This window comes from Cherax quadricarinatus, chromosome 63, assembly GCF_038502225.1.
Source record: "Cherax quadricarinatus isolate ZL_2023a chromosome 63, ASM3850222v1, whole genome shotgun sequence".
NCBI classification, from domain to species: Eukaryota; Metazoa; Arthropoda; class Malacostraca; order Decapoda; family Parastacidae; genus Cherax; species Cherax quadricarinatus.
Window position 1 is genome coordinate 3817710 of NC_091354.1, and position 72089 is coordinate 3889798.

Here is a 72089-nt window from a genome sequence, read left to right on the forward strand (position 1 = left end):
GTATTTAGTCACTTAGCCATAATACCAACTTACCTCATAATTTGTGATATTTTAAAATAAAGAATTAAACTAAGTTTGCCCGAAATGCCTAGCCATGCTAGGTGTTCTAGTGGTACACTGTAATCATTATTTAACTACATGTAAACCACACAACAACCAAATTCTGTAAATTCAACATTGTAATCTTTATAGAGAATAAACTTTGAAAAATTTGTACTTAATTAAACTTTACGATTTGATTTTGCTTACGTGACGGAAGCTTCAGTTGCCAGTAAAACCTGAGGACAACAGGAGGTATTGATCTACGCAAGTGATAGTAATGGCGAATGTTGAGCCACAAGAATGCTTATCAGTTGCCTTGAAGCTGGTCAAGCAAGCCGGTGATGTGAGTGTTGTGATCTTGGACATCCAGGTTTAGTTAGTTTATTATGGACCCCATAGACGTCCTGTGGGTGGTAGTCAAAATATTACAGAGTTACATAATGGGCCCAGGGACTGGACCCCCAAAGTTTTGATAGCTGAACTAGGTACATTATTATTATTATAATCAAAAAGAAGCGCTAAGCCACAAGGACTATACAGCTGAACTAGGTACAAAGGTAATGAAAGTCACAAGTTCCAGGAATATAGTAATTATAAGTTTGTGGGATGGTAAGCCAGTCAGTGAAGGCTGATGGGTTGGTGACGGTGAATAAATATGGCTTATTTATTGAGTCGCCATACGTGATTTGAAGCTTATTTCAATGGTTGTTGTGCAGTCAGTTGTGTTGAATATACTGGTGATAGTTGATAATGTGTGTGTATATAGTATGCCATTGCTGTCAGCTAGGTATGTATAAGTTGTATTAAGAACATCAATGGAAATAAGTCACTGACATCTTTGGGTTATCCTGGTGGGTAATTTGCATGATAATTTGTGTAACTGTATGTGTACCTGTACCTATTTATCATGCATGTGTAGAAATAGATTTATATTAGTTATTATTAACATTATTTATATTATTATTATAAGCAAGTGATGGAAATAAGTCATTTTGACCTCTTTGGGTGGTTATCCTAAGGTTTGTGATAATTGTACTTATGTGTACCTCTTAAAACTTTCTTACAGTGACAGCTAATAATGGCGGCTGAAAGTCAGGTCGACAACTTATAGGTTAGTGGTGATGGATGACAGGTCAGCATCTGACAGCTAATAACCAACAACTAATAGACTAACAATAGTTGATGGGCCACTGATGGTTGATAGAACTAATAAGTTTATTTAGGTACAGGTACACATAAGTGCAATTATCATACATAGTGTAAATTACCTGGCTCTCCCTTGATTGTAATACTGTACTTAAAGTAAAGAGAATTTAAACACATTCTTTGATATACTTGGAACTCCTCAAATCTTATTTATTTTAAATTTTGCCTGCTAAATCATGTGACTGAGTTTCTCCCAAGTCTTCAGATCATGTGTAAATTATGTAATTTTTGTGCTTATTTCAAGTTACAAGCCATTACCTTTGGTGCCCCATGACCTGGTCGCTAAAGATCTTGCTTCACATGGCGAGGGTCTGCATTCGATTCCCAGAGCAGGTAGAAACATTTGGCGTGTTTCTTTACACCAGTTGTCTATGTTCACCCATCAGTAAAATGGGTACCCTGGAGTTAATTGACTGGTGTGGGTCACATCCTGGGACAAGGACCTAATTTGCCCGAAATGCTGAAATGTCATTTCAGAGCCTGGCACTACATAAAGTACATTACTATTGGTAATAATTGAGTATTGATCCCCAGTATAATTTGGCAAGAAATTATAATTTAAGTTGTCCAGTGCTAAGTAAGCTCTGCCCTGGAAATTGTTTTATGTTATGCAAAAACAGCAAAACCTAACACAGCCTAATGTAACCTAACATAACAGAGCTTAACTTATCAGCAGAAATGTAACTGGTATGTCTTTAACTTTATCTGTGAGTGGCAGGTGCATAAAGGGATTCAAATACTAACCATTGATTAGCCCTGTTAAGTCATTCGTGTCAAAATATGTAAAGGTATAATTTTTCTGATATCTCCCCAAATTTGCACAAGAAATAACAGTTTATTCTGTGGTGTAGATTGGTTTTATCATAAAATATTCACTAATACCCAAGTTCTGCCAAGAACCAACATTCAGTAATACCCTTAATATTATTAGTAGTATTATTTTTATTACAGCTGTTGTTATTATTATTATGGTACTGTTATTTTATTGTGGCATTATTATTGTTATATTTGTGATAAATTTAAATTAAGTTTTAATAATTTTTTTCATCTCAGCTTGTGCGTGATGCCATCAAAAAGAAAAAAAATATTGAGATGAAGAGTTCAGCTGTGGACCTTGTAACGGAGACAGACAAGGCAGTAGAAAAGCTGCTGATAACTGGCTTGTCTAGTGCCTTCCCAGACCACAAGTTAGTACCTACATACTGTGTATATATCTTTTATTTCTAATAGTCTATTTATTTGTTCTGTCTTTGTGTCTTGCTAGGGATTCCTGAGGGATACCTGAAGAAAATTTCTGTGGGTCAATGCCTCCGCAGCCTGATCTCAGGCCAGGCCGTGGAGGCCATGGGTTATTTGTGCACAAGTATACCCAGTGAGCAGTAATTAAAATAATCGTAATGCAGTACAGTATACAGGGTGTCCACAAAAGCGCTCCCTGATTTCAAACAGTTATAACATGTAACTTTATTATAATAATCTTTCACAGTTAATAGCTTCAGATGCAGGATTGCATTCAGTTTAATGTGGTATAGGGTAGCATTAAAGGCACTCAATGTGCGCTCCTCTGGTTGCTCGGCAAACAATCTGTGTGATAGTCTAGTTAGGTCCAGACGCTCTGCAGCATATCTGGAGTTATCATGCGAACTGCATCAGTGATCACAATTTTCAGCTCCTCCAGGGTTGCAGGTAGTGGTGATACGTAAACTGTGCTCTTCACATACCCCCAAAGAAAGAAGTCACAAACAGTTAGGTCCGGTGACCTCTGCACGTGGCCTGCGAGGCCACCAGACCTAACTGTTTGTGACTTTTCTTTGGGGGTACGTGAAGAGCACAGTTTACGTACCACCACTACCTGCAACACTGGAGGAGCTGAAAATTGCGATCACTGGTCACAGACCGGGCCGCGGGGGCGTTGACCCCCGGAACTCTCCAGGTAAACTGAAGCAGTTTGCATGATAACTCCAGATATGCTGCAGAGCGCCTGGACCGAACTGGACTATCGCATCGATGTTTGCCGAGCAACCAGAGGGGCATACACTGAATGCCTTTAATATTACCCTATACCACATGAGACTGAATGAAATCCTGCATCTGAAGCTACTAACTGCGAAAGATTATTACAAAAAAAATTACATGTTATACCTGTTTGAAATCAGCGAGTGTTTGCACAGAGGCAAGAAATTTACGGCATAGCTGCAGTATAAGTTTATTCAGGTAAAGGTACACATAAATACAGTTATATAAATTATTCATAGCAGCACATATGTAGATTACCTACGATAACCCAAAAAAGTCAGAGTGACTTATTTCCATTGGGTACAGTCAGAGCCAGATTAAAATTTTGGAAGTCCCTGGGCTACAGGCACTTTAAGGCCTCCAGTGATATTTTCAAAAGGAAAAAAAGTTAAAGAAATATTAAATATATTTTTACAAGGCTAACCACAATTAAAATTCAGCAGCAGTCACTAACTATGAACACTTTTCACTTAATCTCTGGAGGCCCTCTAGCTGGTGGAGGCCCCTGGGCTTCAGCCCCTGAAATCCATCTTTATCCAGCCCTGGGTACAGTCACTAATATATTTTACTGATCTGCATTAATGATTGTCTCTAGTATAAAACACTTTTTAACAGTATTGCATTTAATTTCTTAGATTCATCGGTGAGGAATCTGTGGCAGGTGGAGAAAAATGTGTCCTTACGGATGAGCCAACTTGGATTATTGACCCTGTAGATGGGACAATGAATTTTGTACACAGTTTCCCATACACTTGCATCTCAGTGGCTCTGTGGGTAAATAAAGATGCTGAAGTAGGCATTGTGTATAACCCAATACTGGAACACATGTTTACTGCTCTGAAAGGCCAGGGTGCATACTTGAATGATGAGAAAATTTCAGCATCAGGAGAAACAGGTATGTTAATTGGTGTAAATTAATTTGGGCCACATATGTAGCATATGTATATGTATAGTAGTACCAACACTCTTATATGGATGTGAAGCTTGGGTGGTAAATGCAGCAGCGAGGAGACGGTTGGAGGCAGTGGAGATGTCCTGTCTAAGGGCAATGTGTGGTGTAAATATGCAGAAAATTCGGAGTGTGGAAATTAGGAGAAGGTGTGGAGTTAATAAAAGTATTAGTCAGAGGGCAGAAGAGGGGTTGTTGAGGTGGTTTGGTCATTTAGAGAGAATGGATCAAAGTAGAATGACATGGAAAGCATATAAATCGATAGGGGAAGGAAGGAGGGGTAGGGGTCGTCCTCGAAAGGGTTGGAAAGAGGGGGTAAAGGAGGTTTTATGGGCAAGGGGCTTGGACTTCCAGCAAGCGTGCATGAGCGTGTTAGATAGGAGTGAATGGAGACGAATGATACTTGGGACCTGACGATATGTTGGAGTGTGAGCAGGGTAATATTTAGTGAAAGGATTCAGGGAAAGCGGTTATTTTCATATAGTCGGACTTGAGTCCTGGAAATGGTAAGTACAATGCCTGCACTTTAAAGGAGGGGTTTGGGATATTGGCAGTTTGGAGGGATATGTTGTGTATCTTTATATGTATATGCTTCTAAACTGTTGTATTCTGAGCACCTCTGCAAAAGCAGTGATAATGTGTGAGTGTGGTGAAAGTGTTGAATGATGATGAAAGTATTTTCTTTTTGGGGATTTTCTTTCTTTTTTGGGTCACCCTGCCTCGGTGGGAGACGGCCGACTTGTTGAAAAAAAAAAAAATGTAGCAGAAAGATCAGTGGCAACTCAGACTAATTTGGCTAACAGTCAGTTGTCTACAGCTATCTGTGAAGAGCCTCTTCTTTTTATCCATTCAAAAGGTGGGCCTTGATACCACTAATGGGCTCTTGATCTGAGGAATTGGAGGTAGTCTTCCCTTGAATTAAACCTGATTGCCTTCCATTACCCAGGTCCTACATGTGTGTTCCCTCTTATGTTTAGCACTTCTCTGTGATGATGATAAATAATTCTGTTGGCAGTGTTTTATTATTTTATATATGAAATATTTGTTCTTATTTTTTTTATTATTAACACATTTGTCATTTCCCATGTAGGTAAGGTGGCCCAGAAAAGGAAAACTTTAACCATCATTCACTCCATCACTGTCTTGCCAGAGGCACATTTACGCTACAGTTATAAAATTGCAACATTAACACCCCCTCCTTCAGAGTTCAGGCACTGTACTTCCTACCTCCAGGACTCGAGTCTGGCCTGCTGGCTTCCTTGAATCCCTTCATGAATATTACCCTGCTCACACTCCAACAGCACGTCAAGTTCTAAAAACCATTTGTCTCCATTCACTCCTATCTAACGTGCTCACACGTGCTTGCTGGAAGTCCAAGCTCCTATCACACAAAACCACCTTTACCCCCTCCCTCCAACCTTTCGTAGGCCAACCTCTATCCCACCTTCCCTCCACAATAGATTTATACACTCTCGAAGTGTGATGATAATCAACCTTATCGCTCCCTACTCCTCTCTCTCCTGCCTCCTTCCCTTTCTAATTTCCCTCACTCCTTCCTATCAGTACTATATTATATTTTTGTTTAATTTCAGACCTGAGTAAAGCCCTTGTATTTTCTGAAATGGGAACAAGTCATGACCCTGAAAAGGTGGATACAGTAATAACCAACATTACAACACTGTTGACAAAAGTCCATGGGTAAGCCTATATTTTTTTACCCTTTGTTAAACCTGTATTTATAATACCAATAATAATAATTATTTTATAATTTTATTATCACACTGGCCGATTTCCACCAAGGCAGGGTGGCCCGAAAAAGAAAAACTTTCACCATCATTCACTCCATCACTGTCTTGCCAGAAGGGTGCTTTACGCTACAGTTTTTAAACTGCAACATTAACACCCCTCCATCAGAGTGCAGGCACTGTACTTCCCATCTCCAGGACTCGAGTCCGGCCTGCCGGTTTCCCTGAACCCCTTCATAAATGTTACTTTGCTCACACTCCAACAGCACGTCAAGTATTAAAACCATTTGTCTCTATTCACTCCTATCAAACAAGCTCATGCATGCCTGCTGGAAGTCCAAGCCCCTCGCACACAAAACCTCATTTACCCCCTCCCTCCAACCTTTCCTAGGCCGACCCCTACCCCGCCTTCCTTCCACTACAGACTGATACACTCTTGAAGTCGCTCTGTTTTGCTCCATTCTCTCTACATGTCCGAACCACCTCAACAACCCTTCCTCAGCCCTCTGGACAACAGTTTTGGTAATCCCGCACCTCCTCCTAACTTCCAAACTACGAATTCTCTGCATTATATTCACACCACACATTGCTCTCAGACATGACATCTCCACTGCCTCCAGCCTTCTCCTCGCTGCAACATTCATCACCCATGCTTCACACCCATATAAGAGCGTTGGTAAAACTATACTCTCATACATTCCCCTCTTTGCCTCCAAGGACAAAGTTCTTTGTCTCCACAGACTCCTAAGTTCACCACTCGCCCTTTTCCCCTCATCAATTCTATGATTCACCTCATCTTTCATAGACCCATCCGCTGACATGTCCACTCCCAAATATCTGAATACATTCACCTCCTCCATACTCTCTCCCTCCAATCTGATATCCAATCTTTCATCATCTTTTTATCCTCATAACCTTACTCTTTCCTGTATTCACTTTTAATTTTCTTCTTTTGCACACCTACCAAATTCATCCACCAATCTCTGCAACTTCTCTTCAGAATCTCCCAAGAGCACAGTGTCATCAGCAAAGAGCAACTGTGACAACTCCCACTTTGTGTGTGATTCTTTATCTTTTAACTCCACGCCTCTTGCTAAGACCCTCGCATTTACTTCTCTTACAACCCCATCTATAAATATATTAAACAACCACGGTGACATCACACATCCTTGTCTAAGGCCTACTTTTACTGGGAAATAATTTCCCTCTTTCCTACATACTCTAGCTTGAGCCTCACTATCCTCGTAAAAACTCTTCACTGCTTTCAGTAACCTACCTCCTACACCATACACCTGCAACATCTGCCACATTGCCCCCCTATCCACCCTGTCATATGCCTTTTCCAAATCCATAAATGCCACAAAGACCTCTTTAGCTTTATCTAAATACTGTTCACTTATATGTTTCACTGTAAACACCTGGTCCACACACCCCCTACCTTTCCTAAAGCCTCCTTGTTCATCTGCTATCCTATTCTCCGTCTTACTCTTAATTCTTTCAATAATAACTCTACCATACACTTTACCAGGTATACTCAACAGACTTATCCCCCTATAATTTTTGCGTAATAATAATGATACTAATAATACCAATAAAAAAATAGTTATTATTGTTTTAGGTTAGCTTATGTAATTCATACATTGAAAAGCCCATAAATTATAATTAAACTACTTCTATAATTGTTTTTCCTGTAGTAAACTGTGTAATTATAGTGTATATTATATATACAGTAGTATATAGTTCATTTTATAAAGTATACATGCAGTTTTCATTAATACATTATTATTATAATCAAAAAGAAGCGCTAAGCCACAAGGACTATACAGCTTTCATTAATACAATGTACAGTAATTTCAGGTGATTGAAACTCGCTATTTAATAAGACAGCCAGTATCACTGTTATATCCATTAGCTGTTTCTCATGTACTGATTTCACCACTGGTACAACCACTCCATAAAATACAGGTCAGTGAACTGACGTAAATTTGTATTGGTACAGTGTCTATAATTATATGCTAGGTAAAGATTTAAGAACAGTAGTATATAAATTTAATGATTACTTTTCTTTTTTTTTTTCTTTTTTTTTTAACAAGTCGGCCATCTCCCGCTGAGGCAGATTATTTTTGTATTGTAATTATATAAAAAATGCAGCAATTTGAATATAAAACTAACTGCTGTAACTTCTTTGTATGTTTTATAAGAAATTATTTTTTAGTTATTTTATTATTTTTTCACATTTTTCTCTTCAGCTGGAATATGCTGGAAGCCTGGATATGACCTATCATAATGATACTACTACTGTCTTGTTAAATAGTCATTTTCAATAATTTACGTTGTGAAAATATAATAAGTAAATTTTTTTAATTGAAATGCAATAGAATATGATGAATTAGACCAGTTATCAATATTCACTATAGAATATACAGCCTATCTTAGGTCCAATAGTTGAAAAAAGATGGAAACAGTTTCTCGAGAAATGATGTGCTGCATTGTGTGAAGGTGCCGCACCATGGGCTGTGCTGCCTTACACATGTCTCATGTGGCTCGGGGGGCAGCAGACGCTAACTATACCATGGGTGTCCACTGCTGGGATATTGCAGCAGGTTCTTTATTGGTAAAGGAAGCTGGAGGAGTGGTTATTGACACTGCAGGTATCTATACAGTTATTGGGTTTTGTGACTGCAACACTGCCTCTCATACAATACTACTCACATTTTGCAAATAACCAACAGATTGTAGATGAAATTAGATAGCATTTCAGTCTGTCCTGGACCATTGCCAATATTATTTAGTTTCATCTTCAGTTTATGGGTAGCTGTAAATACTATAAAGCTTAATGGTATACAGTAGGTTATGGTTTCAGGAGCACAGCAAGCCTTCTCTAAATTGATTGCTTATGGGGTAGTTTCATGGTCTTCACTTGGATTTGTGTTACTTATTGTTACTATGTATTTCTCTGGTAAAATATCCTATATATCATATGGTGTGCTATATCTTCATTTTCTATCTCAGGCTGTATAAAGATGTATTCTAATGGACTAGATATATTTTGGTCATTGCATGGTCTAAGAAAGGTATTCTTGTATCTCATAAGCCTAGCCCTGTTTACCTCAGTGCATGTAGAAAAGGAATAGTACGGAGTGCAGCATAAATACTTAATGAAGTTAACCATCTAAATCAGTGTGAGGCTTCCTTTGAAAAAAGAAAATACTGCTTAACCCTTAAACTGTCCAAATGTAGATCTACGTTCGCACGTGTAGCGCTCCGAACGTAGATCTACTTTAGATTTTACATTGTTTTTTTTAACAAGTCGGTCGTCTCCCACCGAGGCAGGGTGACCCAAAAAAGAAAGAAAATCCCCAAAAAGAAAATACTTTCATCATCATTCAACACTTTCACCACACTCACACATTATCACTGCTTTTGCAGAGGTGCTCAGAATACAACAGTTTAGAAGCATATACGTATAAAGATGCACAACATATCCCTCCAAACTGCCAATATCCCAAACCCCTCCTTTAAAGTGCAGGCATTGTACTTCCCATTTCCAGGACTCAAGTCCGACTATATGAAAATAACCGGTTTCCCTGAATCCCTTCACTAAATATTACCCTGCTCACACTCCAACAGATCGTCAGGTCCCAAGTATCATTCGTCTCCATTCACTCCTATCTAACACGCTCATGCACGCTTGCTGGAAGTCCAAGCCCCTTGCCCATAAAACCTCCTTTACCCCCTCTTTCCAACCCTTTCGAGGACGACCCCTACCCCTCCTTCCTTCCCCTATCGATTTATATGCTTTCCATGTCATTCTACTTTGATCCATTCTCTCTAAATGACCAAACCACCTCAACAACCCCTCTTCTGCCCTCTGACTAATACTTTTATTAACTCCACACCTTCTCCTAATTTCCACACTATGAATTTTCTGCATAATATTTACACCACACATTGCCCTTAGACAGGACATCTCCACTGCCTCCAACCGTCTCCTCGCTGCTGCATTTACCACCCAAGCTTCACATCCATATAAGAGTGTTGGTACTACTATACTTTCATACATTCCCTTCTTTGCCTCCATAGATAACGTTTTTTGACTCCACATATACCTCAACGCACCACTCACCTTTTTTCCCTCATCAATTCTATGATTAACCTCATCCTTCATAAATCCACCCGCCGACACGTCAACTCCCAAGTATCTGAAAACATTCACTTCTTCCATACTCCTCCTCCCCAATTTGATATCCAATTTTTCTTTATCTAAATCATTTGATACCCTCATCACCTTACTCTTTTCTATGTTCACTTTCAACTTTCTACCTTTACACACATTCTCAAACTCATCCACTAACCTTTGCAATTTTTCTTTAGAATCTCCCATAAGCACAGTATCATCTGCAAAAAGTAACTGTGTCAATTCCCATTTTGAATTTGATTCCCCATAATTTAATCCCACCCCTCTCCCGAACACCCTAGCATTTACTTCTTTTACAACCCCATCTATAAATATATTAAACAACCATGGTGACATTACACATCCCTGTCTAAGACCTACTTTTACCGGGAAGTATTCTCCCTCTCTTCTACACACCCTAACCAGAGCCTCACTTATGTAAAAAAAAATATATATATATATCTACGTTCGGAGTGCTACGTGTGCAAACGTAGATCTATGTTTGGACAGTCTAAGGGTTAAAGTTTGAAGCCAAGCAGAAGATGTATTCTCAAGTTATCACACTGAATATACAAATTCCAGGTTTATTACCTCTGTTAGTAAATTGGCAAATTTACACCTACACAGTCTAAACATAAAAATGTCACCTTCATAAGATTCATCATCTATTAAGGATTGAAGCAATTCAGAAGCAGCATACTAAAGTTACTTCACAAAAAAAAAAGATTACACTATTTCAGAAATAAAATTGGCACCTACACGTTCCCATAACAGTCCTGGCCTTCTAAGTAGGGTACACTAGCGATGACAGTTTGAAGCCTGTTAGAAGAGTCTTAAGTTATTGCATGGAAGTAAAATCTGGAAATGGTCTACATAAAAGTGTCTAGAGGGGACATGCACCTGCCAGTAGTTGTACAAGTCTTTCCCAAGTTACAGCACACCAGTTTTGAAAACTTGAGGTGATTTGTACGAGGTGTTCTCAAGTTATAAATGAAATTGGAGGAAGAAAAAAATTCAGGCAACCACTTAACAGTACCCCTTAAGGAATACATAATCGTGCAGCATATAGCATGTGCAATATACAGATTTCTTCTTACATATATTTGCCCAGTTGGTTTCAAATTTTTCATCAATCAGTACTTATGACACTTAAATCTAAACTTATACTATTTAGTGCCCTAGATTTTGCGAAAATATAATATCGATATATATGTGAAACCAGGTGCAGTCAAATATTTAGTGACACTATACAGCATCTGAAACCAGGTGAAGTCGCAAATACGGTAGTTATTTGATTTACAGCATCTGAACCAGGCAAAGTTGTAAATAGTTATTGACTTGATTTACAGCATTCGTGGAACAGGTTCAGCTGCTCTTTCCATGATGAGTGTAGCAGCTGGTTGGTGTGATGCTTTCTATCACTATAAATTGTGCTGTTGGGACATGGCTGCTGGGTACCTGATCATTAGGGAAGCTGGGGGGTATTTGTGCGACCCACAAGGTTGGTGGTCTTACAACACTGTGCTCTATGAACTGCTTCTCTAGGAATTTTCTATTACTTTTGTTTTTGCTGTTACCCAAATTATGATTTAATTTTTTCCTAATCTTTATACAACTGGTTTTAATTTAACCACTTGCATGTGTAGTAGTTTAGAATTATAAATTTGTGTATATTATAGGGTCCTCCTCAGAGTTATATTGCAAACTGAATTTTTGAAAGAATCAATACAGGTTTACACTATTATATTATAAGAATATCAGTCGTCAGTTGATAATCAGAACTAAGGAAGATGGTTTTTTTGCCTTTGATCCTATCTTTTAGTCACAGTTCCATGTATTACCCTGTGGTTTGCTTTCTCTAACTCTCATTTACTTTCTTAGTCTTGGTCTACACCTCTCTTTATTGCTTACATGTGGCCACAGTCGGCTTAGCATACAAATCATTAGCATATCAGTTTATCTTTTCACTAAAATTGCTCTTAGTAGAGGAAAATTATAATGACATTTTGGTCTGTCCTGGACTATTATCAAATCACAAATGGGGTACAAAGATCCCTAATGATTGAAATACTTAACCAAGAGTGATGTGTGGTATGGCTTGATAGCACAGATGTTAGTGTCTTGAAATAGACTGTTTCATGGTAGTGAGTTTGATTATTGCTCTATATTTGTACATAATTTGAAAAGCAGAAAAAGTTCAGGTTGTAAAATGCTTAGCTTTTGTAACCTTTCTCAATGATGGGTTCACTCACATTGTTTGAGCACTACTTGATATTAATGCATACATTTTGAAATCCTGAAATATCAGTACATCCTTTTGAAATCCTGATATAAATCAGGTTGAAAATATTTTGCATTTGTATTCTTAATGGTGGGCTTAGTTCAGCTTCAGAATATTATTGTATGATTTGGAAAGCTGGGCTAAAGTGCCTTAGCCCAAGGATATCTAGTTGTGTTCAGCCTGGAATGACTTGATTGTTAGATGACACTATCATAGGTAGTGGAACGTCACAGGATGGACTTGAACCCCATTTGATGCTATTATTTTCTCGTATATACATACATTGTACAAGTAGAGCATTTTTAGTAGTATACAGATAGATGGCTTATTGTTCAGTGCAGTATTAGTATATGGTATGGGGTTTCATTTTTGTGGAAAATAAATTTTTAAATTTATTAAGCAGTCCTCAGTATTTTAAATTTATCTATATTTATAATCATTTTCTTAAGAATGGGAAATTTCCAGAGGAAACAAGGTCTCGGGAAAGTAGTTATTGTGCATTACTGTATTCTATTCATCAAAGAAATAGGACCTATTTGGGATCCAGTTTATTAGTATGTGCATAAAAATATACAGTATTTTAACTAAATACAAAATGGGAAGTGACAGTTACATTTTGCTGATGATGCTGTGCTTATGGGAGATTCTAAAGAAAATTTGCAAAGGCTAGTGGATGAATTTGGGAGTGTGTGTAAAGGTAGAAAGTTGAAAGTGAACATAGAAAAGAGTAAGGTGATGAGGGTATCAAATGATTTAGATAAAGAAAAATTGGATATCAAATTGGGGAGCAGGAGTATGGAAGAAGTGAATGTTTTCAGATATTTGGGAGTTGACGTGTCAGTGGATGGATTTATGAAGGACGAGTTTAATCATAGAATTGATGAAGAAAAAAAGGCGAGTGGTGCGTTGAGGTATATGTGGAGACAAAAAAATGTAATCTATGGAGGCAGAGAAGGGAATGTATGAAAGTATAGTAGTACAAACACACTTATATGGGTGTGAAGCTTGGGTTGTAAATACTGCAGCAAGGAGGTGGTTGGAGGCAGTGGAGATGTCCTGTCTAAGGGCAATGTGTGGTGTAAATATGCAGAAAATTTGGATTGTGGAAATTAGAAGGTGTGGAGTTAATAAAATTATTAGTCAGAGGGCTGAATGGGGTTGTTGAGGTGGTTTGGTCATTTAGAGAGAATGGATCAAAGTAGAATGACCTGATGAGCTGTTGGAGTGTGAGCAGGGTAATATTTAGTGAAGGGATTCAGGGAAACTGGTTATTTTATATAGCCGGACTCGAGTCCTGGAAATGGGAGGTACAGTGCCTGCACTTTAAAGGAGGGGTTTGGGATATTGGCAGTTTGGAGGGATATGTTGTGTATCTTTATACACATGTGCTTCTAAACTGTTGTATTCTGAGCACCTCTGCAAAAACAGTGATTGTGTGTGAGTGATGTGAAAGTGTTGAATGATGATGAAAGTATTTTCTTTTTGGGGATTTTCTTTCTTTTTGGTCACCCTGCCTCGGTGGGAGATGGCCGACTTGTTAAAAAAAAAAAAACTCAGTTTAACATATATACAGTGCATTACTCATGACTTGCAGTTTTCGAAGTGTAGGATCATCTGCTCTTACAATAGTGAGTGTAGCAGCGGGTTGGGCAGATGCCTTTTTTCATTCTGGTTTGTGTTGTTGGGACTCGGCTGCTGGATACCTGATACTGAGGGAGGCTGGGGGATATATTTGCGACACTAAAGGTTGGTAGTTCCTTTAATACCCAGTTTTGTGGGAAAGATTGATGAGAATGTAGATACATAAATGGTTTAGAGAACTGACAAGTTGATAAATTAGACACACATGCAACATTTGGGTATCTTTATTGTGGAAACATTTTGCCACATAGTGGCTTCATCAGCCCAGTACTAAGATGAATGGTGAAGTGCAGGAGTTTGAGGTAATCATTCCTACACCCTGAAGTTGATGTAAGTGTTGCACATGTGCATAATCTATCAACACTGATGAGAATGCTTATACTTAAATTTTAGCTTGCTTTCTTGCTATAAATATAAATGGGTCAGTTTATATAGAAAAAGTTCCATGTTTATTGTACCATTGACTTGTATTTCTCAGTGAAACTACAGAGTGATCATTCTCATTATTCACTTATTACCATTTTTTTATGGCAATATTATAATTAAGTTACTTAGGGTGTTAGTGTAACTGTTCTATTTCTAAGCTTAAAATATAAAATAAATTATATCAAGTAAGTTTATATTTAATTTAAAATTCTGCACCCAACCCAAGCTGCATAACACACTAAATTTGCTAATTGCTTTTATTATGCCAAACTCAGTGATGTCTAATTAAATTAATATTAACTTTATCTTACGAACAGGAAAATTTTGCAGGCAGAAAATTCAGTCGTGTGCTTTAAAGTTGATAGGGTTCACTATATACAAGTTAGTCTCACTTACAATTTACAAAAGGCATTAATTTAAGTTAAGTAGTTAATAATACAATTTTTTTTTTAATGCACTGGTCATCTCCCATGAGGCAGGGTGACCTGAAAAAGAAGAAATGAAAGTGTTTATTCTTTTCACGTATAGTAATTTGTACAGGAGAAGGGGTTATACTAGTCTTTCTCTCAGCATATTAGTTGCCTCTTATGACACCTATGGCTTACAGAGGAAGGATTCTTCTCCACTTCCCCATGGAGTAATAATATAAATACTGTGGTCAGTTAGAGACAACTCTGATTTATCTACCAGAAGCAATGGCAATTTTTTTTTAGCTTGAGAATTACTTTGTGTAGATTTTATTGTTGTACCTATGGAGAGTGCAGTTATGCAGAAAACTACCAAAGTTAAAAAAAATGGAAGATGCATGAGGTATTGCAAATTGGAGAAAGAATTTGTAATTTGTTGTCTGTGGATTGTACACTGTCATCTGGAAAGAAGCCAGTAAAACCTTTCAATAATATTCAGCATTACAATACCCTCCGACGTTACTCTCCCACGTTTAGATCATATCTTGTAATTTTATTTTATATATGTGGATGGGAGGTAGAATGTTTCATGCTGGCATTTGCATTACGCAACATTATGGTATGTCTTTCCTTCTTTCATTATTTCTCTCCTCCTCTTTGTTGTCCTTAGAATTAGTGCAGTTGGCCACTTTCACCTCTCCATTTTCTTCCACACAGTCATCACTAATACATAATAGTAAATCACTATGCACTGTTCCTATAAAAATAATATACAAACAGTTAGCAATGCCACTCAAGACAACATATCGATTTTTTCCTCATTTTAGAATCCGTGCCATGGGATCGTGCACCTTGAATATGTGTCATGTAGCTCTGGGTGGTGTTGATGCCTGCTTTGAGTTTGGCATTCATAGCTGGGACACGGCAGCAGCTTACTTGGTCGTAAAGGAAGCAGGGGGAGTGATCATTGATACTGAGGGTATGTGATTGTGCTTGTTAGTGCTGCTTTAAAATACAGTACAGTATATGCTATTAACAGTGTTTGATACACTTTACTGTTGGGATACATATTGTATCATCACCTTGTTAAAATTTGCTTGATATATTAATTATAGAAAGCACATCACGTAGAGTAAGCATGGAATTTACGTTGACCCATTAATTTGTTGTGTAAATATTTATGTATGCTGTTTTTTAATTCAAAGTGAATTATGGTGCCATCTGTAGAGGGGTTTAACATATGCACATAATTGATTTTCACTCTCTTCTAATTTCTTGAATGATTTAAAAAATACAATGCAAATCTGTTGCATAGGTTTTAGGAAAATCCCTGGAAAGACTTCAGTGAACATTAATAAGGTTTCTGTAAATAGCTCACTTGTTAAACAGGAATATATACCTCCTGCCTGCATTTCATTAAATTCCATATACAGTAGGGTCCTGACTTAACGAGTTCTGAGTCATGGTGATCCGCATTTGTGATATTGGCACTTTAGATCAAATTATATACTTACAAATGCTAATTTGCAATTATGGTTATAGCAGATAGTAAAATGGTTTAAGAATTCTAGTTTTAATATTTACTATAGTATTTTCTTTGGGCTGTATAAATATTTTTTCTCAGTCACCTTTTTCCCAAATGCATTGGTATAGTGAAAGAGGTGCTGCTTACCCTTACACATCAGTAATGTTCTACATACTGTATTGTAGCTCTGTTTATCTGACGTGTACATTAATTAAACAGTGTTCATTACTATATGTAATTGACAAGGAACAGTACTGGCAAGACAGTGATGGAGTGAGTGATAAAAGAGTTTCTTCTTTTTCAGGTCACCCTGCCACGGTGGGAAATGGCCGATGTGTTAAAAAATAATATATGTTGAAAGAAATTAAATTATATATGGAATATTATGGCTTGGGAATGCATCTTCATTTATGACATGAGTATCAGAAGAAAAATATTTTTTGCTTTTTTGAGCACATTCATGTAAGTTGGGGCCCACTGTACTGTTTCAGCTAACAATAGTCAATAATGGAGTAGATTTAGCCTATAAGTGAGCTATTGAAGGTAAAGAACACGCCAAAGGGATAAAGTGAGAGAACACATAGACATGCAGTAAAGTGGGATAGGTAACTGATTAATTTCGATTAATGAATCTGCTTAGTACATACTTTACATGAAAATCCCAGTGAGTGTAGGTCTAATTAGTATTTTGTGTAAATTTAGCATGGCCAGGAACTATTTGAATACTGTAACATGTCTTAGTTTCATGAATGAATACAATAATTTATGTAGACCAAGATCGTAAATCACTTCATACCACCTATTTCTTATATTTTTTTCCTTGCTTGTTGTACAGCCAGATTCCAGAATTCATGTGCATCTTAATCCATGTGTCATTACTAGAGGCTGTTTCACAGCTTCATGCATTTTCATTTTTTATGAAGTGTCACTCCTAATTTAAATATAAACCATAGAATTTAATTTAAAATATACTCATTCTTTCTTATAAATCTCATTACAATATTCACCAGATTAGAGCAATATTGAAAGAGAGAGAACCAAAACAAGGGATTTTTCTGAAATATAGTTACATGCATTTAAAAACATGCATACAGAATTGTTTAATAATTCAGATGTGATATATCCTTATCTGCTGCTTCAGGATTCATGTCATCTTTGGGAACCTAACTCGCATGAATTCTGGGGGTACATCTGTACTCTTAAAATAATCATTGTGTCAAGTGTTTTAGGTGGCCAGAAAATCTGAGTAAAAAGCTTCTTTAACTGATACTTTCTTGATAATATCTAACATCTTCAAAGCACAGTACATATTAAACATATACAAACTTAAAATCATTGGTATTTTTTTTTTTTTTATAATTTAATTCCTTGCTGTAGTTTATGTACATATTGTATTAGAATACTGTATTTTGTATTCATAGGTGGCCAAGTACATTTTCTTACTCATTTCTTTAGAATTTTTTTCTCTTCAGTTCTTTTCCTCCATTTTTCTTAGCTTATTTTTAGAAAATCCTTGCTGAAGAAGATCCTGTTTGTTTTGATATAATTGTTTCAAAAATATATTGAAGCATGGGTAGAGGGTGTCACCAGTTTTCTTGTGTGTTACACTTTTGTACAACGTACTGAGGTAACATGTACATGCGGCTAGCATAATTTTAAAATGATTTGTATTGAAATTTTCCAGAAATGCAGTTCTAGAGATCTATTATATATTGATTTTAATATATCAGCATCTAATTGTACTATTTAACCATTGTTATAAATACATAAGTTCATATTCTTTTTGAAATGTACATTATAGGCAGAAAAATATGTTTACTATACTATATTGCTATGTATGAAGTATAATGAATTGTTGTAACAGGTGGCCCATTTGACTTAATGCGTCGGCGAGTACTGTGTGCTTCAACACAAGAATTAGCAGAGAAGATAGCTAAGCTCCTGAAGCAGTACCAACCAGAACGAGATGATGCTCATTAGTAATGAGGAATTTGTTGAAAATGGCAGTTTGAAGTCATAGCTTTTTTAGCCAAGCACTGTAAGTATTGTAATGTGTAATTGTCCCTTATAAATTAACCCTTGAGCAAGAAAAAGCTTTTATGATTGACAGTATATAAAAACATTTACTGTAATTGAATACAACTTTTTGATTTTGTATATTAATGAATATTGTTTACGTATTTGTGGTTTAGAAAGACATGTGAGCAAACACTAGGACGTATTTATTTGAAAACCTTTTGGTCCTGGGACCTTGATCCAGTGGAGGACCTACATTTTTGGGGCCCTGAAGCTTGAACTGTTATAGGGGTCCCTTTGCAACCCCTTCTCATAGAGTAACCCCAAAATTTTTAAGCCATATGGACTAAAGTCTCTTCTGGGGCCCCTCTGGGATTAGGGGCCCTGAGGCTTGAGCTTCATTAGTTTCATAGTAGATCTGCCCCTGCCTTGATCACTTCTAACCCTCAGAAGTGATCAAGGTCCCAGGACCAAAATGTTTTCTAATAAATGTGTCCTACTGTTTGCTTACATGTCTTTCTCAACCAATTTGTCAGTATCTAACACTGAGGTTTATAACAATATTTGCTTCTCCACACAGTCCCATCTCTGCAAACTACTGAAGACTTTACGTGTGTGAAGGCCTGGAGTATGGTTTTCAGAAATCCTTGACAAATTCACAAGGTTCTTTTTCCCCATGTGGTCATCATCTTCATGATGGATCATTCCCAGACAGAACAAGGAATTAAACTACTCTACTGTACTGTACACTGTTTGAATAGTTAATATATAAAAAACTAAATACTATACAATGAAACCTCGGTTTTCGAATTTAATTAGTTTTAGATGTCGATTTGACAACCAAAATCGACAACAACCTAAAGTAATTTTTCTCAGAAAGTATAATGTAAATTAGAATTAATCTCTTCCAGACCCCAAATGATAATGCAGTAATATATTAATAATGTAGTAATTACTACATACAATAATGTATAAAATTATACAGCACAGGGAAACTTGCTTTTTTACAAATAATGGTCACTGAAACACTATCACCCTGTAACTTGTTTTTCATTTATCCAAATCAACAAGAGTTTTTTAATCTCGGTAATTTGTGGCCTTTGCTTTAATATCACTTTCATGCCTTTGGCAACATCAACTGCTTAATTTTTTATCTTTGGTCCAAAATTGTGCTAATGGTAGACACATTTACCAAAAAGTTTTTCTATGTCAACCATGTGGAGCTGATCTTCATACTTACTAACTTCTTTTTTTAAACTCAACAGTGCTTTTTACAACTTTCTTTTTACTTTCATCTCTCTATCCTTCTTTGGACCCATGATTTATCTCGCAATAAAAAACAGTGCACCAAAACTGCAAAATAACAAAAAAAGTTCACAAGATGCACAATGAAAGCTCGAGAGATGTTTTCAGTATGCGAGTTAGTGGCAATACTGACTCATACCCATGCTCTCAACCAATTGTCCAATGCGCATTCTGTGAGCACGTGACCTGAGCCACTTTATCCTATTCTGTGCTCGAAAACTTATCCGTCAACAACCAAGAGAACATACGAAAACCAGGCTAACATGCACATATACACATACACATGATGCAATAAGATCACAGTAAACAAGTGATATCACAATATTCAGAACTGTGAAAAAATAGGGAAATTCCAAGCACTTTCATGATTTCTCACATTATCAAGTTACTGATAATGTGAGAAATCACTACAGCATTTGGATTTCACTATTTTTTTTCAGTGGTTGTTCTGCATATAGACATATATGTTTATATACACTTTAGTAATATTAGCAAAGTGAAAAGTAAATAAATATGTACCATGTATACAGTATTTTGGTATTACTGTTATTCAGATGGTCATCTGGGAAAGGATCTCATAGTTACAAACATAGGTTTATAAATATGTTAACCCTTTCGCTGTCCAGACCCACAATGAAACTTGCTCTCTAGTGTCCAAAAATACCCCCCCTCCCCCTTCCAAAAAAAAAAAAATTGTCTGAAATAGTAGACAATTTTTTTCTGAAGGTATTGCCACCAAGAGTATGAAATTTGATGGAAAGTTCACAGAATTATGCAAGTGTAAACGTCTTCCATTCTATCAAATGATACCAAGAAAGAGCCAATAAAACAAAAACTATCCAACACAACACCACAAAGTCATTATTTTAAACCACGCACACCTTCAGATTTGTTTTTTCCATCGTGAACCGCATGAGGCAGGATTGTTTATATATGGTGCACATGTACTGCACAGACCTATTCTCTCATGTCTATGCCAAAATTTACCACTCACAGCTTATCTAAGTAAGCTACACTCATGATGTAGAACTATGTCAGGGACCTTGGCCTCAATGACCTAGAGCTATGTGATGGACAGCGAAAGGGTTGAAGTCCTGTTTCATGGTACTGCATAAATATTTATTATCATAATAATGTTTAGTACCACTTATCACTGTTATTTGGCAATTGAGAGTTTCAGTACATTCTGTTAAAACATGAAGGGTACACAAAAATAACATAAGATATTTCCTCTTTGTAAATTATACAATATGAAAAATATACCAGGATAGTGTTAAAAATTCTATTGAGACAAAGCAGTGTCTGTGTTGTTCGTAAATACTATACATTGCGAGTGTCTTGTGTCCAGGCCTTTATTTGTCTGTTAATATTTAATATTTTAATAATTTTTTTATATTAATCATTCCCTCTCCCTCTTGCTACCCAATACCCCTGCAACCTTCCCTGCCCCGCTGCGCTGTAACACCCTTGTAGGTTCAGCACTTCTTTTTTATTTTTTTTTTTTTTTTTTTTTTTTTTATCACACCGGCCGATTCCCACCAAGGCAGGGTGGCCCGAAAAAGAAAAACTTTCACCATCATTCACTCCATCACTGTCTTGCCAGAAGGGTGCTTTACACTACAGTTTTTAAACTGCAACATTAACACCCCTCCTTCAGAGTGCAGGCACTGTACTTCCCATCTCCAGGACTCAAGTCCGGCCTGCCGGTTTCCCTGAATCCCTTCATAAATGTTACTTTGCTCACACTCCAACAGCACGTCAAGTATTAAAAACCATTTGTCTCCATTCACTCCTATCAAACACGCTCACGCATGCCTGCTGGAAGTCCAAGCCCCTCGCACACAAAACCTCCTTTACCCCCTCCCTCCAACCCTTCCTAGGCCGACCCCTACCCCGCCTTCCTTCCACTACAGACTGATACACTCTTGAAGTCATTCTGTTTCGCTCCATTCTCTCTACATGTCCGAACCACCTCAACAACCCTTCCTCAGCCCTCTGGACAACAGTTTTGGTAATCCCGCACCTCCTCCTAACTTCCAAACTACGAATTCTCTGCATTATATTCACACCACACATTGCCCTCAGACATGACATCTCCACTGCCTCCAGCCTTCTCCTCGCTGCAACATTCATCACCCACGCTTCACACCCATATAAGAGCGTTGGTAAAACTATACTCTCATACATTCCCCTCTTTGCCTCCAAGGACAAAGTTCTTTGTTTCCACAGACTCCTAAGTGCACCACTCACTCTTTTTCCCTCATCAATTCTATGATTCACCTCATCTTTCATAGACCCATCCGCTGACACGTCCACTCCCAAATATCTGAATACGTTCACCTCCTCCATACTCTCTCCCTCCAATCTGATATTCAATCTTTCATCACCTAATCTTTTTGTTATCCTCATAACCTTACTCTTTCCTGTATTCACCTTTAATTTTCTTCTTTTGCACACCCTACCAAATTCACCCACCAATCTCTGCAACTTCTCTTCAGAATCTCCCAAGAGCACAGTGTCATCAGCAAAGAGCAGCTGTGACAACTCCCACTTTGTGTGTGATTCTTTATCTTTTAACTCCACGCCTCTTGCCAAAACCCTCGCATTTACTTCTCTTACAACCCCATCTATAAATATATTAAACAACCACGGTGACATCACACATCCTTGTCTAAGGCCTACTTTTACTGGGAAAAAATTTCCCTCTTTCCTACATACTCTAACTTGAGCCTCACTATCCTCGTAAAAACTCTTCACTGCTTTCAGTAACCTACCTCCTACACCATACACTTGCAACATCTGCCACATTGCCCCCCTATCCACCCTGTCATACGCCTTTTCCAAATCCATAAATGCCACAAAGACCTCTTTAGCCTTATCTAAATACTGTTCACTTATATGTTTCACTGTAAACACCTGGTCCACACACCCCCTACCTTTCCTAAAGCCTCCTTGTTCATCTGCTATCCTATTCTCCGTCTTACTCTTAATTCTTTCAATTATAACTCTACCATACACTTTACCAGGTACACTCAACAGACTTATCCCCCTATAATTTTTGCACTCTCTTTTATCCCCTTTGCCTTTATACAAAGGAACTATGCATGCTCTCTGCCAATCCCTAGGTACCTTACCCTCTTCCATACATTTATTAAATAATTGCACCAGCCACTCCAAAACTATATCCCCACCTGCTTTTAACATTTCTATCTTTATCCCATCAATCCCGGCTGCCTTACCCCCTTTCATTTTACCTACTGCCTCACGAACTTCCCCCACACTCACAACTGGCTCTTCCTCACTCCTACAAGATGTTATTCCTCCTTGCCCTATACACGAAATCACAGCTTCCCTATCTTCATCAACATTTAACAATTCCTCAAAATATTCCTTCCATCTTCCCAATACCTCTAACTTTTTATTATAATAATAAAAAAAATCATTATATATTAATTTAATGTACACTGTGCACTTCACAAAAACAAACATTCAGAACTAATAAATTTTATTTTGACATTTGTGTTTCCTTGTCGATATTAGGATTGATTATTCCAAATCCACATTGAAATGAAACTGAAAGAAGGAAAACAGTTAAGGAAAAGTTGGGTTTTATATTAGTTGGATTTTATATTAGTTGCAGTAAAATTGGTAAGTGAGAGGAGAGCAATAACAATTTTCCTGATCCCATCCACATTATCTTCAAAGACTTTAATGTGAATTTTTGTTTTCAACACACTGGCCATCTCCCACTGAGGCTGGTGACCCAAAAAGAAAAATGCAAGTTTTTCTTTTTAAATTTAGTAATATATACAGAAGGGGTTACTAGCTCCTTGCTCCCTTTATATGAAGTTACAGTAATTATATGCAAAATCATGTCTTGTTTGCATGGATCTTGATTTGTTTTTCATTTGCGCCTCTTTCTTTTGGGATAAAATTTCATCTCTAACACGTGTCACATTATTGAACACGTTAGATATTTTGTGCATCTTTTGTGTGCGATTACATATCTTTTACACTCCTTGAATCCTTAAGGGATTGGAGGTTCCTTGGTCTCTGTAAAGTGCTCTTGACCTAGAAAATTGGATTTACCCTTTACTTGGATCAAACCTGATGACCTCCCATTTCCAATGAGCATTATGATCCCTTTGGGTTTAATGCTTTCATATGAGAATAATAATGATAAACTGCTTGAACTTTGGCACTATCAGGAGGACAGTTAGATGCTCCTATGCAGCAACACTTACACCCTTCACCGCTTACTTCCCTAATAGGTTACATCTCTTCAATTGGATTTGTTTTCAAGATTTTACTCCTTTATAAAGATTTTACTTTTTTTAAAAAGTCAGGTTCTTTTGGGTGTGGCCAATACAGTTATCAACCAACTGCCCTTGTTGGCTACATTTGAAAATTACTTAAACATAAGGTTATCACAAGACTTCTCGGTTCTTGAAAACCTGAAATTGTCCCTTCATTTTGGCTATAGGCCCATTACTCCTAGATAGATTAATTCATAATATATAATACTTCTGAATATCGCCTTGTTATGGCTATCTTTTTCTTTTTGAGAGCATTTAGTTTGGAAATGAGGTACACATGGTGTATTTAGGACATTTCTTGAGGGGACTTTTTTTCCCACTGGAGGGTTTTGTAATCCAACTGTTTTCAATTCATTGGACTTGTAAGGCCCTGGTATGTGCAATGTTTCATCAGTAAAGTCCTAATAATGCATTTTTTTTTTCAACAAGTTGGCCGTCTCCCACCAAGGCAGGGTGACCCAAAAAAGAAAGAAAATCCCCAAAAAGAAAATACTTTCATCATCATTCAACACTTTCACCTCACTCACGCATAATCACTGTTTTTGCAGAGGTGCTCAGAATACAACAGTTTAGAAGCATATACGTATAAAGATACACAACATATCCCTCCAAACTGCTAATATCCCAAAACCCCTCCTTTAGAGTGCAGGCACTGTACTTCCCATTTCCAGGACTCGAGTCCGGCTATATAAAAATAACCGGTTTCCCTGAATCCCTTCACTAAATATTACCCTGCTCACACTCCAACAGATTGTCAGGTCCCAAATACCATTCGTCTCCATTCACTCCTATCGAACACGCTCGTGCACGCCTGCTGGAAGTCCAAGCCCCTCGCCCACAAAACCTCCCTTACCCCTTCCTTCCAACCTTTTCGAGGACGACCCCTACCCCGCCTTCCTTCTCCTACAGATTTAAATGCTCTCCGTGTTATTCTATTCTGATCCATTCTCTCTAAATGACCAAACTATAATGCACGTCTTGCTTATATAAAATAATAAATTTTATTCAGAAATCCTTCGAAGAAGGGCATTTCCAAGGGAGATACCTTGATGCTAATGATGGACTGTATCCAAGGAATTGGAGCTGTCTTCCTCTTCCTTGGATTCATCCTGATTTACCTCCCATTTTCCATGTGTTGTATGGCCCCTGTAGGCTTAGCACTCTTCCATAAATATAATGGTAATTATCATGAATTCATATTCACTGTAGTCAGGACAGTCTGATAGCTTAATATATTATGCACTCCATACCCATCTTTTGGATGGTAGTCAAAAGATTACAGAGGCACACACACTGGGTTCAAGGACTGAGTCATAGGTTCTGCTGGGTAAGCAAATTTCAGTAATAAATTGTTGACATGAATAATGAGTTCTGTAACAAAATTAATGAATAAGATCAGTGATGATAATACCAGTAGTGGCATTACAAAGGTTAATGGCTTCAGGAACTGGGCGTCAAAACTGATTAAGCAGGTTAAACTAGTAATGACCTGGTTACACAATTAGGTTAGTGAAATCACATATTTAAATGTTGCATTTTTTTTCAACACACTGGCTGTATTCCACCGAGGCAGGGTGACCTAAAAAGAAAAGTTTTTCTTTTTAAATTTAATAATTTATATAGGAGAAGGGGTAATTAGACCCTTGCTCCCAGCATTTTAGTCACCTCTTACAGCACACATGGCTTACGGAGGAACAATGTAACATATTTTTGCTATATTGCCCAAAATGCATTGCATACTAGTAGCTTTTGTGCCTACCAATGTTTTATGTGTAAATTACATATTTGTACCACATAAAGAAATAAAAATTTTAATTTGAATACAGGCACTCCCCTCAAAGGAGGTTCTTTGATGCTGGTGAGGGGCTCGATCTAGGGAATTGGATTTGTTGTCCGGTTCCCTGAATTGAATGCCTTCCATCATCCCCCCACATGCTCTGTATAATCCTATGGGTTTAGCACTCCCTCATGATTATAATAATAATAATAATGCATAAAGGCACTGGAGCTTTATGACCCTCACAGCTGTTTCAGTTCAGACTGGGCATCAGTTCTTTTTTTTTTTATTTCCTTAGAGTTGAAGTGGTTAAGAGCTATTTACTTTAGGCCAGATTGTAATATTTGGCAGTTTGGAGGGATATGTTGTGTATCTTCATACGTATATGCTTCTAAACTGTTGTATTCTGAGCACCTCTGCAAAAACAGTGATTATGTGTGAGTGTGGTGAAAGTGTTGAATGATGATGAAAGCATTTTCTTTTTGGGGATTTTCTTTCTTTTTTGGGTCACCCTGCCTCGGTGGGAGACGGCCGACTTGTTGAAAAAAAAAATAATAATATTTGGGTAGAATGTTAGGTAATATACATCTGTATGAAATATTTAGATGTTATTTGAGCATTTATGAGGAAGTTGTCTATAAATTATTGATTTTTTTTTGACATTGAAGCACATAATATACCTATAAAATCTTTAAGAAATGTTTAATTTGAGGCATATTTAAACTTCCCAGCAGCGTAAGTATATACACAGCTTAAATATTTATATTAAAAAAAAGTCATAACTGTATACAGTACTGACAACGAAGTTCGGATGTAATTTCTAACAATTTTGCTACCAAATTAAGACTGTCATCGATGTTGTGTATGTCGGATCCTTGGAGGGGGTCTCAATCCTGGTGAAATTCTCTTGATTCAAGAAACTGGAGTTACCCTACCCCCTCCTTGAATCAAATCTGTTTTCCTCCTATTTTCCAGGTTCTCTGTGACCCCAATGCATTTAGTGCTTCCCCATGAATATAATGATATGCATGCTAGGGTAGTACCTTGGCATTTCCATCACAGTGGGTAGAAATTATATACTGTTATTACAAGTCTAATTGAATGCTGCAAGCACCAGCAGCCTGACTGATCATGTCATCAACCAGTAGACTTGATCTGAAGCTGGATTGTGGCCATGGTGATTCTTAGAAGGACACAGACACCAGGTACTCCTAAGTTACATCCCTACAAATCCTTACTAGTCTTATGGTAGAAGAATTTCTTTTGTAAGTAAGTTTATTCAGGCACAGGTATACATAAGTACAATTATCATACATAGTGTAAATTACCTAGGATAACCCCAAAAAAAAGTCAAAGTGGCTCATTACCATAATCCTATGGATTATTAACCCCGGAAGCACAGTGCTTGTGCTCTGAAGGTGGGGTTGAGATTTTTTTTTTTTTTAACTAGTGTAGGCACGCCTCTGGCAAGACAGCGATGGAGTGTATGATGAAAGTGTTTTTTCTTTTTCGGGTCACCTTGCCTCAGAGGGAAACAGCCGATGTGTTAATAATAAAAAAATCTAATAGTCAGTGTTGTTTGTTTATGTTAAGTTCTTTAATTGGTCCTTTTGCCAGGATGCAGCCCAACAGTTGTATGGAAAAACGAAAGTTTTAGGATGCATAAAATTGTGCATAATTTATTTTTTTCTAACTTGAACGCTAACAGTCAAAACAGTGTATACGTTTTTTTATGCTGCTTAAACCACTGTCAAAATCTCATTGAAACTGGACCCCCCAAAAAACAAAAATTGGTGATTTTGCTTGCCCCTCCCTTAAGTACTTGTTATATCTAGGTGCATGTAGGCAGGAACTGGCAGCTGTTTTATAAACTTGCTCATGCTTCTTGCCTCTACCAGGATTGAACCTGGGTCCTTTAAGCATTATTTAAATTGCAGCTATGAAAATAAATCAATGTGTGTGATGGAATACGACAGGAAAACCAGCCTGTGTGATGGAGTATGACAGGAAAACCAGCCTGTGTGATGAGTATGACAGGAAAACCAGCCTGTGTGATGGAGTATGACAGGAAAACCAGCCTGTGTGATGGAGTATGACAGGAAAACCAGCCTGTGTGATGAGTATGACAGGAAAACCAGCCTGTGTGATGAGTATGACAGGAAAACCAGCCTGTGTGATGAGTATGACAGGAAAACTAGCCTGTGTGATGAGTATGACAGGAAAACCAGCCTGTGTGATGAGTATGACAGGAAAACCAGCCTGTGTGATGAGTATGACAGGAAAACCACCCTGTGTGATGGAGTATGACAGGAAAACCAGCCTGTGTGATGGAGTATGACAGGAAAACTAGCCTGTGTGATGGATAAAAGTATGAGCGGAAAAGCATTGTGATGAAGTATTATGGAAAACCTGTATGTTATGTGATATATGTGTTAGGTGAGCATAGTTCTTGTTATAAGCTTGTAAAGTGCCTTGTAGAAAACAAAGACCAAACATTGTGATGTAGACTATTTTTATTTAAAAAAATGTATCCGCACAATGCTTTTATTCAAAATTTACTAAGAATTTATTCAAGCTAATAATAATAATAATAATATAATATATTTATTTCTACAAGTACGAGGTATAAAGGCCTAGCCGACATCAATGACGTACTGCTATAAAGTCCCTTGTTATATAGAGCATTTCGGCAAATTAGGTCAATTTTGTCCCAAGGTGCGACTCACACCAGTCGACTAACACCCAGGTACCCATTTTACTGATGGGTGAACAGGTGTACGGAAACACATCCAATGTTTCCACTCTTGCCGAGAAGCGAACCCAGATTCTCAGCGTGTGAAGCGAGAGCTTTGCCTACCAGGCCACGGGCCACCTTATGATATTACCAAATATTAACTTATATGTTTAAACCACCTTAATAAATATATAAATAGATCATATCTGACTACTGCGTTGTAAGTTTGATTTAGGAAACTCATAAATTCTACGGACACTAGCATGCATTTTTTACAATGGTTCTAAAGAAAGATAAATGGTTTCGGAATATGAAATAGTAACACATTATGGAGATTTAATCTAGATTAATCAAATAAGCTGAAAGTGGGACTTTATTTCCACTGGGATCCTTATTAAATTATCACTAGAGTATTACCCACCAGGATAACCCCAAAAATTTACTTATTTCAATTGGGCTGAATGCAAATATTGTAGTAAATTTAAATAGATATGCAAAATGCGTAAATCCAGGGTGGATAAAATTTACTACCTGTCTTTTTTAACATGCAGTGTCTTAGATAATAACTTGTGTTTTTATTTTTGTTTTTTATAAAGGAGGAAGAAGTGAAGGCCGCAGGGCTGCTGTCTTCTGATGTGGAGTCCATACATACCCTCTCTAACTTCCCCTTTTTTCTCACCTTTCAAGATAATCCGACAAGATTAAACCACCTAAAACCTTACTAGTCTTAACCCTAAGCATTTCCTAGCAAATCAAATATTCTAACGTGAATGGGTTTAAGCCTTATTAAAGAAAATATTTTGAATATTGTCAGTGAGATTGTATGTTAGATGTATGCATCAGCTGCTGCCATCTGTCGAGCTGACGTGGCATGAGGCGAGATGTCTGTGTGTAAACATTCCTCTACTAACTTCAATATTTGAGCTAAAACTGGCAAAATGTTATCGTGGAGGACCTTATTTTTCATCTGCAACTTGCTATTCGTGGTTGTAGGTGACGAGCACACACACACGGTAAGAGGGAGAGGCGAGAGAGCCTATAATAAGGGGGTCACACCTCCCCAGGGGACCAACATACCGGTCCTCTATGTCATTATGACCCACTAGTCGTGAAATTTTATTTTTAATTGTTTAAAGTTAAATAATGAAGTATTCTTATAGGTAAATTATGGTATAACTTCCCACAGTTCAGTTGGAAGTGAATTATTTGTCTGTTGGGTTATCCTAAGTCTTGGTTAATTATATGTATTTACCACCACTATGTCTATAATAATTACTTAATGCAAACATTAGGTAAGAAAATTAAAATATAGTAGCACTGCAGTAGGCCTACTTTCACCCAGCTACTACTTATATACCTGAACAACATATTTTTAAACCTAGGGCCTTAAAACCTTAATACTGGTGAGAAGCTCTTGATCTAAACAAAGAAACAATTTTGATATCTTTGTGCAGTATAAAAATGTAGTTGTAATAAAATATTGCTAAGTACAAAAGAAAGCCACTAGCATGATTGGAATGAACCAGAATGCTCCCTCCATTCCCCAGGCACTATGTGACCCTTACTAGTATAGCTCTCCCTCCCTTCCCTGATTAAAATAAATAAGGTCACTCAAACTTCTCATTTCAGTGATGCTAATAGGTAGTTTTTTCCACTGATTCATTACTCTATTGTCAAAGCAGCACTTCCTATATCCTTTATAAATCTAAATTTGTCTTAACTTGAACCCATTGCTGTGAGTCCTGTTTAGGTATTTTCAGCAATTTTTTTTTGAACACTGGCCATTGCCCACTGAGATAGGTTGACCGGAAAAATAAAGGAACACTTACCATCATTCACTCTGTCACTATCTTGCCAGAGGAGTGCCAACATTACAGCTCAGATGACCCTCCAAACTACATTATCCCCACCCCTCTGTCCCTCTACAGATTTATATTGTCTCCAAATTACTCTGCTTGTCTTCTGTTTTTCTTATCTCTTATCCTTCTCTATCCTCGCTAAATGTCCAAACCACCTCAACAACCTCTCCTCAGCTCTCTGACTAATACTTTTTGTGATCCTGCACCTCCTTCTAATTTCCAGACTACAAATTCTCTGCATGATATTCACCACACATTGCCCTTAGACATATCTCTACATCTTTCTCTTATTTATTCTGTTTTCCATTTGTACACTTCAATCATATCCCATCTAATTCTATGTCTTTCCAGAGAATGCAAATTCATTGTTTTCAGCATATCTTCATAGGAAAGGTTTCTGATACATAGGATCAACTTTGTCATGCTTGTCCCTATAAGTTCCATTTATGCCCATTCTGTAATATGGAGACCAAACTGAGCAGCCTGACCAAAGATATAAAGAGTTGAAGTGTAACCTTAGGACTTTTGTTATTTATAATTTTTGACATAAAGCCAAGACTTATGTTAGCTGCTACAAAACCAAGACCTCTATTAGTTTTATTACAGACACATAGGCACTTGTATTGGCTGTTGATTAATGATAAATACCAGAACACCGAACTCTTGATTTCCCTGGGGTAGTTGAGATAATGCTGGGTAATTGAAATAAGCTAAGTTTTTCTTAATTCTACTGGTACCATACCTTTTAATATTTCTCATACCATTGTATTGTATGCTGTATATTATAATCCTATAGAGTATTATGATTTATTACATTCATGGGGAAGCATGAAACTTGTATGGGTCATACAGCACCTGGGAATGGAAGGCAGTCATGTTTGATCTAAGGATCTTTGAAGACTGTAGCATTACTATTCATGCAGGCTACAATGAGTATGCTCAGTATAATGCTGGAATATTTTTATATATGTACATTATTCTTGTATATTTTCAGTATAAAGACTTAGAAGAGGTAGTACTATGGATGAACACAGTGGGTCCCTACCACAACCGGCAAGAAACGTACTCCTATTTCTCTCTTCCATTTTGTGTGGGTCCCAAGGAGAAGATATCTCATTATCATGAGACCCTGGGTGAAGCACTGCAAGGTGTTGAGCTAGAGTTTTCTGGACTAGACATAGACTTTAAGAGTAAGTGTGGAACTTTTTGGGTTATGTATTTTATAGTGTTTTGTATATAATTAAGTACAGCATATTAACAAAACTGCACTGTATTGCTAAGTGTTAATGATAAGAACACTTTTTAAATACAGTCTCTCCTCACTTAACGATGGAGTTTCGTTCCTAAGAGTAGGTCAGTAAATGAACTGGTTGTTAAGCAAGGAGCATACTATACTGGTAGTGGGTTTGTGTCAACTATCTTTAGATACATGTATTGTTTTAATGTTTTTTAGTATATTTTTAAATGTTAGTACAGTAGTGTACTGTGTATTGTAATAAATAGAATAGAGGAAATTAGCTCTGACATACATTACATACTGGTCAGAGAGCTGATCGTAAGTCTGAGTGGTCATTAAACAAGTACGTCGTTAAGTGAGGAGAGAGTATTGCAGAGAAAGCTTCATTTGTATATTCCATGTACTGTGTGAAAGTTTGTTTACATCTACGTATTATAGGATTTGTAATTACTGTATGGGAACAATAACCCATGCAAAGATATTTATACTCGACTCTTATTAGACACTAATTTTGTGTGTGTTTATTTACTGTATATTTTTTGTTTTGTTTAAAACACTGGCCATCTGTCACAAAGGCAGGATAACCTGAAAAAGAAAAAATTTAAGTTTTTCCTTTTTTACATTTAACCCTTAAACTGTCCAAACGTAGAGCTACATTCATGTGCGTAGCTCTTGGATCGTAGATCTTCATTTTATTTTACATGATTTCAACTTTGGCATGATAAGCCAGAGTTGCCTAGACATGAGAGAATGAGTCTGTGCACTCAGTGTGCGCAGTATGACAAAATTTGAGGATGCCGGGAAAAAGGTGCTCTTTATTTTAAACAAAAAACTATTTTTTTTTTTTTTCCGAAAATATTCAGAGCGGTATGCAAGTGAACGTTGATCTACATTTGGACAGGTTAAGGGTTAATAATATAGATAGTGCAGATGAGGCCACTGTTGAAGCTGCATGGCCCCACTTGAAATTGGTGTACAAGTTGTTTCCAGACTTTCTAGAAAATCTAGACTTTAACCATCTGTTGCCATATATGTTGTAGTGATCAAAAATTTGTCTTGCAGCTGGTGTCATAACTCTCTACACAAACTGTAAAAACGTTTGCTTAGGAGGATATGTTGTGTTCCTGTGCACAGATCAATATTTTTTTTTTTTTTTTTATTATCACACCGGCCGATTCCCACCAAGGCAGGGTGGCCCGAAAAAGAAAAACTTTCACCATCATTCACTCCATCACTGTCTTGCCAGAAGGGTGCTTTACACTACAGTTTTTAAACTGCAACATTAACACCCCTCCTTCAGAGTGCAGGCACTGTACTTCCCATCTCCAGGACTCAAGTCCGGCCTGCCGGTTTCCCTGAATCCCTTCATAAATGTTACTTTGCTCACACTCCAACAGCACGTCAAGTATTAAAAACCATTTGTCTCCATTCACTCCTATCAAACACGCTCAAGCATGCCTGCTGGAAGTCCAAGCCCCTCGCACACAAAACCTCCTTTACCCCCTCCCTCCAACCCTTCCTAGGCCGACCCCTACCCCGCCTTCCTTCCACTACAGACTGATACACTCTTGAAGTCATTCTGTTTCGCTCCATTCTCTCTACATGTCCGAACCACCTCAACAACCCTTCCTCAGCCCTCTGGACAACAGTTTTGGTAATCCCGCACCTCCTCCTAACTTCCAAACTACGAATTCTCTGCATTATATTCACACCACACATTGCCCTCAGACATGACATCTCCACTGCCTCCAGCCTTCTCCTCGCTGCAACATTCATCACCCACGCTTCACACCCATATAAGAGCGTTGGTAAAACTATACTCTCATACATTCCCCTCTTTGCCTCCAAGGACAAAGTTCTTTGTCTCCACAGACTCCTAAGTGCACCACTCACTCTTTTTCCCTCATCAATTCTATGATTCACCTCATCTTTCATAGACCCATCCGCTGACACGTCCACTCCCAAATATCTGAATACGTTCACCTCCTCCATACTCTCTCCCTCCAATCTGATATTCAATCTTTCATCACCTAATCTTTTTGTTATCCTCATAACCTTACTCTTTCCTGTATTCACCTTTAATTTTCTTCTTTTGCACACCCTACCAAATTCATCCACCAATCTCTGCAACTTCTCTTCAGAATCTCCCAAGAGCACAGTGTCATCAGCAAAGAGCAGCTGTGACAACTCCCACTTTGTGTGTGATTCTTTATCTTTTAACTCCACGCCTCTTGCCAAGACCCTCGCATTTACTTCTCTTACAACCCCATCTATAAATATATTAAACAACCACGGTGACATCACACATCCTTGTCTAAGGCCTACTTTTACTGGGAAAAAATTTCCCTCTTTCCTACATACTCTAACTTGAGCCTCACTATCCTCGTAAAAACTCTTCACTGCTTTCAGTAACCTACCTCCTACACCATACACTTGCAACATCTGCCACATTGCCCCCCTATCCACCCTGTCATACGCCTTTTCCAAATCCATAAATGCCACAAAGACCTCTTTAGCCTTATCTAAATACTGTTCACTTATATGTTTCACTGTAAACACCTGGTCCACACACCCCCTACCTTTCCTAAAGCCTCCTTGTTCATCTGCTATCCTATTCTCCGTCTTACTCTTAATTCTTTCAATTATAACTCTACCATACACTTTACCAGGTACACTCAACAGACTTATCCCCCTATAATTTTTGCACTCTCTTTTATCCCCTTTGCCTTTATACAAAGGAACTATGCATGCTCTCTGCCAATCCCTAGGTACCTTACCCTCTTCCATACATTTATTAAACAATTGCACCAACCACTCCAAAACTATATCCCCACCTGCTTTTAACATTTCTATCTTTATCCCATCAATCCCGGCTGCCTTACCCCCTTTCATTTTACCTACTGCCTCACGAACTTCCCCCACACTCACAACTGGCTCTTCCTCACTCCTACAAGATGTTATTCCTCCTTGCCCTATACACGAAATCACAGCTTCCCTATCTTCATCAACATTTAACAATTCCTCAAAATATTCCTTCCATCTTCCCAATACCTCTAACTCTCCATTTAATAACTCTCCTCTCCTATTTTTAACTGACAAATCCATTTGTTCTCTAGGCTTTCTTAACTTGTTAATCTCACTCCAAAACTTTTTCTTATTTTCAACAAAATTTGTTGATAACATCTCACCCACTCTCTCATTTGCTCTCTTTTTACATTGCTTCACCACTCTCTTAACCTCTCTCTTTTTCTCCATATACTCTTCCCTCCTTGCATCACTTCTACTTTGTAAAAACTTCTCATATGCTAACTTTTTCTCCCTTACTACTCTCTTTACATCATCATTCCACCAATCGCTCCTCTTCCCTCCTGCACCCACTTTCCTGTAACCACAAACTTCTGCTGAACACTCTAACACTACATTTTTAAACCTACCCCATACCTCTTCGACCCCATTGCCTATGCTCTCATTAGCCCATCTATCCTCCAATAGCTGTTTATATCTTACCCTAACTGCCTCCTCTTTTAGTTTATAAACCTTCACCTCTCTCTTCCCTGATGCTTCTATTCTCCTTGTATCCCATCTACCTTTTACTCTCAGTGTAGCTACAACTAGAAAGTGATCTGATATATCTGTGGCCCCTCTATAAACATGTACATCCTGAAGTCTACTCAACAGTCTTTTATCTACCAATACATAATCCAACAAACTACTGTCATTTCGCCCTACATCATATCGTGTATACTTATTTATCCTCTTTTTCTTAAAATATGTATTACCTATAACTAAACCCCTTTCTATACAAAGTTCAATCAAAGGGCTCCCATTATCATTTACACCTGGCACCCCAAACTTACCTACCACACCCTCTCTAAAAGTTTCTCCTACTTTAGCATTCAAGTCCCCTACCACAATTACTCTCTCACTTGGTTCAAAGGCTCCTATACATTCACTTAACATCTCCCAAAATCTCTCTCTCTCCTCTGCATTCCTCTCTTCTCCAGGTGCATACACGCTTATTATGACCCACTTCTCGCATCCAACCTTTACTTTAATCCACATAATTCTTGAATTTACACATTCATATTCTCTTTTCTCCTTCCATAACTGATCATTTAACATTACTGCTACCCCTTCCTTTGCTCTAACTCTCTCAGATACTCCAGATTTAATCCCATTTATTTCCCCCCACTGAAACTCTCCTACCCCCTTCAGCTTTGTTTCGCTTAGGGCCAGGACATCCAACTTCTTTTCATTCATAACATCAGCAATCATCTGTTTCTTGTCATCCGCACTACATCCACGCACATTTAAGCAACCCAGTTTTATAAAGTTTTTCTTCTTCTCTTTTTTAGTAATTGTATACAGGAGAAGGGGTTACTAGCCCATTGCTCCCGGCATTTTAGTCGCCTCATACGACACGCATGGCTTACGGAGGAAAGATTCTTTTCCACTTCCCCATGGACAATAGAAGAAATAAAAAAGAACAAGAGCTATTTAGAAAAAGGAGAAAAACCTAGATGTATGTATATATATATATGCATGTGCGTGTCTGTGAAGTGTGACCAAAGTGTTAGTAGGAGTAGCAAGATATCCCTGTTATCTTAGCGTGTTTATGAGACAGAAAAAGATCAAATTAGTAAGATATAGGTTGACGAGTGAGTAGCTTAGATGAGTACAATGGGGATCATAATACACTTAGTACTGTACTGTAATGACTCTGTATATCTATCCTTTATGACACCATTTTTTTTTAATGTGTTGGGTGGAAGCATTGAAATTCGATCAGCTGTCTGTTTAGGTTTAGAAATTTGCCATTTTTACTTTCTGTTTGAGTTACTAATTTAAAGTTGATCAAAGAAGTTTATACTTTTTTTTAAATGTAGTCAGATCTCTTTAATTGGAAATACATGTACTTGGGTCTGAGGGGTATGACTTTTTCTAGTTCTGTTGTCTCTGAATCTGAACAATTATGGAATGCAAATTTTGACTTGCCAGTAATTTGATTGACTTGTATTGTTTGTTAATTTGATTTAATTTTCCATTTCAGCTGATGTATCAAAGACTCCGTATTGTGAAGTTGAGTTGAATGAAGTTCGCCTGAAAACATTTGTTTATGCAGTGAAGAACCACTATTGGTACCAGATGTATATTGATGATCTTCCTATATGGGGTATGTACTTGTTGAATTTTTTTAAGGTGTATACTGTAGCATAAAGTTTCATATATTTTTAGATACCTGATTTGTAAATGGACAAATCATGTTAAATTACTGACTTGTCTAGCTGTATTTGTATTTTTTGAATCTCACTAGGTAAGTTAGAGTTTCTTGAAGGCTGAAGAGGATTCAGGTGAAGTTGTTCATTCTTGGAGGACTTTGTTTCAGTCAAAGAAGTGGGATTCATATCCACTAAGGTAATTAGAGGTGAATAGTGAGTTTGTTAGTCTGAAGAACATCACCTTGGGAAATGTGTGCAGTGTATGCTCCATTATAAAAAAACTGACACCCTCTGTGAACATATCTTACATTTATATCACTCTAGCTCATACCAACTCTCCTCCAACTCTCCCACACCACTCCAGTTCACTTGCACACCATACTAACTTGCTTCCACACCCAGGTCTCTCCTTAACCCTAGTAACTCATTTCCATACTCCTCTAACACTCTCCCACACTACTGCAAGTAATTCCCACACCCCTCCAACTCTTTCTTCAACTACACCCGACCATCTCATTAACACCACACCAAAAAAAAAAAAAAAATTAGAGAATCTTTTTTTTAAAGATAATGACACCAAAAATATAAAATTTGATGTACAGGTAATACTTGCACAACCACACAGGCATGAAGTTGGAGGTTGGGAAGCACTTTAAACATCAGCAATTTTGCACACTTTATGACCTAAGCTAATTCCAGTGCTGAAACCTATTCATTTCCAGGCTATTTACTATTATGCCTTTTGTACCTTCCAGTGATCGCAAAAAACTACTTAATCAACTGTCAGAACTCCTATAAAGTGCTTGCAGTTCAGTAATTTGTCCTACTTCACACTTATTTTCAACAATTTTCACTTTAAAAATGGAGTTCAGAAAAATGTTGTACGCATTCCAGCCACTAAAGCAACCTTCTCACTGTTCACTAATCACAAACCATGCCATGGGCAGGGATAGAACCCGTGGTCAAAGAGTCATAAAACTCTAGACCCTGACTGCGTGTTCATTCCCCGCCCGTGGTATGGTTTATTTGCAATCATGTCATTACGATTTTGTGAGTCACTAATCACAACCCTGGGGCTCTCCTTTATATCTCGTGCCCTTCAAACACAAAAAAAATTATGTTATTCTCTTATTTCTTGGCTAATAAACCATTACCTAAAATGCTTGGTTATGGTTTAGGCAATACCAGTAATTGAAGCAAATGTAATAAAAACTCGGAAAACAGACTAAGCAAGGATGAGGGATCAGAAAAGTTGCCAAACACTGACTGTTTACATCACTTTTAGACCTATTTCAGGCTACATCCAATCTGAAGCCGATTATGCACTGTGTGGAGTAGGATTTTTTTTTTTTTTTTTACAGTATACACACCCACCAGTATACACCCACCAGTATACACCTACCAGTATACACCCACCAGTATACACACCCTCTTTCATATCTGGGCCAGAATTTACTACTAACAGCATATTTGTAGATCTGTGTAAGCACCATTGGTCCCAGTCATGTACATCTATGAAAGAGGTTAAGCTTAGTATGGCTGCCAGGAGTCTGGAATGTGTGTACATGCAACATATATGAGAAACACCTATGTACTGTATATAAAATATTGTATTATACTTTATCATACTTTTATAAAAGCCCTTCTCTGCTGAACATTAACTAATTCATTAGTTTACATACCTGACTCCCTATTTTCCTCGCTAACCTAGAAATATCAATGCTATTTTATTTTCAGGTATAGTTGGAGAAATTGATGAGGCCAATGATGTGTACTATATCTGGACTCACAAGAAATTTGACCTTGGTTACAATGGGAATCAGATTGTGGATGTTAACCTCACGTCTGAAGCAAGGCAGAAACTTGAGTTAGGAGCAAAGATCAAGTTTACATATGAGGCAAATTGGAAAAAATCTAGCATCAAGTTTGAGGATAGGTTTGACAAATATTTAGATCCAAACTTCTTCCAACACCGGGTAAGTTATCGATTTCCAGCACTATATGACTTATACAGATTCAGTTTTTGGGTATGTCATGGGCATTCCAAAAACTCATTTGGGATACCTTCTTAATTAATAACTACCTCAAATTTGAAAAACCTGGTCAGATACAGGACATCAAGGGCTATGGTCCCAGAGCCATTAACGAAGATAGTTTACTTACATTTCCAAATAGCTTTGCCAGTAGGCTAACCTCTGGCAAGTCTCCAGACTTCTATGAGTCTACAGCAGTATTCACCTGGCATCATGTGAGTGATTCACTTGGCATAAACATTTGGAGCCGAGACTTTTTTCCCATGGGAAAGTGGATTAAAATCCTTCCGTGGTTACTCGTGCATGTTGCACGAGGTGACTAAAATGCCTGTATAAATTACTAAATGTAAAAAGAAAAACTGTCTTTTTTCTTTTTATGTCACCCTGCCTCGGTGGGAGATGACCAGTGCGTTAAAAAAAAAGAAAATTGTGATATGGGTATCAATTAGGTATCTTAATTGCCATACTTTTACACTAATCTTGTTGCTTCATTGTATCAGTTAATGATCCTTGGGGGTTATGTTTCAGATCCACTGGTTTAGTATCTTCAATTCTTTCATGATGGTGATTTTCCTCGTGGGCTTAGTCTCCATGATACTAATGAGAACTCTACGCAAGGACTATGCACGTTATTCCAAAGATGAAGAGATGGATGACATGGTGAGCCAACTACCAGTTTCTTCGAAGCTAAATTATGATGTGATCTGTATTAACTAATTACCTGTACTGTTGATTTTTTTAAACTGATAACCTGTGGCCCAGTATTTGTGTCAAGAAAAGCTTTAACCTTTAAACTGTCCAAGTGTTGATCTACATTCACGTGCGTAGTGCTCCGGACATAGATCTGTGTCCGATTTTACGTGCTTTCTTATGTACAAAAAAACGTAGATCTATGATCAGAGCGCTACGCACGTGAACGTAGATCTACATTTAGACAGTTTAGGGTTAAAGCATGTGATGTGAAGCTGAATTGTCCTCTTGGCCTAGTTGGATATTGTAAAGTATTTTTGCTTCAGTAAATACAGAAGTAGTAATTTTTACTTATCTCAGCTTTGTTATGCATCACATGATGATGCGCTAAGTCTGAATATGTTTCCAGTTGCAGAGAAATATTACTGATTACCGTAAACAAGAGCTGCAACTTGTCTCAGGATTTGCATGGATATTGTAGTAGTGTTTTTTCCCAGGAACGTGATCTGGGAGATGAATATGGATGGAAACAAGTTCATGGGGATGTGTTCCGTCCTCCTTCACAACCAATGCTGTTTTCTGCATTGGTTGGATCAGGCTACCAGATGCTCACTGTCACCTTCCTTGTTATTCTACTAGCGATTGTTGGAGAACTGTACACAGAGTAAGTGAACACATTTACTTGTACTGCAACAGTTACAGTTTTCTTCATGAATACTCGGCTTGATTTGTAATCAAAGATCATTATATTTTCTCTAGCTCCAGTTTGGGGTAATTTACTCTGGAACTCCTTTATTATTGGGACTAAAGTATATATAGTGTGGTGACTGAGGGTACTTGAGGATATGTAGTTAAAGGAATTTGAACTAGGCTTGTAGTGGCTCAGTGGATGTGGTACATTCCAACTATCTACCACCCTTTGGATGTATGTACCATACAGCATACAATTTTTAAATTTGCAATCAGTATAGCACTTACTACCTCTTTCCATTTATTCCTTTCTTCCACCACTATTTATAAAGAAAAAATTTCACAATATCCCTTTGGCTCCATTTTTTCTTTCTTTGCATCTGTGTTGTCTTGTTATCCCTGTTGAAGGTACTGTAATAAATAATCATCTTTATCTGTTTTTCCTATCCTTTTGTAACCCTATATGTTATCATATTTCCTCTCTTCTTGTCAGCCAGTTTGGACATCTTTAATGTTTTCAATTTTTCATTATATTTTTTTTTTTTTTTTTTTTTTTATCTGGGATCCATTTTGTACATATTTTAACCTTTTCTATTTGATCTACATATTTTTTAGGTGGAACATAACACACCAGCTGCATATACTGGTATTTCAAGTTTGGCCTATTATTTATAAGTTGTAAACTTTTTTTTTTTTTTTTGTATTATTTATCTTTTTTCCATATCAAGAAAAATGCTAACCCAAGCTGTAATTTCCCTAGCTGATACAACCTTCTGTTTTATTTCTTAAATCATGTTAGTCAAACCAAACAACCCCTTTACGAAAGGAAGTTTCAAAAAGAAAATAGGCAGGAATGACATAGTTAAGAGTTGGTTTGCAATATTGTACCTAAAAATTACACTATTATTCATCAGGCGGGGATCAATGGTGAGCATCGCAATCTTCATTTATGCTGCCACTTCACCTATCAATGGTTACTTCGGGGGATCTTTATATGCTAGAATGGGTGGTATGTATCATTAGTGTACTGTGATAACCTGTCATTTATTTAAACAGAATTATTTTATGTACATGTATTAGCATGTGTGCCAGACAAATCCTAAAATTTCACATCTCCAGTTTTCATAAACTTGTAAATTTTTGTTATATAGATACTATCATAAGCACTCTTGTTAATAAGATTACTGGGATGACAAATTCTTAATTCCAGGGAAAGTTTGGATTCGGCAAATGATGTTATCTGCTTTACTCCTGCCAACTTTGGTGTGTGGCACAGCATTTTTCATCAATTTCATAGCAATTTATTACCATGCTTCCAGAGCTATTGCCTTCACTATCATGGTAAGATGTTTCTTCAGTTTTCTTTCTCTATTCGTGTTACTCTATCTGTTTGGCAGAGATCATTAAATAGTTAAAGAAATACAAGTATTCTTCATTTTATGCTTCAGATGCATTTCGGGCCAGTAGCAGCTATACTAATCTCGATCAGACCATAAACACTTATTTCTGCTTTATAAGAATCTTCAGTACGCTTTACAAATTGTACAGTGAATTGTATACTTGGAATTGCCAAGAGAAATTTGATGTTTAATATTGAATTTGCTTAAATCAAGGGATACTTGTATTTCTTCAGGAGATTAATTGGAATTTGCAACCACTTTTAATAAATCATCCTAGCATGGTGTATTCCAGAGTGACCCAGAATTTATAATGGTAAAATGTTTTAGGTTCTTCTCCCTGTTGTTATTGTTTTGTATGAATTAAATGCTCAAATGAATATTTTGTCATCAAGACAAATTGAAGACCAGAATGGCTTAAATTTTCAGTGCTGTGTAACTTTCATGTTGTCATTTTATTGTTCTCCTCATCAGCTAGCTGTTATCTGTATCTGCACATTTGTGATTCTGCCTCTGACGCTAGTTGGAACAGTATTAGGACGGAACTTGGCGGGACAACCCAACTACCCATGTCGAATCAATGCTGTTCCACGACCTATTCCGGAAAAGAAGTGGTTTATGGAGCCCCTTGTCATCATCCCTCTTGGTGGCATTCTTCCTTTTGGATCCATCTTTATTGAAATGTAGGTAAACTGTTGATAGGTTTTTAATTTTTTCATCCTTATATTATTCTACCTCTTCATTTTCTTGATTTGAAGTTGCTTTGCACTGAGATTTATCATATGTGAGGTTCATCAGTGGAGAACCAGTAAATTTTAAGAAGATTTACTTACAACTAACATTTCTTGTACAACGAACTCTTCACAAATCCCAAAAATTAAGTCAGTGGCTTAGAAAATGACAGGAAAATGGTTGGTCTGTTTATCTATTCTTATTGACTATTTCCCAGAAAGGTAGGATGACCATAAAGAAAACCACATTCACTTTCACTCATTTCCCAGCTACCTTTCCAGAAGTAGAGGGGCATCGTGACTGAAGGATCCATCAAACGGCAACATCTTCACACAAGAACCTACACTTTTTAATATATACTAGCTGAAATTCAAGTTAAGATTACTGGTTTTTCCTTCACCATTCTGACATCCAGTCTTTCAGTGCCTAAACTTTTTATTCTCATGATATTGTTCTTTTCAATGTTCCCTTTCTGCAAAGAGCAACTATAATAACACCCACCTCATATTCAATTCATTTTTCTTAAGCACGCCTTTCTCTTCGACTCTAGCATTCACTTCTTTTTCAGGATTATTAATACAGTTAACAGTGACACATTCCTCTCTAAGGCCCTCTCTTATAAAAGAAACTTAGCAGGTTTTAACAACCCTCGTTTGCAATACTTATCACACTCCTTCCCTTTATAGGTCATTTACTGCTAAATACCGGTTTTCTCCATTTTTACCTTCAGTGATGCCATTTTTTTCCTTCACAGGTACTTCATCTTTACCTCTTTTTGGGCGTACAAGATCTATTATGTGTACGGCTTCATGTTGCTGGTGTTTGTGATCCTGTTAGTGGTTGTGATGTGTGTGACCATTGTGTGTGCATATTTCTTATTAAATGCTGAGGACTACAGGTGGCAGTGGACTAGTTTCTTAGCTGCAGCCTCCACATCTGGCTATGTCTACGTGTATGCTACATATTACTTTTTCTTCAAAACCAAGTAAGATCAGAGTCTTTCTTTTCTTGTGTCAATGATATTCGTTTAAATATTTTTTTTCTCTCTCTTTCTCTCTGCATCATGATATAGTACACACACAATTTAACCATGATGGTTCCCATCATGCACTGCTTAAGGAAGGATTTTTTCTTTAATATTGTTCACACCCACTGCACAGATTCACACACTCATGGCTAGGCCAAAAATTACCACTCATCATATATTTGAGGGCACTATGATTAAGACAGATCTATGCAGGCTCTACTTGCCTCAGTTACACAGATCTAGGTGACAGACCATATGAGGTTCAGAGGAGTGGTAAAGTAAATAATTGATTTGTTTTTCATTTCAGGATGTATGGGTTTTTCCAGACAAGTTTCTACTTTGGTTATATGGCTCTCTTCAGTGCAACTCTGGGCATTATGTGTGGCACCATTGGTTATGTTGGCACCAGCAAGTTTGTACGCAAAATTTACTCTACTGTCAAAATTGACTGAATTGTCTTGTTTTATATTAGTATTGTTTAAGAATGGATTATAGTGACAAACTACCAAAATCTCCCTATTAAGCCAATAAGAGAAATGTACTACTACTCTAGAAAACAATAAAACATTATTTAAAATAGTGTCGATATAAGCACCAGTGTCATGTCCTAAGAATGCAAATGGAAGTCTATCCTGATGATCAGAAATCAGCAGAAAAGAAAATCAGACAGCTACATTAAACTTTTGTCAACCTGTGATAGTAAGACCAGCATTGAAGTTTTGTGGGCATCATTGAATCAGTAAGTTTTTAATTTATTAATACTGGATCATTATTTTTATTATTACAGTACAATACAGTACTGTATTACAATAATAATCATTATCATAACTAGCTTCTTTTTCCTTGAGACTTAATTTGATTACATTACAGGTATCTCACACTTTGTGGTTTCTTGTACATTTTGTGAACTCACTTTTATGCGACAGCCCCTTTCCTACCAGTGCTGTAATTCTCTGTTTTGTACCAAAAAGTCACTCTTTTGTGATAAGTGTGGTTTTCGCATTTTTAAAGTGTGAGTGAATGTGTGAAAGTCATAAGTGGTAAATTGGTATTATGTATTATTTTTAATTTCTTTTAGCAAATACATTTATTTATTGTATATGGCTAATTAGGATGTGTGTAGCATGGTCTTTTTTATTTCTTGGTACAGTTCAAGAAATATTTCGAAGAGGTGGAACATAAGTACAGTTAAGAATGTCATACTAGGAAATGTCATGCTAGTTTTCTTTTGCTCTAATGCACAACACTAATTAAAAATAAGTCATACAATATTCTACAAAATCTGCCAAAATAGTGCTTTGTTTGATGATGATTTTTTTTAACAAATCGGTCATATCCCACCGAGGCAGGGTGACCCAGAAAACTACTTATTTTTTTTTTTTAAAGTTAGTAATTTATACAGGAGAAGGGGTTACTAGCCCCTTGCTCCTGGCATTTCAGTTGCCTCTTATGACACGCATAGCTTCTTCTTTCTTTCAATGTACCAGCCGTATCCCACTGAGTTGGGGTGGCCCAAAAGGAAAACGAAAGTTTCTCCTTTTAAATTTAGTAATATATACAGGAGAAGGGGTTACTAGCCCCTTGCTCCCGGCATTTTAGTCGCCTCTTATGACACGCATAGCTTATGGAGGAAAAATTCTTTTTCGCTTCCCCATGGAGATAAGAGGAAATAACAAACAAGAACTATTAAGAAAATAGAAGAAAACCCAGATGGATGTGTATATATGTACATGTACATGCATGTATCGTGTGACCTAAGTGTAAGTAGAAGTAGCAAGATATACCTGTTATCCTGCTTGTTAATGAGACAGAAAAGAGACACCAGCAGTCGTACCATCGTGTAAAACAATTACAGGTTTTTGTTTCACACTCGGCTTAGGGCTTCTTTTTGATTGTAATAATAATTGTTTCACACTCACTCTGCAGGATAATAGGGCCTCCCTGGGCGGTTGCTGTCTACCAACCTACTACCTAGGGATTTTTTTTTTTCAACAAGTTGGCTGTCTTCCACTGAGGCAGGGTGACCCAAAAAGAAAGTCCCCCAAAGAGAAAATACTTTCATCATCATTCAACACTTTCACCTCACTCATACATAATCACTGTCTTTGCAGAGGCACTCAGATACAACAGTTTAGAAGTCCCTCCAAACTGTCAATATCCCAAACCCCTCCTTTAAAGTGCAGGCATTGTACTTCCCATTTCCAGGACTCAAGTCCGGCTGACTGGTTTCCCTAAATCCCTTCACTAAATATTACCCTGCTCGCACTCCAACAGCTCGTCAGGTCCCAAAAACCATTCATCTCCATTCACTCCTATCTAACACACTCACACGTGCTTGCTGGAAGTCCAAGCCCCTCACCCACAAAACCTCCTTTACCCCCTCCCTCCAACCTTTTCGAGGACGACCCCTACCCCTCCTTCCTTCCCCTACATAGTTATATGCTCTCCAAGTCATTCTACTATGATCCATTCTCTTTAAATGACCAAACCACCTCAACAACCCCTCTTCAGGCCTCTGACTAATACTTTTAGTAACTCCACACCACTTAATTTCTACACTCCGAATTCTCTGCACAATATTTACACCGCACATTGCCCATAGACAGGACATCTCCACTGCCTAAGGCGTATTATTATTAATATTAATTATAAAATGTGCTTAATGCATTTTATAGACTTACCCTTTTTTTTTTTCTTTCTTTACTAATGTCAACTTCAACATGATTAAAGGGATATTTAGTGAAATATGCCCTCCCAGAAGTGAATGCCCAGCAATAGAACCTTACTAAAACTAACCTTAAATTACCCAACACCTGAGGCAGCTTTCTTCATTACATGATGTTTTTTATGAAACATTGAAGTCATTACATCCATATTTAAGGAAATACGGGCACTGTCCTTTTTCATTGTACAGCACTTTATTTAACATGAATATTTTTTATCAAATGTTTAGATTTGTTAGGTGGTAATGTGGTATACTTGTAATTTTTGATAAGTCTATTAAGGAAACAAGTTTTTGCTTTATAAATTATGTTCTCTTTGTGTGATTTTCTATGTGCACACGGGCCTGGACTGAACAAAGTGATGACCACCTGTACAACACTTAAATCTGTACTGCATATGCTATAGAATTTTTACAATACAAGTAGAACATGTCTTATTAAAATGAACATTAGTGCTTCATCTATATATATGTATCTTAACAATGAGAGCTAAAACTTGTTTATATTAAACATTAGAAGTTGCCAGTACTTTAATTTCAGAAAAGCTGATAGTGTACCTATTAATGCATTCCTGTTATTAATGAATCTCATTGAATGTTTGTGTTGGGACACTTGGGAAGATAACATAAATTTTAAAATAGTTTGTAGTGTGTGCATCAAGAATATTCACTTTTCTTTAACTTATACAGTACTGTATATTGAAATAAAAAATTTCAGTTAAGCACAGTACTGTATAGTGAAAGAATAGAATTATTTCTTGGCTTTGATCTGGACAGCATGTTGTAATTTTGATTGCCTATTGTGAGTACAGTCGACCCCCGGTTAACGATATTTTTTCACTCCAGAAGTATGTTCAGGTGCCAGTACTGACCGAATTTGTTCCCATAAGAAATATTGTGAAGTAGATTAGTCCATTTCAGACCCCCAAACATACTCGTACAAACGCACTTACATAAATACACTTACATAATTGGTCGCATTCGGAGGTAATCGTTATGCGGGGGTCCACTGTATAGATTTTTTTTTTTTTTTTTCTGTTGATGTCCACAATATATTTGACCTGCTTACACAAATCAAGCCTTTTAATTCTAAAATTCCCACTTTTTTTTTTTTAACACTGGCTGTAACCTACTGAAGCAGGGTGACCTAAGAAGAAAAACAAAGTTTTTTCTTTAAATTTAGTAATTTATACAGGAGAAGGGGTTACTCGCCCCTTGCTACCACCATTTTAGTCTCCTCTTATGAAAATTCCTGCATATCTACTCCATAACCAGTGTTTACTCTGCCGTACCAAACAATAGGGAGGTTTTGGGACCCACTTCAGCATAAAAAACCCTTTTCATTTATCAAATGTAGGTATTATAGAAGGTTAAAATATTGTATATTGCTGTGCTTAGACACCAAAATACAGTATTAATATTATTATACTTGCTCTATAATATGTGATTTTTAGGCTAAACATATTCCGTATTTAAAATGAAAACTTGCTAAGCACACAACACGGTGAGAAAGGAAAATATTAGTTTAATAATTTAGTTCTTTGCAGGTGATCAAGGTTCTTATTGAAAGGATTACATTTCCTTTTGATATGTTATTCATGCATTAACCACTGTACTTAACAATTACTGATCATTAATTGAAATGTTAGTTTATATGAATTGGTATAAAAGTAGTAGGATATTCAGAATTAAATAAGCCTACAGATTAATTGATGGTCTGTATAAAGTATATTAGCAAAAGCTCTGCTGTAGATAAAAGTGCAGTAATCAGTTCCCAGTATAAATTATTAAAAAAAATTTATAATCCATTATAATTTTGTTATACTGAACACACATAGAATAAGTCTTGTTACAAATATCAAACATTATAAGAAAATTGTTTACTAAATTACTGTGTAATTTAAATAAGCATTATTACTTGAATCTGTTTTAGGACTTGGGATTTAATTGGCCTACTAGGGCCTTGTTTAATTTTTCCAAAAAATTTTGGTTAATTACTGATTGGCAGGAGTCTAAATGTAGCTGTGTAACTTTTTTTTTTTTAATTATATTTATCCTAATTTTTAATGAAAAAAAATTAAATTTCTTGGAAACCCTTAAGAAACCTGAAACATTGTGAAAATCAAGGTTTTAAAGTTAATATGAAATATTGAGATTTCTTGCCTCTTATCCTAGTTGGACTGGTATTGGGGCCCTTTTTCAAGATCCGTACAATACTGAAACTATATATAGAATAAAATATATTGAGTATGCAAGGGCTGACGTGGAACATCTTGGATTTCCACTGCATCGACTTTACAAGATAATTAAAGTATTTTCCCCAAGAGTGCTATATCACTGTTTGTATCCAGTTATATGGGTTTCCAAGTAGTGTTCAGCACTTGCTGTAGGCTCTCATTTTCTTGTTGATATTTTGTGGATTTTACTCCCATATTTGTTTTAGGGATTTTAATAGTTTGAGACTATATCAAGAGCTTTCAGATTGAAATGTGAATATAGAGAGAAGCTAATGCAAAGTATCACATGAAAATTTGCCCTCCTGAAGGTAAACGGTTAATTAAAGGTTTGCAGTAATTATATATACTCTGGCTTTTGTTTAGCTGCAAAACTAGCATAGCAATCAAACCTCATCTTATTAAACTATGAAATGATTTTCCTAACTTTTCAGAGAATGTGCATAATGAAATTTTAACTGTTTATCTTGGAGACCAAATCCTCATGTGAACTCGTATAGAAAATGTATTGTATACAATATATGGTACTGGATTTTGGCTCATAAACAATATATGGTATAGAAATAACCATAACATGGCATTATTTGCCAGTAGTAGTTTACATTATTCTGGCAGTAAATAACGCTATATATGCCATTCATGCTATACTATATGAAGACAGAAACTATTTGCATATTGAATAGTATTTTTTCATGTTCTGATACTGTAATATAGGGGGATAGATATGACTGTTTAATTTTCCATTGAAAGAGGGTACACAAATGGTTTGGTGAACATTTTGAATTTGATATGTGGCCCTTGATTTAAGTGTTAAAATTACAATATTTAAATATAATGTGTGTGAGTGTGTGTGTGACTTGTGTGTTTGCTATAAATATAAAAGTGGGAGACTGTGGATTGTTTTGCCACAGAACTGGCATAAGTTTGATAGTTTTGAAATATTTCATGTAATTATAATTCTGGGTGAAAGGAGCTGTTTAATACTTCCCTTTTATATATTTCTTGTTAATAATTGACCATCTCACATTTTTCTGAGTGAAAGTTAGTGAAAATAGGAATGAGTATGCACAAGCATTAAGAGAGGGATTGTGTCCTTGTGTTTACTTTAATGTGACTATTTTGGCTACCTTGTTAAGTTTGTAAGTAAAATTCACAATATGGAGTGTGTTTTGGATGTGACCCACTCAAATATTATATAATTATTTATTTATCAGTTTTAATGTGTCGGCACAAATACTTTCTGCATTCCCAAAGCAATTTTTTTTCTCCATACTTGTAAATACAGGAGGCCATTATTCATATTTAGAATGCTTTTGCTTAGAGGTAAATTATAGGATTCTTGATAGTAAGATTTGGAGTGAAGGAGGGTAGAAGAGACTTTATATCAAAATATTCAATGATGTTAATAACGGAACATGTAATAACAGTAGAATAAACTTGTATAAGTTTTTACATTTCATTCTTTACATTTGTTATACCTTATAGATGAAATTGATCATTGACATATAATTTTACTCTAGTTTAGGTGGAGACTAGTTTGTGGTGCTGTTTTTCAGATATGAACATATCTCTGTGTCAAAAATTAACATGACTTGAGAGCTAGTACTGTAACCAAAATGCTGTTTGATTAAATACAGAAGGAAAGCTTTGATATTTGAGCAAGATAGGATGTAATGTACTGTATAAAGGTATTTAATTTTGCATATTACAAAAGAATCCTATATTTTTCATGAAGTGACAAAATTTATTGCCTGGTAATATATATTTTGAAGAAAGTGTACCTAATCATTTTTGTTTTCAGTTAATACTTTTATGTATGTACTGTATTATGCTGGCTTGCCAAAGGTAATCAAAGTAACATCTTTAACAGTAACAAGCCAGGCCTTGTCCTGATTCATAGTTCATCACTTGTGCTGAATAAATCATTCCAGTATTAACTTATATTATTTTAAAACCCTGTAAAAGTATTAAGTCATATTATTTTAAACCATTGTAACAGTATTAAGTTACATTATTTTACAGCCTTGTAGTTTACCTGCTTGTAGTTTACCTGCTTGTAGTTTGCATGCTAGTTTTATATTCATTGCTTCAGCTCCTTATATGTAATTCGATTATAATGATCTTGGGGAAGCATTAATATTTGTGCCTGGGGTATAATTCCTTGTATCAAGACCCCTTCACTAGCATCAAGGCATCCCCGTGGAAAGAATTTGTGTAGCAATCTTTATATATGGGTATTGTATAGGATGGCCCCACTTTACAGTGCTTTGCTTTATGGTATTTTGCTAATGCAGCAGTTTTCAATTATTCCCATTCTTCACTTATTCAGACTTCCTCCAATAAATATATTCACCACTCGCTATAAACCAATACCTGGAGTATACCTGGAGGGGGTTTCGAGGGTCAATGCTCCTATGGCCTGGTTTGTGACCAGGCCCCTCTTCAAGGGGGGCTCCTTGGCGTGGTGAAGAGGCTCTTGGTCTGAGGAATTAGACCTGTCGGTCTACTTCCTCAGACTGAACCTAATTACCCCCCAATCCCCCGTTCCCTATCCCATCCTCCCCTTTTTCCTTTCCTCCTCCTCCTCCTCCTCCTCCCCACCCCTCCCTTTTGCCCTTCCTTTTTTTTTTCCCCCCACAGGCACGCTAGTTCCTAGGTAGGGGAAAGGGTACCGGGGTCCATCCCATTCCGTTGAGGTTCTTGGCGGTGGCGTAGTTTGCCGTGGAATCTGGATTGCCTGGGGATGTCCTGATCCCTCTCCGGTATCCCGGAGGGTGGCTTTGGGTGTCTCTCGGGCGACGGGTGTATCTCTGGAAGCCACCTTTCAGATTCCAGGGGTGGTGGCCGAAGGAGGTATGCTTTGTGGCGGATTTCCGGCCGCCCTCTCGTTTGTCCACCGAGGTAGCTCGGCAGATGTGAGGTTGCTATCCCGGATTGCCGGTTTACTGGCATGATGGGTAGGGTATGGCACGGGTTCCATGCTGCATCTGCGCTACTTGCGGTGCTGAGGTCCTCTTGGGCGCGGAGGGAGATTTCTGGCCCTTTCATTCGTCCTAGGAACTATCCCTCCCGGTCCCCCCTTTTTTTATTCTTTTTTTATTTTTATTTTATTTTCTTCTTTCTTTTTTTTTCTTAAAAACAAAAAGAAAGAAGTAACCTAACCATGGCAGCCCTAGTCCATGAACCTGCTACCCCCAGGCCCCTTCTTGACACCGCACCCTGTTCTGACCACTCTTCGGACACTCCTCATGCCTCTGTACCTCTTGCCGGTGCTGTTTCCTCACCCGCTTCAGGTACTGAGGCCTCGACTGACTCCTTTGATTTATCTGACCTTCGCTCTCCTCTGACTATGCTTCCGGCCTCTCCCTCTACGGTGCAGCAATTTTCGAATCACGGCCCGTTCCACGTCGGACCAACTCTGGTCCCACGCCTAAATGCCAACGACAATTACCTGCTGATGATACTTCTCCACCTTCTCGTTCTTCTCAGAAAAGATCGACAGGTCCTTCACTACCTTTCCACGCTCAGTTTCAGACTGCACAATGGACTAAATTCTTCACTTTACGACCGACTTCCTCTACTGCCTATCTTTCTGACCACAGTATTGGCAAGGCACTCCTACGCCATGTTGGTAAAGATATTTCTTTTCATGCTCTTAAGAGCGGTACGCGCATCATCACCGTACAGAATGCTACCCAGGCTCATGAGCTTTCTCGTCTTTCCCATATCGATACTGTTCCTGTCACTATTGAAAAGCATCATTCCCTCAATTCTTGTAGTGGTACCGTCATTCTGCCCCATACCATAGTTCAACAAAATTTCCAGACCTGTGGCACTGACATTCTTGAACAGCTGGAACTCCAAGATCTCCCAATCCTCAAGGTAGACACTTACGTTCTTCCTGCCCACAGGCGGAGACGATACCCTAGCAATGTGGCTCGTTTAACTTTTGACAGCCGTGAGCTCCCATCCTCAGTTTATGTAGCAGGACATCGGTTACAAGTTCGAAAGGTGATCCCTACACCGCAACAGTGTAGAAATTGCTGGCGATTTGGCCATTCAGCGAAATATTGCAGATCTATCGCCGAATGCCCAGTCTGTGGTGCTGATGACCATTCTAATACATCTTGCAATCGACCTCACTCTTGCCTTAATTGTCATGAGGCTCACCCTTCGTACTCTCGCCGTTGTCAAGTCTACTTAAACGAGCGGGAAATCCGTTACCTCAAAGAGGCAGAAGGTCTCCCTTATGCCATGGCAGTTTTTCATCTCCGCCTCCAAGGGAGACTACCTCGTTTTTCTTATTCCCGTGTTTCAAAACGTCCCCCCACTTCTGGTATCCCATCTTCTGCACCCACCTCTGTGGTTACCTCTCCCATAGTCACTCCTGTAGCTAATTCTTTTGCTGTCCTCGGCTCAGACGTCCCTACTTCAACGTCTCAGTCTGATCTCGCTTCTTCGTGTTCTCTCTCACAAGCCTCAGTAGCGACGAGATCTTGTATGACACCTCCTCCCAATCGTCCCTCTACTTCTCAAAAGTCAAAAAAAGGTCCGTTAACACCTCCTACCCATCTTCCACCTCCTCATTTTCCCTTCCCTGTCTCTGTACCTGGTTCTCCCCCTCTCACTGGCTCTGTTACAAGTGTAGAGGTTCACCCTCCTCCTCATACTGTACCTTCCTCCCCTGTTCCCTCCCAAGTTTCTTCCTCTTCTGCCACCTCCCAGGTTTCTGCCTCTTCTGTCCCCTTCCATGCTTCTCCAGTTCCCTCCACCCTTTCGCACCCCCCTACCTTGGTACAGTCCATTACAGTTCCAATCTTTACTCATCCTCCCCCTACCATTTCCAATATTGTCTCCCATACGTCTCTGAATTCTGAAACACTTGAAGCAATCTCTGAATATATTGCAGAGACCAAACCATCAACGGACACTGATCCACCCTCTGCTCCTTCTCTCTCCTCTACTCCATCTGCGCAACTCCTTTCTTCACAGCGCACCGTTCCTTCGCTGCTTGAACGTTTTCCACTGCCTCCGCATGTGGACTTTTCTAACCCCTCTAGTCCGTAGGAACCCTTACCTGTGGATTTCAGGTATCTTTATCATTGCCAATCATGGCCTATTTACAGTGGAATATACGCGGCCTCAGGGGTAATCGGGGTGAGCTTCAGATGTTACTCTCCCAGTTTTCCCCTGTTGGTGTTTGCTTACAGGAACCAAAATTACACTCTGCTGTTATCTCTCCCATCTCAGGCTATAATTTATTGTATTCTTCAGATCCTTTTCCTGATGGGACCTTTAATGAAAGTGCCCTTCTTCTACGCACTTATATTCCGTACCATCAGCTATTTGTTCGTACTTTGCTGCATTACACAGCAGCCCGTATCCACTTGCATAGGTGGTATACGCTCTGTTCTTTATATCTCTCTCCTCCTCGGGCATTATCTATTCCGGATATTGCCTTTCTTGTTTCGTCATTACCACCACCGATTCTGTTACTTGGTGATTTTAATGCTCACCATTTCCTCTGGGGGGGGGGGGTCTCATTGTGATTCCCGTGGCATTCAGTTAGAGGCTTTTCTTGCCACCCACCCCCTCCATGTTTTAAATACAGGTACTCACACCCATTTTGATCCTTGGACTCACACTCTCTCTTGCATCGATCTCTCAGTCTGCTCTTCATCCGCCGCATTAGACTTCACTTGGTCTGTTCTTCCGGACTTACATGACAGTGATCATTTCCCAATCATTCTTACTTCCCCGTCATATTCACCACCTCTTCGCATCCCACGCTGGCAATTTGATCAGGCAAATTGGAACCTTGACTCACACCTAACTGTTTTTAGAGAGGTTCCTTCTTCGTCCTCCATCGATGAGCTTTTACACCTCTTCTCGTCCTCCATTTTAACCACAGCTTCTCATTCTATACCCCAAACTTCGGGCAGGCATTCTCAGAAATGCGTGCCTTGGTGGTCTCCTGCTTGTGCTCATGCAGTACGTTTGAAACGCTCTGCATGGGGCAGGTACCGGTACAATAGAACCACAGAGAGACTTCTTGATTTTAAGCAGAAGCATGCGATCGCTCGCCGTGTCATCCGTGACGCTAAACGCACTTGCTCGCGAGATTCTGTCTCCACCATCACCTCTGCTTCCTCTATGAGTGCAGTCTGGAAAAAAGTACGAAAACTGAGTGGTAAATATTCTCTTGACCCGGCTCCTGTTCTGCAGGTTGCCGGTGTTGATATAGCAAACCCACTAGATGTTGCCAATGAAATTGGCAATCATCTGGTCCGTATTTCTCAGGGACTCCATCTATGCCCCTCATTTCTTTCCTCAAAGTCTGCCAGAGAGTTAGCACCCTTGGACTTTTCTTCTCTCAGAGAAGAACAGTATAATGTGCCTTTTACACTTCAAGAACTGGAGGCAACACTCTCAGCTTGCCGATCATCGGCAGCTGGGCCCGACGACATTCATATTCGTATGCTACAACATTTGGGTTATCCCAGGTTCTCTACACATATGCTGCTATGTATGATAATTCTATGTAACTGTATTTGTGTATACCTAAATAAACTTACTTACTTACTTACATCAGTCAGCCCTTGCAGTCCTATTACGCCTTTACAATCTTATTTGGTCACAAGGAGTTCTTCCACAGCTGTGGAAATCCGCCATTGTTCTCCCTTTCCGCAAACCAGGCACTACGGGACATGAAACCTCCCACTATCATCCCATTGCTCTTACCAGTGCAGTTTGCAAAGTGATGGAATGCCTAGTAAATAGACATTTAGTGTGGTATTTAGAGACACACAACAGTCTCTCCACTCGTCAATATGGCTTTCGTAAGGGACGTTCTACCATAGACCCCTTACTACGCTTGGATACGTATGTTCGTAATGCCTTTGCGAATAACCACTCAGTTATTGCCATATTTTTTGACCTTGAGAAGGCATATGACACAACTTGGAGGTATAATATTTTAGCCCAAGCCCACTCCTTAGGCCTTCGAGGCAATCTACCATCCTTCCTTAAGAACTTTTTAACTGACAGGCATTTCCATGTTCGGGTTAATAATGTGCTCTCCCCGGACTTTATCCAAGCTGAAGGTGTCCCCCAGGGATGTGTTCTGAGCACAACACTTTTTCTCCTTGCTATTAATGATTTGGCCTCTAGTCTTCCATCAAATATTTGGTCATCACTCTATGTTGATGACTTCGCTATTGCCTGTGCAGGCGCTGACTGTCACCTTATTACAGTTTCTCTCCAGCATGCAGTCGACCGTGTTTCCAATTGGGCCACCACACGTGGGTTTAAATTTTCCAGCACTAAAACCCACCAAATTACTTTCACTAGACGCTCTGTCATCTCCGATCATCCTTTGTACCTCTTTGGCTCCCGTATCCCTGAACGTGATACAATAAAGTTTCTGAGCCTCTTTGATCGTAGGTTATCCTGGAAACCTCACATTACCTCTCTGAAGGCAACTTGTCACAGCCGGCTGAACCTTCTTAAAACCCTTGCTCATCTTTCATGGGGAGCTGATCGTCGAACCCTCCTTCGCCTACATTCCACCCTTATTTTATCGAAACTTGATTATGGTGACCAGATCTATTCAGCGGCATCTCCTGCTACTCTCTCTAGCCTTAACTCCATTCATCACCAAGGATTACGTTTATGCCTTGGTGCTTTTCGCTCTTCCCCTGTCGAGAGCCTCTATGCAGAAGCGAACGTTCCATCCTTATCCGATCGCCGTGATGCCCATTGCCTTCGCTACTATGTACACTCTCATGATCTCCGCAATCCTTCCATTTATAGAATGGTCACTGATATTAGTAGACATTCTTTATTTGTTCGCCGCCCCTGTTTACTCCGTCCCTTCTCTCTTCGCCTTCATTTGCTCTTGTCTTCTCTTCAATTACCACCTTTCTATGTACATGTAGCATCTCACTTTTCCCTACCCCCCTGGGAAGTTCCAGCTGTTCGAGTCTGTTCTTTCTCTCTCCCTTGCTCGAAAGCCCAACTGTCTACGGTCGCTTCCCGCTCTCTTTTTCTTGACCACTTTCACTCTCATTCTCATGCCATTGCTGTGTACACAGATGGCTCTAAGTCTTCTGACGGCGTAGGATTCACAGCAGTGTTTCCGGACAGTGTCGTACAAGGGCATTTACTATCTTCGGCTAGTATTTTTACTGCTGAATTGTATGCCATCCTTACAGCACTTATCCGTATTGCATCTATGCCTGTGTCATCATTTGTGGTTGTCTCAGACTCCCTTAGTGCTTTACAAGCTATACAGAAATTTGATACACCTCACCCCTTAGTCCTCCGTATCCAACTTTGGCTACGCCGCATCTTTACCAAGCATGAAGATATTGTTTTTTGTTGGGTCCCTGGTCATGTTGACGTACAGGGCAATGAACAGGCAGACACTGCTGCGCGGTCAGCAGTACATGACCTACCAGTTTCATGTAGAGGTATTCCATTTACGGACTATTTTGCTGCAATATCTTCCCACCTTCACACCCGTTGGCAACAACGTTGGTCTACTATGCTCGGCAACAAACTTCAATCTATTAAACCGAGTATAGGTTACTGGCCGTCTTCTTATCACCAGTGTCGAGGTTGGGAGACTACTCTCTCCCGTCTTCGCATTGGCCATACTCGTCTTACTCATGGATATCTCATGGAGAGGCGCCCTGCTCCTCTCTGTGAGAATTGCCAAGTTCCATTATCAGTCAGCCACATTCTGTTGGACTGCCCACTTTATCAACGAGCACGCAGAATTTACCTCCGTCGTCGTCTTCGCTCCGCTGCTCTCTCTTTACCTTCCCTTCTCGCTGATGGACCCACCTTTCATCCAGGCTCTCTCATTGACTTTTTGACAACAACTGACTTCACAAATTCTGATACCTTCAGCCCTTTCTACTTCAATCTCTTGCTACCCTCTAGCCCCGTACTATCCCCTGTCCCGCTGTTTTCTGTAACCTACTGATCATCCCTCCTCCCTTCTGCCATCCAATACCCTCGCTTCCTTCCCTACCCTGCAGCGCTGTATAGCCCTTGTGGCTTAGCACTTCTTTTTGATTATAATAATAATGTGACCAGGCCTCATGGTGGATAAGAGGCTGATCAACCAGGCTGTTACTGCTGGCTGCACGTAAACCGATGTACGAGCCACAGCTTGGCTGGTCAGGTACTGACTTTAGGTGCCTGTCCAGCTCCTTAAAGACAGCCAGGGGTCTATTGTTAATCCCCCTTATGTATGCTGGGAGGCAGTTGGGCCCCTGACACTTATGTGTTGTCTCTTAGCGTACTTGTGGTGCCCCTGCTTTTCATTGGGGGGGATGTTTCATTTCCTGCAAAGTCTTTTGCTTTTGTAGAGGGAGTTTCATGTGCAAATTTGGGACTAGTCCCTCTGGGATTTTCCAAGTGTATATTATCATGCATCTTTCTCATCTGCATTCCAAGGAGTGCAAGTCAAGGAACTTGAACCATTCCCAGTAATTAAGATGCTATATTGTACATATATGTACAGTGAAAGTTTTCTGTATATTCTCCAGGTTTGCAATTTGTCCTGCTTTGAAAGTGACTGTTGGTGTACAGCAATATTCCAATCTAGAGAGAAGCAATTTGAAAAGAACCATTAACTTGGCATGACTAGTTCTGAAGGTTCTCATTATCCATCCTATCATTTTCTAGCAGATGTGGTGGAAACATTGTTGTGATCTTTGAAAGTGAGATTCTGACATTATCATCACTCCCAGGTCCTTAACCCTTAAACGGTCCAAACAGATTGACGTTCAAATTCGTATTGCTAAAAGAGTAGATCTAGTTTTTTTTACATATTTTCAAATATAACTCGCTGTATAGCCCTTGTGGCTTAGCGCTTCTTTTTTATTATAATAATAATAAAAGTTTTTTTACACGTTTTCAAATGTAAAACAAAAAAGATCTACATTTTTTTACATACTTTCAGATGTTGAAAAAACGTACATATACGTTTGGACCATTTAAGGGTTAATTAGCCTAGTACTTTTCAAATAGGTACATACCAATGGTATAACTCCCAAGCACTGCTGTCCTGAGGGCGATCTTTTCGTGGTGGGTTATAGTCCCTCAGATACTACTACTACAGTCCACCTCTCAAGGTTTATAATCCATATGGGTTTAGTGCTCCCACATGATAAATATTCCTTGATGATGGTGAGGAGACTCCTGATCAAAGGAATTGGACCTCTAGTCCATTTCCTTGAATTGAGTCTGAATACCTTACATTTCCCTAGTCACCGCATGACCTCTACGGGTTTAGTGCTTCTTCATGAATATAATAACAGTCAGTTCAGTCCTTCACTCTTATACCTCCACCCATTTGCTCCATAAAATTTGGTTATAGTAATTAGAGGCTACCCGCTACTTACACACGCACTTTTTGCTCCAATTAAGGTCTTAATTTAGCAACAAACATTCTGCCCTTATGTCTTTGTGAGGTAAATAGGTTCTAAGAATAGAGTGGCGGTATGGAGTGACCAGTGGGTGGAGAACCAGGAACAACTGTACAGGAAGGAGACACTTCTGGGACACACCGTTTACAGTAGTGTTCCCAGAACATAGTTTTAATATCTTTATTATGCCCCCCATTCCCAACCTATGGACCTGAACTTAGTAAGCCGCCTTTTTGAAATAATTTTCCTGTCATTATTTTGTTACTTTACATCATAAGTCAGTACCTGACCACCCCTCAAGGAAAGTTCCTTGATGCTGGTGATGGGCTCTTGACGTAGGAAATTCGATCTGTGCTAACCCGCACATCAGCTGACCCGTGCATCAGCTGACCCCCGGGTTATCATGGATGGTTAACCCTCCCCTGGGTTATCCTAGGTGGCTAACCCTCTCGGGTTAAAAAATCCCAACAAAATCTTATCTTAATATACTTGGTTTTAAACCCGTAAGCTAAAACAACTCATCCATGTAAATTTTTTTATTGGCATTTGTTTAATCCTTGATTAAATCTGCCTAAAATGCTGTGCATTATTATCCATGGGGAAGCGCTAAACCCCAAGGGGTCACAGCGCCTAGGAAAAATGGGTATTATATCACTTGTGCGCTTTTACTTTCGATATTATCATGATTTACATACTTGGACTCGTGCTTCCTAACGGAGAGGTTACTTGTGTCCTCAAAATAATCACTTAAAACAGCAATATTAGGTAGCTCTAAACCCCACGGGTCGTAAAGAGGCTGGGAAATGGGAGAATCAGGTTCAAGAGGAAAATTTGTTCAATTCCTTGAATCAAGAGCCCTTCCCAGGCATAAGGAACCCGTCGCTTGATAGGCAACACTACTTTATCAAAATAGCATCAATATTTAATGTAAATCTTGTACTCTATACTGTATTATAGCTCTCATTAACTGTGACAGTATTAATGATACATGTACTGTTTTCAATTGAATTTTTGAGTTTGGGTGAATTATAAACAGGTAACATAGCCAAAGTTAATTCAGTCTTCTGGGTAGTGAAGGATGACTTGTGGGGTCCAGGCTGTATCACTGGCTGGAACACTAGGCTGCGTCACTCGTTGGAACACTAGGCTGCGTCACACGTTGGAACACTAGGCTGCGTCACTCGTTGGAACACTAGGCTGCATCACTGGCTGGAACACTTGGTTGCATCACTGACTGGAACACTAGGTTGCTGCAGCACTGGCTGGAACACTAGGCTGCTGCAGCACTGGCTGGAACACTAGGCTGCTGCAGCACTGGCTGGAACACTAGGTTGCTGCAGCACTGGCTGGAACACTAGGCTACTGCAGCACTGGCTGGAACACTAGGCTATTGCAGCACTGGCTGGAACACTAGGCTGCTGCAGCACTGGCTGGAACACTAGGCTACTGCAGCACTGGCTGGAACACTAGGCTATTGCAGCACTGGCTGGAACACTAGGCTCCATCGTTACCTGGAACACAGGATCATTAGTTGAAACACTGATTCAGTGTTGAGTGCAACATTCATCATATCAACCAACATTGTTTTTATGATAAAAATACAATTTTAGCACTTAATTACTTTAATGACATTCTCTCAGCTCAGGCTGATAGACTTCAAAACCAATAGGGTAAGATTTGTTCATATTTTTAACCCGGAGGCTTAGCCACCCAGGATAACCCTAGTCAGAAAGTCTGCGGGGGCTGGTTAAAAACAAGGCTTTGCTGGTAAACAAGGCATCGCTGGCAAGAAACAAGGCATCGCTGGCAAGAAACAAGGCATCGCTAGCAAGAAACAAGTCATCGTTGGCAAGGAACAAGTCATCGTTGGCAAGGAACAAGGCATCGCTGGCAAGAAACAAGGCATCGCTGGCAAGAAACAAGGCATCGCTGGCAAGAAACAAGGCATCGCTGGCAAGAAACAAGTCATCGCTGGCAAGAAACAAGGCATCGCTGGCAAGAAACAAGTCATCGCTGGCAATAAACAAGGCATCGCTGGCAAGAAACAAGGCATCACTAGCAAGAAACAAGGCATCGCTAGCAAGAAACAAGGCATCGCTGGCAAGAAACAAGGCATCGCTGGCAAGAAACAAGGCATCGCTAGCAAGAAACAAGGCATCGCTGGCAAGAAACAAGGCATCGCTGGCAAGAAACAAGGCATCGCTGGCAAGAAACAAGGCATCGCTAGCAAGAAACAAGGCATCGCTGGCAAGAAACAAGGCATCGCTAGCAAGAAACAAGGCATCGCTAGCAAGAAACAAGGCATCGCTGGCAAGAAACAAGGCATCGCTGGCAGGAAACAAGGCATCGCTGGTAGGAAACAAGGCATCGCTGGCTGGATGAGGCACTTGCACTTTGGTTAAAATTATGGCTGCCATTGTTAGTGTTTCAGTGTTAGGACTATTATTGCTACAACGCTTATTTTTTTTCCTAAACTTCCAATGGCCAACTTACTATAGAGATTACTTAACTACGTATATATATCAATGATTACACGAACATAGTAAATGCTATAAATAACAAAAAAGGCACAATACCGTAACTGGAACGATACACAAATAACCCGCACATAAAAGAGAGAAGCTTACGACGACGTTTCGGTCCGACTTGGACCATTGACAAAGTCACACTGAGTGTGACTTTGTCAATGGTCCGAGTCGGACCGAAACGTCGTTGTAAGCTTCTCTCTTTTATGTGCGGGTTATTTTTGTATAGTAAATGTTAATACATGATCGACATATTTTAGATTTGAGTATTAATGCCCCAGACAGGTTGTGGACCAGAGTGAAGTCTGCCAGGTGAGGATGACAGGGAATCCTTACGGTGTTAGGATTAAGATACTGTTGGGAAAAGATTATTGTAAAAAAACATTAAAAAGGGGGAAACATAAGTATTAACAATAATAAATATGAGGCTTCATACTTCCAATTTATTCCTATTATAGCTGAGTAGCAGGAGACCTGTAAGGTCTGATACTTATCCAGGTTGAAGCTGGTATTGGTGGGCCATACAGACGAGGTAAGGATAAAGTTGCATCATTTATCAACATCCAAGGAATTGTTTTAGCATTTAGTTCCTCCACACCAGGAAGGGGAAGGCATGTTACATCAGTGGATTACACTCCTGAACTTCGTGTCAACATGTTAGGTTAGGTTAGGTCAAGTTCGTCAGGAAACAGGAGAAGTGTTTCCAGATTTCCAGACGCGGGTCTTAGTCAGATGATAACCCGCCTTTGGAGCTTTTGGTCATCTGACCGAGGCCTTCCGCTGGCTTACCGGTCCACCGCTTTAAAAATTATGGTCATTTATAACCATTGTTGTCGGCACGTCAGAGTGGCGTGTCTTAGACTATCAAAAATCTGCAAAAGAAAGCTGTATAGCCCTTGTGGCTTAGCGCTTCTTTTTGATGATAATAATAATAAAAGTACAACACAAGGTAAAAGAATGACAACGCTACTAGGGAACTGGATCTGTGTTCCGGTACCCTGAATTATTATTATTATTATTATTATTATTATTATTATTATTATTATTATTATTATTATTATTATTATTATTATTATTAATTATTATAAAGGGGAAGCGCTAAACCAGTAGCATTATACAGCGCTTGGGGGGGGGGATGTGGAAGGTATTCAGGTTTAATTTAGGGAACTGGAGAACAGATCCAATTCCCTAGATCAAGAGCCCCTCACCAGCATCAAGGAACCTCCCTTGAAGGGCCCCTGAATTGAGCCTGAATACCTTCCATCCCCCCCAGATGCGCTGTATAATCCTACGGGTTTAGCGCTCCTCCATGATTATAATAATTATTATAATAATCAGCGCTTCCCCCTTATTATAATAAAAATAAATCATATAAAAACCCAGGAAAAAAAGCCATATACATCGGCACCGTCAACTCTAGCACCGTTGAGAGGCTTTTGATTCAAGGAATTTGACCTATCATCCTTTCCATTCCTCCAGCCACTTATTAATTCCTAGGTGTTTAGCGCTCGCCCAGGATTATAATAATAATAATAGCGTTCCCCTAAATGAAGGTCATTATTAATTTGTATCCTGTCCATGACGTCACTTGAGACATTGTATTTCCCGAAAAATGTTGATTTAGCCTTCGTATTATATACCATTGTACATTTTTTGGAAAAGCCATTTTTAAAGCATTTTAGACAAGGATTGTAAATATAAACGTCTAATCAACTAGTATTATATAATTACTGAGTGATAATTAATTTTAAATACATATTGCAATATTTTCTTACGTATATATTCTTACAATTAAACCGCGTATAGTGTAAATTTGCAAGATATATAAACAGAGCCAATGAAAATAAGTTAAGGACCCCAATGGAAATAAGTCACTTTGTCTGACTTTTGGGTTATCCTAAATAATATACACATATGTTACTATGTATGATAATTCGTGTAACTGTATTTATGCGTACCTGTACCTAAATAAACTTACTAATAACATTTATCAAAGTGATCCCTCACATCAACACAGCTGCAGCTTTCCTGTGAATCAACTACATTTATCTTGAAGAAGACTGACTAACAGTGAGAGGAAAGAACAGTGAGGCAGTATAACAGTAGTAATTACACACTGCAGCTGCTGCTCTCACTGACTGGAGAAGAAACTCTCAGGTAAATGCATCTATCATGAAAAAAAATGTTTATTTTCCTATTTTACTAATCTAGCAGTCTTCCACTCGTATATTTTTTTTTTCATAGATGGGTTCGTAATTAATAGTTGTTGTGCTGTTCGTCCAGATAACCAGTTAAAGGATATAAGAAATCTATGGTTTGGTAATCGAGTTGTGGACCCTAAGGGAAATAAATCACTGACTCTTTATGGGGGTTATTCTAGGTAATTACGCATATTTTCGATTATTTGTGTTACTATATTTATGTGTACTTGCACCTGAATAAAGTGAGTGGAACAAACTCCCGAGTAGCATCATTGAAAATAAAACTTTGTGTAATTTTAAAAATAGGCGAGACAAATACATGAGTGGGTTTACCTGGAGTTTACCTGGAGAGAGTTCTGGGGGGTGGGTGAGTGTGAGTTGGACCTGCCTAGTATGGGTCAGCAGGCATGCTGCAGTACTATTATCTCCCCGACGTTCCCAAGTCAATGACTGGACTCTTGCCTTTGTTGTAGACTAAGGCTGAGATATCCCAGTCTTTATATAGCCTTCTGCTGTTCTCTTATTATTATAGGCCCTTCATAATATGAGAAATTACGAAAGCACTTGGAATTAAACTATTTTTTAAGTGATTGTTTTGCATATTGTGATATCACCTGTTTACTGTGATTTTTATTGGATGTTTGTATATATGTATGTACATTGCTAATGTATTGTATACATTAGCATTGTATTTTATTAGCTACAGTGCTAGTCATGGTATTATGCATTATGCCGCCCAAACTTGCACACGAAAATCACTCCCTACGATAGCAAAAGACTCGGCAGACGATGCAACATCCCCCCAATGAAAAGCAGGGGTGTCACTAGCATGTTAAGAGGCAACACAATAAGTGTCAGGGGCCCGAGACTCTTCAACTGCCTCCCAGCATACATAAGGGGGATTACCAATAGACCCCTGACTGTCTTCAAGCAGGCACTGGACAAGCACCTAAAGTCAGTACCTGACCAGCCGGGCTGTGGCTCGTACGTTGGATTGTGTGCAGCATCAGTAACAGCCTGGTTGATCAGGCCCTGATCCACCATGAGGCCTGGCCATAGACCGGGCCGTGGGGGCATTGGCCCCCGGAACTCTCTCCAGGTAAACTCCCCCACATGTATACCAAAACACAAACATATACCATGAAGGATTATAATACATATATTTGCACACTTACTGAGGTTTTAATACTTGGTGGTGCATCCTTTATGCTTAATCATGTCCCTCAGCCATGTAGGAAGACTCTCACACAAATTCTTGAGGGTCTGGGGAGGTATATTATTCCATGTCTCGTGTAGAGCAGCCTCCAGCCATGAGATGGAACTGATGTCCTTGACCAGTAAACTTTGTTTCACTATTGGCCAGAGGTTCTCAATAGGGTTTAGGTCTGGGGAATTGCCTGGCCACTCATTAACCCTTTGACTGTCGCGGCCGTATATATACGTTTTACGAGGTGCCGTGTTTGACGTATATATACTCATAAATTCTAGCGGCTTCAAATCAAGCAGGAGAAAGCTGGTAGGCCCACATGTGAGAGAATGGGTCTGTGTGGTCAGTGTGCACCATATAAAAAAAATCCTGGAGCACGCAGTGCATAATGAGAAAAAAAAACTCCGACCGTTTTTTTTAATTAAAATGCCGACTTTGTGGTCTATTTTCGTATAGTATTTATGGTTGTATTCTCGTTTTCTTGGTCTCATTTGATAGAATGGAAAACATATTACAGAAATAGAGGTGATTTTGATTGATTTTACTATAAAAAGAACCTAGAAATGGAGCTCAAAGTAGGGGAAATGTTTGATTTTTGCCAATGTTCAAAAGTAAACAAATGATGCCATTGTCCAACAAATGTCCAACTAGCCATTCTAATATGCAGTCATGAATGGGTTGATGTTATTTATACAGTTATTACAGCATTGCAGTAGTCTGCATAATAGTAAGTCTAATATTTTTTGTTTGAATAAAAATTCAAAATAGAAAGCAAGAGTAATATCAGAAGGGCCTGGAGACGTGACTGATGAACAAAGAAAACGTTATTTTAGAGCCAGGAATGTCTGCATTGTTCATTCTGGACCTTATTTTGAAATTGTCATATTTTTTAGTTTTCGTGAAATTGGCCAAATTGCAAATTTCTGACCACATTATTAGGTAGTTGAAATCAGTAAATGGGCAGTTTCTTGTATTCAATCGATAGAAAAAATGAAGTTCTAAAGAAATAGCTATGAGTTTGGGTGACTGGAACAATGGAATTAGCCGAAAATAGGGCTCAAAGTGGGCGAAATCGCCGATTTGTAAACAGCGCCGAGGTCGCTAACTTCGCGAGAGCATAATTCCGTCAGTTTTCCATCAAATTTCGTTTTTTTGGTGTCATTACAATCGGGAAAAGATTCTCTATCATTTCATAAGAAAAAATAATTTTTTTTTTTTAAATTTTGCGACACCAGGAGACACCTCAGGATTGGGGGTTGCGACAGTCAAAGGGTTAAAGAACCCCACTTCACAGTCCTAAAGCCACTGAACTGCAGATTTGGCAGTATGAAACAGTGCACCGTCATGCATAAAAACTGTAGCCCCACACTTGTCAAATGCCTCAGATAAATTGTCACACAATAACTCCAGGTAATTATACTGGTTCATATACTGTTTTTTGGGAAGTGCAGTGAGTTCACCAACACCCTGAGCACTGAAGTACCCCCAAACCATGGGTGAGTCTGGGTCTTTGGTGGTCCCACAACCTCTGAGCCAGTACACATGTCCCCCACGGTTACAGGTGATGGTGAAGGTTGCTTGATCACTCAAAAGTACCTCAGACCACTGGTTGAGGATTCCACTGAAGATATTTCTTTGCATAATCCAGCCTACGTTTCTTCTGTGGCTTGGAGAAGATCGGTTTCTTAACCTAGCGGTGACTACTGTAGCCCAGTTCTGACACACGTCTGTTAACAGTTCTTACAGACACCTTTGAGAGAAAATGTGGGTTCTTTTCTTTCAGTTCTCTAGCAGTTATCTTAGGTGTACTCTCTAACTGCTTCTTTAACATAGTGAAGGTATGAACAGACGGCTTCTTTGAGTGGCCAGGCCTAGGTTTGGCAGACGGTAACTTGACGCCGCCACCAGCCTTGAAACTCTGCACCCAGTTCCTCACTGAATGCTCACACACACCAACATTCTCCACTATTTCTTTCATCTTTTGCCCAGCTTTGTGAAGCTCTATGATTTGAGCTATAGTTTCAGGTGTTAAAGACTTCCTTTTACCCATAATCAAACATGTATAGCCCCAAAACCAAAGGGAACACCAAACAAAAGATGGGGCGGATGAGAGACAAAAGTGCAACACTTCCTCTCACCATGGCAGCCACGTGAGCACTGATGAGTCACTGTGGAGTGTGGCGGCAGGCCATGATGTCATGCTAATGGCTGCTACCCGGCATAATGCACTGACGAAAAAGACCCTCCTGTATGGTAGGCCTTTGATTTTCGTCATGGCATTATGCCGAGGCACTCACCTGGCATAATGCTGTGGCTAGCACTGTAGTTCATAATTTTAAAGTATTTTTAGCACTGTAAAGTACTGTAAGTGATTAAGAAACTTTTACAACCATATTATCTTTGTGAAGTGACTCTCATTTCTTTGTTTCAGATTTCTTTAATTATAAAGAAATGCAGTATCCCTCAGATTTGTTTTTTATGTAGCTTTGTCTTGTAGATTTTTTTTTTTGAATTAGTGCAGACTTGATGACTAGACAAGATACTAAACTGTCACATACAGTATGACTATTAAAAACAGTTACAAGTTTTCACTTATAAACATTGAAAGAAAGCACAAAAGGGAGCATAAAATATTCTATTATTCTTATTCTTATACATTATTTCTAAAAAAACAGAAAGTGCTAAACATGCAGTATTTCAGTCTTATTGTTAAAATTGAAAGCTGTTTGTTCCTTAGTAACGGTCTCTGTGATGATTAAATAATGAATTCATCATTTAATCTTGTGTATTTTTATTGTAATTTTAATTTTATGCACTGTTAATAATTTAATATTATTTGTTTATTACCAAGACAATAATCAAACGAAAATGCTTTCACTGATGACGGCAAGCAAGACCACGTTTGTTGTGACCAATGGGATGACATCTTTTGTGATTGACAGATACAAACATAATATGGTGTGAGTTTCCAAAAATGCTTTTTCTTATTTAACTTTTTGTAATGATTAGAGTCAATTATGGAATGTTCACTACTGTACTTAAGTGCAGAATATTATATTTGTAGGTACTGTAGTAGACTGTCACACTTCTTCACAGGAAGGGTTAGCAGTTACCATTCCACAATTTGTGTTTTTATTAGATTGTTGTATTCACTCTGCATACCTTAAAGATTACTATGTATTATCTTCTACATCATCTTTTCAGTGACTTATTTTTCAAGTCTATGGCTTTCCTTTTTTTTTCCTATGTACATGAATACTTTCTTGCTTCTTTTATTTTATTTTCTGCACTTGATTGTGCTATGTAATATTGCCCTTACCATTTCCACTTGTTTTTGTTCATTGTACCAAATGGTAAGAGGAATACTAGGATGATAAACAAAAAGACATGTGAAACTCATCAACAGATGCTTCAAGTGTTTCTTTGAAGTTCTTCACTGCTTAAAGCTGGTTTTAACGTGTGGAAAATATAGTGTATAACACCAGTCTCTCCAGGAAAAAAATAGCTGGAATATGTCCTCAGAGTTTAAATACAGGTGACAAATTTTGAATGTTCAGTTTTTCTTGTATCATAATTTTAGTTACCTGTATAATTGTTGCAAATAATGTTTGATCAATGAGGTTAATCTTAGATTCATAATCAGAAATTTGTGAAGAGTTATCACTGAAATATAATTATTCTGATGTCTCTTACTATGTGTTCGGAGGGAGAGAGATTTGAGCTAAAGTTATGCAGATGGGAGTTAAAATAAAAAAAGCACAAATCTTAGGAAAAGCTAAATTAATATTATGCTAGTCTGTAACCTAGAGTATCCATATATTCATTAGTTTTGTTTTGGGGAGAGGAGAATGTTATCTATGGGAGTTTTCTTAATACTGTCACAATGTTTTAATCTTTGTTAATACAGGTACATGTCAATAGGCTAAAATTGTTGGGTCCAGGAGCATTCTGATCAATTGGATTTTCTGATTAAACCATTCAGAGACAGCTGTGTTGCAAAGCATAATTCATGCAACCCAGTATATAATACTTAAAAGAAATGTTTATCAAACTTGATAAAACTTTTGACTTTCTAAAACTGTACATACCAGAAATTGTAGATCATTTTAGTCACATAAGGTAGATAAGTGAACTGGAGATGAGGAAGAACAGAATGTATCAGATATTGATAAATACAGATCATAATTTACCGTGATCATCACAGGAAGAAAGTGGGGGTATCAAGCTGGCCAGCTGATGCATCTTTGTCTTTACACTAGTAGTGTTGGTTTATTGCTCAGGAAACAGAACACAAGATAAATGCTTTCCTTAGTCTGGCTTACCAGCTTTACAACCCATTTAAAAATGTGAGAATCACTACCTAGTAATGCCCAAAAAAGGATATATTTATGGGTATCTTGTACATTTTTTTTAGTGATGGTCATTTGAAGACTTGTTACCTTGTAGACCACTAGCAGCAACAACCTGTTTGATCAAGTAGTCTGTCACAGGTACTGTATATCATAAATATAATAACATCAGTGCTGTAAGCCTCTCTTTGGTAAACACATCCTGTGTCTGAATAATTTGCTGTTAGGTAATACATGATTTCTTGCCAAAAGTAAACGGTTTGTATAAAGTGGAGACAACTGTGTCAGTATGAGTGTTTAATGCAAAGAAGCATTTACATTTTTTCAGTAATGTTTGAAATAACTTTGCATAGCTCTTAGGCATATTTTATAAATTTCACAACTTTAGACTTTATTATGTTGCAGTGAACCCTTCAAATCAGGATTAGCACCTATTATTACCTAATTTGTTATTTTTAGTAGCTACAGAAACGGCAATAAGCCCTAGTGTCTTGGCAGTTGTATCACTCACCAATTATATCATCCCAGAGAAGACAGTAGCAGGTCATCATGGCATGTCATACCTTCCTTAGAAGAGGAAGCGCGATATTATTATTATAATCAAGGGGAAGCGCTAAACCCGTAGGATTATACAGCGCCTGGGGGGGGGGGAATGTGGAAGGCATTCAGGCTTAATTTGGGGAACTGGAGCACAGATCCAATTCCCTAAATCAAGAGCCCCTCACCAGCATCAAGGAACCTTCCCTGAGGGGAGGAAGCACGATAATCTTAGGCATAAAATGCATCAGTCTGTATCTTAAATATATACTTAACATTTTCTTAAAAGTTTTATATGTCCTTGTGTTTGATGGACATATGGGAGCATGTTAGATAGGAATGAATGGAGACAAATGGCTTTTGGGACATGACAAGCTGTTTGAATATGAGCAAGGTAATATTTTGTGAAGGGATTCAGGAAAACTGGTTAGCCAGACTTTAGTCCTGGAGATGGGATGTTTGGGATAATTGCTGTTTGGAGGGACATCTAAACTGTTGTATCTGATAGTGTAAATGATGGTGAAAATGTTTCTCATTCGGGTCACCCTGCCTCGGTGGGAGACAGCCAGTGTGTTAAAAAAAAAGTGAAATTCATTCAAGTTGTTCAATAACAAATGGCACATTGTTTGAATTTCTTGCATTAACCTAGGTTAAGTCCACACAATGTACTTTTTATGTGCTCGGAAAATCTGTGTAGCCTCAAAACCATTGTCAGAAGAAATCTGTGCATTCTGTGCCTTCAGTCAGGAATGCATCCATTGGATAAAGCAAGGAAGACATGTAATTCGTTATTAATGGCTTTGAATAAAATGTGGAAATTCACTGTTCTGATAAGGATAGTTTCCTCTAACACAGTATTGATGCTAATTGTAAATTATACTGATAGGCATACAGCTGTAGAACTATGACTCCTTCATTTACATTGTTGGGGAAAGTGTTCTAAATCTTTACTGCATAAACACTAGCGAGGTCTGGTCATGGACCGAGCTGTGTGGGGCATTGACTCCAGGTATATTAGAATCATTTATTGAAATTGTTAAAAAAAGAACGAAGTTTGAGGAGTGTGCAGCATTCCTCCATTTCCACCTTATGCATTACTGTACATGTTTGCATGGTATTGATGATGCTTAGTATCATAAATGGCTTAAGTATCATTATTAGGATCTTTTGAAATGAACTAACCATGTTTTGCTTATTCTTTATTTGTTTATCTTTCAGAAAATTGAATCACGATGGGGAAGGCAGAGAAAGGCACGCCAAAAGATTTGGCCAACAAGATGAAGGCCAAAGGTTTGCAGAAGCTTCGTTGGTATTGCCAGATGTGTGAGAAGCAGTGCCGTGATGAAAATGGCTTCAAATGCCACACTATGTCTGAAAGTCACCAACGCCAACTTCTTCTCTTTGCTGAAAATCCTGATAAGTACTTGGATAGCTTTTCTCAGGAATTTCTTGATGGTTACACTAGCCTCCTTAAACGTAGATTTGGCACAAAGCGTGTTCATGCCAATAATGTCTATCAAGAGTATATTCATGACAGACATCATATACACATGAATGCCACACAGTGGGAAACACTAACAGATTTTGTCAAATGGCTAGGGCGTGAAGGTCACTGTGTGGTAGACGAGACAGAGAAAGGTTGGTATGTGGCTTACATTGACCGAGACCCAGAGACAATCAGGAGACAGGAGCAAATGAGGCGAAGGGAAAAATTTGAAAAAGACGAGGAAGAAAGAATGCAAGATTTTATTAATAAACAAATTGAACTAGGACGTTCAAAGTTGAGTGATGATGGTGAAACTCAGTATACAGAATTACAACGTGATGAAGGCGAGACCATAGCACTCAACATAAAGCTTGGAACAAGTAAAGCAGCTAAACCAAAATTGGAAACTAATATTGTGCTGAAAGCACCTTCAACTAGCAAGATAAAGACTCAAGACAAAATAAAAAAGGAAGTTAAAAAACGAACTGCATTAGATGATATTATGGAAGAAGAGATGAAAGGGAAAAAACCAAAGGAAGAAATTTATTCTAAAAAGCAGCTTGACGGAAAGTCTCAGTTAAAGGAAGGTCCCTGGCTAGTAAAGAATATTGTAGTCAAAGTAATTACAAAAGACTTAGGATCCAAATACTACAAACAAAAGGGGGTGGTGCGAGAAGTCATTGACAAATATGCAGGTCTCGTGAAATTGTTAGAGTGTGGAACCAAACTGAAACTAGACCAAGCACACCTGGAAACAGTAGTCCCATCCATAAACAGAAAGGTGCTAATTGTGGGAGGGCGATATCAGGGACAAGAGGCAGTGCTTAAAAGCATACAAGAGGCAGAGTTTAGTGCTACTTTAGAGTTAAAAGATGGCAAAATTGTAGATGTACCATATGAACAGTTTAGTAAAATGTATACTTCTTGATTATAAAAAGTATG

At 38.3% G+C, this 72089-nt stretch overlaps 3 protein-coding genes across 9 annotated transcripts in view; all 3 read left to right on the forward strand.

The window, feature by feature from the left end:
- Window positions 1-240: 240 nt before the first annotated feature.
- LOC128698257 (inositol monophosphatase 1) lies at window positions 241-21230 on the forward strand. 6 transcript variants are annotated; one of them, XM_053790446.2, is made up of 7 exons: window positions 241-385; window positions 2302-2435; window positions 3900-4159; window positions 5806-5911; window positions 8458-8609; window positions 18280-18453; window positions 19012-21230. In XM_053790446.2, exons 1-6 carry the CDS (start codon window positions 320-322, stop codon window positions 18393-18395), a joined length of 834 nt encoding a protein of 277 aa, XP_053646421.1. In that variant the 5' UTR covers window positions 241-319; the 3' UTR covers window positions 18396-18453; window positions 19012-21230. The 6 variants fall into 6 exon arrangements, with proteins under 6 accessions (XP_053646421.1, XP_053646418.1, XP_053646422.1 ...); XM_053790443.2 differs by lacking the exon at window positions 8458-8609 and adding an exon at window positions 11485-11636; XM_053790447.2 differs by lacking the exon at window positions 8458-8609 and adding an exon at window positions 14011-14162.
- Window positions 21231-29401: 8171 nt separating this feature from the next.
- TM9SF3 (transmembrane 9 superfamily protein member 3) lies at window positions 29402-50340 on the forward strand. The gene is made up of 11 exons (XM_053790453.2): window positions 29402-29576; window positions 31417-31612; window positions 36710-36832; window positions 38616-38854; window positions 39440-39571; window positions 40099-40265; window positions 41206-41300; window positions 41502-41632; window positions 42163-42371; window positions 43175-43405; window positions 43755-50340. Exons 1-11 carry the CDS (start codon window positions 29502-29504, stop codon window positions 43897-43899), a joined length of 1743 nt encoding a protein of 580 aa, XP_053646428.1. The 5' UTR covers window positions 29402-29501; the 3' UTR covers window positions 43900-50340.
- A 13031-nt stretch (window positions 50341-63371) lies between these two features.
- kin17 (kin17 DNA and RNA binding protein) overlaps window positions 63372-72089 on the forward strand; it is a 9939-nt gene continuing 1221 nt past the window's right edge. Inside the window, exons 1-3 of one of the 2 annotated variants that reach the window (XM_053790457.2) lie at window positions 63372-63524; window positions 67627-67735; window positions 70880-72089. The exon at window positions 70880-72089 is cut by the window's right edge and continues 1221 nt beyond it. In XM_053790457.2, coding sequence (XP_053646432.1) covers window positions 70894-72075 — 1182 coding nt within the window. In that variant the 5' untranslated portion in view covers window positions 63372-63524; window positions 67627-67735; window positions 70880-70893 and the 3' untranslated portion in view covers window positions 72076-72089. The remainder of the gene's footprint in view (window positions 63525-67626; window positions 67736-70879) is intronic. The other variant, XM_053790456.2, reaches the window with a different exon arrangement.

Excerpts from the sequence above, each read along its gene's own strand:
- LOC128698257 (XM_053790446.2), top strand. The coding sequence starts at position 320 with ATGGCGAATGTTGAGCCACAAGAATGCTTATCAGTTGCCTTGAAGCTG. Across the intron at positions 4,160-5,805 it reads TTCAGCATCAGGAGAAACAG|ACCTGAGTAAAGCCCTTGTA; the intron begins GTATGTTAATTG and ends GTTTAATTTCAG. Across the intron at positions 8,610-18,279 it reads AGTGGTTATTGACACTGCAG|GTGGCCCATTTGACTTAATG; the intron begins GTATCTATACAG and ends TTGTTGTAACAG.
- TM9SF3 (XM_053790453.2), top strand. The coding sequence starts at position 29,502 with ATGTTATCGTGGAGGACCTTATTTTTCATCTGCAACTTGCTATTCGTG. Across the intron at positions 38,855-39,439 it reads CAAACTTCTTCCAACACCGG|ATCCACTGGTTTAGTATCTT; the intron begins GTAAGTTATCGA and ends GTTATGTTTCAG. Across the intron at positions 43,406-43,754 it reads TACTTTTTCTTCAAAACCAA|GATGTATGGGTTTTTCCAGA; the intron begins GTAAGATCAGAG and ends TTTTCATTTCAG.